The 72,089-nt window shown below is 32.5% G+C and overlaps 6 protein-coding genes, 1 long non-coding RNA gene, 1 other non-coding gene and 1 pseudogene across 14 annotated transcripts; 2 read left to right on the top strand and 7 right to left on the bottom strand.

Moving 5' to 3' along the window:
* On the top strand, positions 19,185-21,395 carry LOC109328217 (cytochrome b5-like). 2 transcript variants are annotated; one of them, XM_019561576.1, is made up of 4 exons: positions 19,185-19,314; positions 19,609-19,700; positions 20,747-20,813; positions 20,893-21,395. In XM_019561576.1, the coding sequence occupies exons 2-4, from the start codon at positions 19,614-19,616 to the stop codon at positions 21,144-21,146; spliced, it is 408 nt and encodes a 135-aa protein (XP_019417121.1). In that variant the 5' UTR covers positions 19,185-19,314; positions 19,609-19,613; the 3' UTR covers positions 21,147-21,395. The 2 variants fall into 2 exon arrangements, with proteins under 2 accessions (XP_019417121.1, XP_019417120.1); XM_019561575.1 differs by lacking the exon at positions 19,185-19,314 and adding an exon at positions 19,389-19,408.
* Positions 19,319-19,693, bottom strand: LOC109328218. Its single transcript, XR_002105406.1, has 3 exons — positions 19,607-19,693; positions 19,377-19,385; positions 19,319-19,333 (listed from the first exon to the last, which is right to left on the bottom strand). It is a non-coding gene; the product is annotated as an uncharacterized LOC109328218 (long non-coding RNA).
* Positions 29,974-32,048, bottom strand: LOC109328687 (cytochrome b5-like). 2 transcript variants are annotated; one of them, XM_019562266.1, is made up of 4 exons: positions 31,946-32,048; positions 31,598-31,689; positions 30,511-30,577; positions 29,974-30,433 (listed from the first exon to the last, which is right to left on the bottom strand). In XM_019562266.1, the coding sequence occupies exons 2-4, from the start codon at positions 31,682-31,684 to the stop codon at positions 30,183-30,185; spliced, it is 405 nt and encodes a 134-aa protein (XP_019417811.1). In that variant the 5' UTR covers positions 31,685-31,689; positions 31,946-32,048; the 3' UTR covers positions 29,974-30,182. The 2 variants fall into 2 exon arrangements, with proteins under 2 accessions (XP_019417811.1, XP_019417812.1); XM_019562267.1 differs by having other exon boundaries at positions 31,844-31,958.
* LOC109328203 (GTPase-activating protein gyp7-like) lies at positions 33,092-38,236 on the bottom strand. Of its 3 annotated transcripts, none has more exons than XM_019561550.1 (5): positions 37,855-38,236; positions 35,733-35,868; positions 35,592-35,641; positions 34,952-35,005; positions 33,092-34,815 (listed from the first exon to the last, which is right to left on the bottom strand). In XM_019561550.1, exons 1-5 carry the CDS (start codon positions 38,031-38,033, stop codon positions 33,561-33,563), a joined length of 1,674 nt encoding a protein of 557 aa, XP_019417095.1. In that variant the 5' UTR covers positions 38,034-38,236; the 3' UTR covers positions 33,092-33,560. The 3 variants fall into 3 exon arrangements, with proteins under 3 accessions (XP_019417095.1, XP_019417096.1, XP_019417097.1); XM_019561551.1 differs by having other exon boundaries at positions 37,570-37,956; XM_019561552.1 differs by lacking the exon at positions 37,855-38,236 and adding an exon at positions 37,570-37,683 and having other exon boundaries at positions 35,733-35,906.
* On the bottom strand, positions 45,711-49,181 carry LOC109328204 (probable 6-phosphogluconolactonase 4, chloroplastic). 2 transcript variants are annotated; one of them, XM_019561555.1, is made up of 4 exons: positions 48,753-49,181; positions 48,204-48,339; positions 45,922-46,406; positions 45,711-45,890 (listed from the first exon to the last, which is right to left on the bottom strand). In XM_019561555.1, the coding sequence occupies exons 1-3, from the start codon at positions 49,178-49,180 to the stop codon at positions 45,945-45,947; spliced, it is 1,026 nt and encodes a 341-aa protein (XP_019417100.1). In that variant the 5' UTR covers position 49,181; the 3' UTR covers positions 45,711-45,890; positions 45,922-45,944. The 2 variants fall into 2 exon arrangements, with proteins under 2 accessions (XP_019417100.1, XP_019417098.1); XM_019561553.1 differs by having other exon boundaries at positions 45,711-46,406.
* Positions 51,193-53,716, top strand: LOC109327355 (ubiquitin-60S ribosomal protein L40). Its single transcript, XM_019560466.1, has 5 exons — positions 51,193-51,366; positions 51,453-51,539; positions 52,337-52,439; positions 53,327-53,393; positions 53,504-53,716. The coding sequence occupies exons 1-5, from the start codon at positions 51,264-51,266 to the stop codon at positions 53,528-53,530; spliced, it is 387 nt and encodes a 128-aa protein (XP_019416011.1). The 5' UTR covers positions 51,193-51,263; the 3' UTR covers positions 53,531-53,716.
* Positions 54,654-58,720, bottom strand: LOC109327363 (pyridoxal reductase, chloroplastic). Of its 2 annotated transcripts, XM_019560474.1 has the most exons (10): positions 58,677-58,720; positions 58,514-58,640; positions 58,182-58,410; positions 57,479-57,572; positions 57,234-57,357; positions 56,729-56,830; positions 56,230-56,381; positions 56,033-56,126; positions 55,014-55,195; positions 54,654-54,936 (listed from the first exon to the last, which is right to left on the bottom strand). In XM_019560474.1, the coding sequence occupies exons 2-10, from the start codon at positions 58,622-58,624 to the stop codon at positions 54,933-54,935; spliced, it is 1,092 nt and encodes a 363-aa protein (XP_019416019.1). In that variant the 5' UTR covers positions 58,625-58,640; positions 58,677-58,720; the 3' UTR covers positions 54,654-54,932. The 2 variants fall into 2 exon arrangements, with proteins under 2 accessions (XP_019416019.1, XP_019416018.1); XM_019560473.1 differs by lacking the exon at positions 58,677-58,720 and having other exon boundaries at positions 58,514-58,670.
* Positions 58,800-58,879, bottom strand: TRNAL-UAG. Its single transcript has one exon. It is a non-coding gene; the product is annotated as a tRNA-Leu (tRNA).
* On the bottom strand, positions 61,156-62,562 carry LOC109327906 (annotated as a pseudogene).

Genomic DNA, 72,089 nt, shown 5'->3' with positions numbered 1-72,089 from the left:
ACACTTTGACACCACAAAAAGAATATGTGTTTCCTTTCTCATCAACTCAAACTTATAGTGACCAAGGAAATCAACATACAACTGAAGATGATGACAATTCAGATACTGACATACAAGGTACATTAAATATTTCAGCATATTAGTAATCATTGAAAAAGACAATTTGTTGCTTTTATGTTAGACTAATATTGTTTATTATTAACCAAATGAAGATGTGAATATTGAATGCTCTTTAGAGGATGAAGGTCAAATTGATAATTCCTTTACGACCTCAATGTTTGAAAAACAACAAGGTTATTTACTATATATATCATAAATTTTATTTTATAATACAACAAAACAACACTCACATTAAAAAATTTGGTTTAGGATATTCTGATATTGGTGATCCTGTTATTGAATGTGATTATTGTGGAGCATGCATGTGGTATCAAGAGCGAAAGCGTAAACATAGAAATACTACAACACCTAAATATGAACTTTGTTGTGGTGATAGAAAAGTACAAATACCGTTATTGAAAACACCTCATCCCCTCCTTCAACATCTCCTTTTTGATAAGCACTACAATGATAGTTCAATTATCAAAATAATATTCGACTATACAACATGATGTTTTCATTCACATCTTCCGGTTCAAAGTTTGATAGATCTATCAACAATGGTAGAGGTCCTCCAACTTTTAGGATTCAAGGACAACCATGTCAACACATTGGTAGCATGTTGTCGATGCCTGGACAATGCCCAAAGTTTGCCCAACTCTACATTTATGATACAGAACATGAAATTGAAAATAGGATGAATGGAATAAGGTAGATGATAATTAATTACTATACAACATAATGTTATATTTCTTTCAATTCATACAATCATTATTTATTTATTGTTCAATTGATGAATATAGGAACAACAAGGTTGATTCAAATGTAGTTAGGCAATTATCACAAATGTTGGATGAAAATAATGTCCATGCAAAGTCTTTTAGAATGGCAAGGGAAAGATTACAAGATGGTGTTATTCCAGACTTGAAATTGAAGCTAATTTCCGAAAGAAATTCTCATGGTAGAGTAAATAACTTGCCAACAGTTTCTGAAGTGGCTATTTGAAGAGAATTGATGAATTACATGCAAGCTACTTGGCTTTTCAATACCCACTGTTGTTTCCTTTTGGGGAGGATAGCTATAGACATGATATAAGTCACAGAGTTAGAGCTGATTCTCATAATAGAAAACGAAATTGTCTAACTCTTAGAGAATGGATGTGCTTTAGTTTGCAAACAAGGAAGAATGAGGCTCAAACTTTGTTGAGGTCAAGAAGGCTATTTCATCAATCATTTATTGTTCAATTGATGAATTTAGGAACAACAAGGTTGATTCAAATGTAGTTAGGCAATTATCACAAATGTTGTATGAAAATAATGTCCATGCAAAGTCTTTTAGAATGGCAAGGGAAAGATTACAAGATGGTGTTATTCCAGACTTGAAATTGAAGCTAATTTCCGAAAGAAATTCTCATGGTAGAGTAAATAACTTGCCAACAGTTTCTGAAGTGGCTATTTGAAGAGAATTGATGAATTACATGCAAGCTACTTGGCTTTTCAATACCCACTGTTGTTTCCTTTTGGGGAGGATAGCTATAGACATGATATAAGTCACAGAGTTAGAGCTGATTCTCATAATAGAAAACGAAATTGTCTAACTCTTAGAGAATGGATGTGCTTTAGTTTGCAAACAAGGAAGAATGAGGCTCAAACTTTGTTGAGGTCAAGAAGGCTATTTCATCAATTTTTAGTTATGCTTATACTATGGTGGAGTCGGAACGATTGACTTTTATCAAAAGAAATCAGTCAAAGTTAAGGGTTGATAAATACAGAAATTTGAATCAATCTAAATCAGATGACCAAAGTCAAGGATCAAATATTGGGAAAAGAGTGATATTACCTTCAACCTTTGTTGCTAGTCGTAGATACATGAATCAATTATACTTTGATGGGATGGCAATTTGTAGTTCATTAGGATTTCCTGATTTGTTTCTCATAATGACATGCAATCCTAATTGGCCTGAAATTGTTAGATTTCTTAACCCTATGGGTTTGAAGCCTCATGATAGACCAGATATCATCTCAAGAGTGTTCAAAATGAAGTTTGAAGAGTTACTTCAAGATTTAAAAAAGCGGCATGTGTTGGGTAAAGTAATTGTGTGTGAGTATGTTTTTTTACAAAATTTATTCTATTATCTCATATATGTTACTATTTAAATAAATTTGGATACTTATTATTCCTTTTCTGTTTAATGTTTCAGATATGTACACCATTTAATTTCAAAAAAGAGGTTTACCTCATGCACACTTGCTTATATTTTTGGATCCACCTAGCAAATATCCATCTCCAAATGACATTGATAGAATTATCTCTGCTGAAATTCCAAAACAGATTGATGATTCTGAATTATACAACTTGGTCAAGTCACATATGATTCATTGTCCATGTGGTTTTTGCAATATGTCTTCTCCATGTATGAAAGATGGTACATGTTCTTGGTATTTTCCAAAACAATTTCAACAGTCTACAATTGTTGATGAAGATGGCTATCTTGTTTATATGAGAAGAGATAGTGGAAACATTGTTGAAAAAATGGCATTTCTCTTTACAATCTTTATTGTTAAACAATTATGGAACGAAAAGCGATCCGTGTCGTACAAGTAATACAATCAGGTAAAGTATCGGGATATCGTCCTCAGTGAGCGGAGTGGATTTACACTAATTCCTACAATAATCAATTGAGCAACTATGTACAAGATTTGATTGATAAATTTGCATTGGTTTTTAGAAATAATCAAATTGAATAACAATTGAATATATTAAAATAAAAGGGTTGAGATTGAAACTCATCATTTTTTCCCTTTTGACATCCATGGATTCAATTCCTAATAACTAGTGAAGTTACTGATTTTGATGCACATTTTTCATAAATCAATCACATCAATCCCCTGATTGTAACATTATTAGGTAATCATTCAATTACCAATTCCTTGGATAATAGGATGATTAACTAGCATTAAAATCAAATGTAAACGCAATTCCTACATCATTGTCCATCCCTAGATCAATTATGTAGCAAGAAAGATAATCCATATCCGGTATCAAGTTTAACTTCCCAGTTACACTTGAACCTTAAATCATGAATTCAGTAGCTAATTGAAATCAAGCAATAAACAAGGAATAAACATTCCAAAGCCAAACAACATTAATATAGAATTGAATCTAGGAGCACAAAAAGTAAGAAGATTACATTTTGATTCCCAACTAGAGATCTCTAGCCGCTCATCCTAGCCATTACACACTCGAAATGATAAATAATACAAGAATCAATCACTCTAGAGTCGTTCCCACAACTCCTATGACCTTTCGTCGCGTTTTTCATCTCAATCTCGTGTGTCTTTTTTTTCCCTGCAGTTATGATCCTCCTTTTTAAATTCTGGAACCGCCCGTATAATTCCCAACTCCCACATTCTCGCCCAAGCGAAAGATCCTCGCTTGGGTGAGCAGTTAATGATAGCACAGGTCTGAGTGACATGCCTGAGCGCAACTGGGCGCGACTGACGCGCTTGGGCGCAGATATCTCGCCCGGGCACGGATATCTCGCCCGGGCATGGATATTGAGCTTTGCTTGGGCGTGGATTGGTGCCTGGGCGAGAATTAGGCAGAGAGTTCAGCATTGGCCTCTTCTTGGGGTCGCTTGGGCGCGGCTCATCAGAGTTCCATAGCTCTAATCTTCTCATTTTTTTCTCCTTTTTTTCTTGTTTATTAACCTGAAACAACATAACACACGTAATCTAATAACAACTGAAATTTAAATTAGATTATCGGGAGTTACACACAATTTATATCATTTCATACACTAAGTGCCCCAAAATTCATGTATATTTCATTAACAATTTGGCACTTAACAAACTCCCCCCAACCTAGAATCTTGCTTGCCCTCAAGCAAAGTAACATAGTCTAGTTCAAATCAATGCATATGGTTTTTCAAAACTATTATTCATTCAATCACGACATTGGCTAGATTCATTCAATTACCATTCAAAAGACCTGTTTCATGATCAATCATAGTGGACCAAGTCCAACTACTAACAAAATGCACATGCAGTTCAATGTTAAACAGAATAGCAAGAATAACTACTCAGTTCATCCAAAGGAGTCTCCCAATCTCACAGGTTATGTTTTTCGCTCATTTCTTTGCTGGAACCCTAAACAATTAGACTTTGTAATGAGGCTTGGCTACAAAGAATAATGGTTTTTCTAGGATTCAAAAATGAAATTAGATCATTAGTGCATACTAGCCTATTCTTCTCATGTTCCCTTTCCACTTTCTTGTAACATGTTCTTTTCAACCATTTGCCTCTCCTTCTTCAACCGACTCATTTCTTTTGAGCCTTTATTTTCTGCACGATTCAATTTTACTTATTTTTTTATTTTTTTTCATGTTTTACCATTTAACATTTGGTTGAAGAAGGAGTCCCTTTTTTTTCACTACCCTCATGTTCACAACTTTCATACATATTGCCCAAAGACTTATATGCACTAATGATCTCTTTCCATGGAATTGGGGATAGATACATTTTTAATTTAGCCCAGGTGCATAATTATCATAAAAAAATTCGACTCAAATGGCTTCAAAAATCCGGTTTATGACTCTTTTGGGTAGGCTTTCTGACTGTAGTTCAACTATCCTAAACTAAGCCTTAATCATTTCCATGCTATTCCATGCTTAATGACAATAAAAAAATCAGGCAAACTTCATTGGTGAGACCCATCAAAGACACTCATATGTGTTTAGGTGCACTCTCTCACCTAGTTATAGGTCTTTGTCCTTTGACTAAATTGCTTGTTATTCAACCTATTCGGTTTGTGTATGAATCAACATCCACATTCCGAAAACAGTCAAACTTAGAACCCTAATCAATCTCAATCATAGAGTCTTATCTAAGCTTTAGTTCACATGTTTCTAGCACAAATACATAATTGGACTACAGTAAACACACCACACTCAAACCAAATACATTTTCATTGATTCAACCATGTCGCGCCCCGATTTTCGGTTGCACGACCTCATTTGAGTCGCCACTACATTTTTTCAGTCAAAAATGTAGAAAAATCTTTTGGCCCAATCGCATTGGGCCTTGGACTTTGATATCCAGGTTCGGAAGTCGATTACACACTAGGGAAGGTATTAGCACCCCAGGTGCCCATTTGAACGGTACCCTACTAAATTGCATGGATTATTAATTGTGTTATAATTATATTTTTACCAAAAAAAACTTTATTTTATTATTATGTCTGACAAGAGTGATCTTGGTCCTACGTATCCCCTTTTGGGAATCAAGACTACGTAGTTCTTTGGGTAGAAACAGTTTATTTGGTTGGGTTAATTTTATTTATTAAAAAGAGTCAAGTTTAAATTATTTTTTTGAAAAAAAGATATGAGCAAAGCATAACCCTTACGTCCAATACCGCATCTCATATTAAAACTTGGTTAAGAAATTCGAATTTTTGTTTTTTTTTATTTAAAAAATAAAATATTTTTAAGACGTGAAAATATAATTAGTCCTATTAATCATAAGGAAGTGAAGTGTAGCCCTTACGTCCGACACCATATCATACCTTACAATCTTTGAGTTAAATATTATTTCATTTTTTGTTGACTCATGTATGCTTGTTTTTTTTTGTTTTTTTTAATATGTTTAAATTGATATATAATGAGAAACTAATTACTTACATATTTTGCTTCGAAACTAACTATTTATTAAAAAAAATGTTGTAGTATGTATGTAAAGAGTGTATTATTTATACATTTACCTTTTTGATTTAGTTATAATTATATGTTACAATTATGATAATTATTATTACTAATGCAATTATTGATAACAAAAATAAAACAACTATACAAGAAAATAATGAAAATGACATACCTCTCATAGCGAATCCAACAACAATGAAATGTTGCAACACGAAAAAGGTGCAAAAAAGGCTAACCAATGCAAATAGACATATAGTAGAGGTAGGGACTTTGTGTAGCATAGACTTAGAGACATCGCTTGGACATGTATATGAAGCTTCTATACAACGTATACTAATGCAATTATAATTCCTCTTGAGTTTCTTTGTATTTTTTTCTCATTTTTTGGGGCGGTGTTCTTGTGTATGGGAGATCTTGAAATATTGTGGATTTCTTGGTTTTTTGGTTGGATGAATATGTGTAAAAGATAATGTCTAGAGAAGAGAGAAATGATTGAAAAAAGAATTTTTTTTTCATTGAGAGGATTGTTGTGATGTAGTAAATTATACTTTTTGGATGATTTTGGTTTTCTTTTGCTGAGGATTCTTACGAATAGGTGATGAATGAAAGATTTTTTAGATGAAATTTGATGGAGGATTTTTTTAGAGGATGGTGATTTGTTTCAAGGACTTTGATTTCATGTCTCATATGCCTATGTAAAGTTGAATTTTGACACATACTTGAAAATCAAATCAAATTCCCTATTAACTTCAAAGAGAAAGTTAAGGAGATTTTGATTTTTGCTTTTAATTAAAATTCAAAAATTTGATTTATGTTATTATGATGTTTAAAATTAAAATTTAATAAAAGTCATAAATTCAAATTTAAATCATTTTTATTTTGGAATACATCAAAATGTTATTTTTTATATAAACCCAAAATGTTTATCTTATTGTTATTTTTTGAAAAAATGTATTTTGGGCCAGACAAAATTGAGTATTCGCAAACCATTGTTACTTAACTTTGAAATAAAAACAACATACACATCCTACACATGCATCCTAAACAAAACCTACATCATAAACATGCATACTACATATCATTCCTAAACATACATCCTAAAGTTATATCCTAAACAAGAACATAAATAACAATGTAATAAAAATAGGGGAACCAGTTTTTGTGAGCTCAATACTCGTCAGAGCATCCAGTTGCCATCATCATCAGTATCCTCTTCACCATCTCCGTCTTCAACATCATTTGCATCTTCTTGAGCATCATTTGCTCCACCTGCAGCATGTCCCGAAGTTCATGCCCCCTCCGGAAAGGTAGGCCTAACCCAGGCCAAGGAAACTGTTGTGTAAAAGTGTCCGTGGAACCCCAGAATTGGTTCCCCAGTCTCAAAGAATGGAATGCAGCAAACAATCCTTGTTGTTGGAATACCTGCCCTTGCCTCAAAATTTCATTTTGCAGCTCAAGGTGCTCCATATACATAGTGAGCCTATGAAGTTGTTCCGGAATCGAGAGATCCGGAGGGGGTGCTGAATATAGCATTGGTGGTGGCTGGGATGGTTCTGATTGAGGAGGTGGTGGTGGCATGACTCCGCTTTGCAGTTTTGAGTGAAATACTGCAAAGTGATAGGAGGTTTCAGCTTTTCCGTCCTGGTCACCTCGACACCCTGTTGTGCATAAAGCTCAGTTAATGATAACACAGGTCTGAGTGCCATGCCTGAGCGCAGCTGGGCATAACTGACCCACTTGGGCGCAAATATCTCGCCTGGGCGCGCATATTGAGCTTTGCTTGGGCGTGGATTGGTGTCTGGGCGAGAGTTGAGCAGAGAGTTCAGCATTGGCCTCTTCTTGGGGTAGCTTGGGCGAGCAGTCCAATCTTCTCCTTTTTTCTCCTTTTTTTCTTGTTTATTAACCTGAAACAACATAACACACCTAATCTAATAATAACTGAAATTTAAACTAGGTTATCGGGAGTAACACACAATTTATATCATTTCATACACTAAGTGCCCCAAAATTCATGTATATTTCATTAAAAATTTGGCACTTAACAGTTATGTTGTCCCTTACAAACAAAGGCTATGATAGGATCACAGTTGTTATTAATATTTAGTGGTGTAACCAAAGTACCTATGTTAAGTACTTATTCAATTATATAAACAAAGGCTATGATAGGATCACAGCTGTTATTGAACCAACAGATGATGGTGGGTCGCAGACTCAAGACAACATTGATGAGGTTAAACAATATCTTGATTGTAGATATGTATCACCATCAGAAGCATGCTGGAGAATTTTTAATTTTCCAATTCATTGGAGACAACCAGCTGTTGAAAGATTGTATTTTCACCTTCCAGGAAAACAACCTGTTTACTTTAATGATCATGAAGACATCGACAATATTCTTTCAAGACCAACAATATCAGAATCTATATTTACATCGTGGATGGAAGCTAATAAACAATTTCCAGAATGTAGAACTTTGGCTTATGCTCAATATGTGTCAAAATTTGTTTATGTCAAGAAACATAGGTGTTGGAAGCAAATAAAGTCAGGTTATACAATTGGTAGATTAATTTTGGTTCCTCCATGCACTGATGAGTTGTACTATCTTAGAACGTTGTTGACAGTTATTAAAGGACCAACATGTTATGAAGATATTAGAACTGTTTCAAATATTCGTTATGCAACATTCAGGGATGCATGTTTTGCTATAGGCTTACTTAAGGGTGATAGAGAATATATTGAAGCTTTAAAAGAAGCAAATGAATGGGGTTATGGATTCTACTTGAGGAAATTATTTGTCACAATGCTTATATCATCATCTATGAATAGGCCAGATCATGTTTGGGAAGAGACATGGCAATGGTTATCTGATGGAATTCTTTATGATCAAAGGAATATCTCCAATAATCAAGGTATCCAAGAAATTAAATTACACTTTATTATTGAAATTTTATTTAATGTAAATATATTATGTAATACAAGACTTTATTTACACTTTATAGGTTTGGTGCTTACTGATGAACAACTACAAAATTTAACCTTATTGGAGATTGAAAAAGTACTTGAAGGAAATCGAAGAAGTTTGAAAGACTATCCTTCAATGTCATACCCAAATAGGTATATAACAAGTCAATTAGGCAACAAACTAAGATATGATGCGCTTAATTATGATACAGGTGAATTAAAGAACAATTTCACTACTCTTTTCAACTCTCTCACAAGTACTTGTTAAGAATTTATGCATTTAACTTTATTCTCATTTAATCTATTTCTAATAAAATGATGAATGTTTACATATTAAATTCATATTATGCAGAAGAACAATGTAAAATATTTCAGACTATTGTGCAAGTCGTTAACCATCAACAGGGTCGCATGTTTTTCCTATATGGTTATGGAGGAACTGGAAAAACACATATTTGGCGAACTTTAACATATGCATTGAGATCTCAAAAGCATATTTTATTAACATTTGCTTCAAGTGATATAACTTCTTTATTATTACGTGGGGGTAGGACAGCACACTCTAAATTCAAAATACGTGTACCAACTTTTGACAACTATGTTTGCAACATTCATCAGGGGTCTGAACTTGCAGAGTTATTGAAACAAACAAAGTTAATTATATGGGATGAAGCTCCAATGACACATAAGTTTTGCTTCCAGGTACTTGATAAAAGTCTTGGTGACATAATGGGAACATAAAATGGGTCAATTTTGTTTGAAGGAAAGGTTGTAGTATTTGGAGGTGATTTTAGACAAATCTTACCAGTGATTCTAAGAGAGTGTCGTTCAGATATTTTACATGCTACAATTAATGCATCTTATCTTTAGCATCAATGTGCAATTCTAACTCTTACAAAGAACACGCGTCTACAAAATCATGACAATGCAGCAGATATCAGAGAGTTCTCTGAATGGATACTAAAAATGGGAAATGGAAAATTATCTGAGTCTAACGATGGTTGTGCTGAAATTGATATACTGGAAGAACTTCTAATTTTAGATTATGATAACCCAATTGATATCATTGTCTCTAGCACATATCCAAACTTACAAGATCATTACAAGGACGGAGAATTTTTTCAATTTAAAGCAATATTTGCATCAACAATTAAGATTGTTGATCAAATCAATGACTATGTCTTGAGTAAAATTCCAGGTAAATTATATTCAATTGTCTTTAAATATTCATTATGTTAAATGTATTACATTTATTATACTTATATTAATAAACATTGTAATGTATAATTGTAGTAGATGAAAAAGAGTATATGAGCTCAGATGAAGTTGATATGTGTGATGCTAATAAAAGTGAAGCATTCAACATATTAACTCCTGAATTTTTAAATTCACTTTCAACATTTGGCCTTCCAAATCATAAGATCAAGCTGAAAGTGGGTACTCCGATTATGCTATTGAGGAATTTAGATCAGTCTGAAGGATTATGTACCGGTACAAGATTAGTGGTTACTAAGATGACTAATCATGTACTTGAGGCAAAAATTATGTATGGAAAAACATCATTTATATTCCTCGGTTATCAATGTCACCATCCCAAGCTCTATGGCCTTTCACGTTTATCAGAAGATAGTTCCCTATAATTGTTTCATATGCAATGACAATCAATAAATCACAAGGTCAATCATTAGAAAATGTGGGGTTGTATTTACTCAGACCAGTATTCAGTCATGGTCAATTGTATGTAGTTGTTTCAAGAGTTCAAAGCAAAAAATGATTAAAGATATTGATACATGACAAGGAATGTAAACAAATGAAGACAACAACAAATGTGGTTAATAAAGAAGTTTTCCAAAATCTTTAACAGGTATTCTACAACTTATTTTACATTATGTTTCAAATATTTCTTTCTAACTGATATTTTTTAATAATAAATTCAATATCATCTCATTTATGAACAACTCTACATGAAGGATCAAATGCATACAAACCAAACTTTGTAAGGTAATCTTTAATGACATTGTTACTATCAAATTAACATGTTGTTTTTAATTAAATTCATCCAATAAACATTACTATCCGTGCGAATGCACGGGTCTCCTACTAGTAGATGATGAAACTAAGTGGCTCTTTGAAATAATAACAAAATAATAGAAGTTGATATTAAGCAAAAAAAAAAACATTATTATATATAATAAAGAGTGATCCACTTATTCTAAGAGTAAGTTTTTTAAACTTACATTCTAACCATCAATTATGGAGAAATCCAATAGTTTAAGTTAGTGAGTAAATCTAAATTATTAGATTTCTCTAGAATTGATGGTTAGGATGGAATGAGTGAATCATACTCTAAAAATATTAGGTAAATGAAACCAATAAAAAAAATTCTTCCTAACGTGAAAGAGAATAAAAAGTTAAATTACTTTCAATGCGGTCAGGAGAATAAAAAGCTGTTGTAATTACGTTACTTTTTATTTACTACACTAAGTAAAATAAAAACATACAAAGTAGAAAATGTAAACAAATAAATTCTGAGGGGATCCATTTACTCATTTAAACTTAATCCAGATTTTAGCCACCAACCAATTAGATTTATTCACTAATTCAAACTATTGGATTTCCCTAGAATTGATAACTAATATATAGAGTAAGTTTAAAAATTTACTCTTGGAGTAAGTGGATCTCTCCCATAAATTTTCTTTAACATACAAGTAGAGAAACTTAATAACAAGATATTAGTCTAGTGGTATAGGACCCTGCTAGATTTCTAATATGATTAAAAGGACAATTGTTCAATTCATGTTTTAGACACTTATTAGAAGGGACAACTATATATTCCGAAAGAGATTAATTCCTTATCCAAAAAAGCTAAATAATATTCTTGACAGTACAAAAAAATTGAAGAAACTTTAATTATAAGAAACTGATGTCTCATTACGGAAACCATCTCAATTTAGCCCCTCTTCAAATTCTAATCTCAACTCTAACCACATCCTTAAAATTTTGTGAAATTTACACTACATTATCTAAATATACGAAATCCTTTAAAATTTTGTGGAATTCACACTAGATTATACAAACAAAGATCATTTGTTTTAAACGGAGTCTCACTCCTTGATCCAAATAAATGAGAATACTATTTTTTATTTTCAAAAAATTTCTTTTATTTACGTGTCAATATGTGATTGTCTTGGGAGTTGGGACAGAGAATACGATACTATTTGAGACATATAATCCCCATCATTATACCTTTAAATATTGTGACAGTCACTCTCAATATAATTTTATTTGATTAGTACACCATCTCCTTATTAGTTTTATTAGACAATCAAGCTACAATGCAAACCAATTCAGCCAACAATTCAACATAACAGGGCCATCAATGTCAACACAACAAACAGGCCAGAGTGATGTCAACACCAGAAAAAGATTTGCATCAATCTAACAAAACCAAGGCCAAGATCAACTTAATCAAGCAAGCCAAACAAGAGTCAGGCGAATTCAGTGACAACAGAACCAGAACAAGTCACTCAAACCAGAACCAGTGCCATCCTATACAAGACATGGCCAACTTAATCAGGCCAGCCACACCATGCATGGACACTAGGCCAATCACTCTACACTCTGACCAACTAACCAAGACAACCTCATCAGGCCAAGACTCAAGGCCAACTCAGCCAAACCAAGAGCACACTGAGATCTATCCAAACCAGCTACACCATAATGCAGTCCATGATAACTTGTTCATCAAGCATCTGTTTTAGACTTTCTGTTTCTAGCCTTTCCTCATTTGTTTTTGAGCATATGTCTTTGTATTTTAGCACATGTGTTGTATAAGTAGTTAGTTAGTTAGCTTTAGACTTTCATGTATATAAGTAGGATTAGCTTTCCATTATGCAATTTCAATTCAATTCCCACAAAGATTTAATACAATATCACTTTTCTTATTCTTCTTTTCCTCTTTTCATAATCAAGAAGTGTTACTCACTTCCCTTATCATTCAAGAAGATAAATCTTCTCAATCTTTTATGGTATCATATCTCTTTTCATAAAGAACTCTGTTGCATTCAAGATGAATTCTTCTTCTTCAATTGTCTCAAATTCTCACATGGATATCACACAAGATCAATATTATGTGAACCATTCGGATAACCCAGGAGTAGCACTTGTTTCACCTCCTCTAAATGGCAACAATTACCACTAATGGAGTAGATCAATGAGGATGAGCCTCATCTATAAGCAAAATTTTGAGTTTGTGGATGGCATTATCCAAATGCCATCAAAGGAAGACCCAATTTTCAAGGCATGGGAAAGAGCAAGGGATTGACAATGCCATCCACAAACTCATAATATCAGTCTCACCATCCATCTCCCAAAGCATCTTATGGATTGACAATGCCTATCAAGTTTGGGAGGAACTCAAAGAGAGATTCTCTCAAGGGAATCTCTTTAGAATTTCATATTTACAAGAAGCTATTGCTAAATATAGGCAAGGAGATCTTAGTGTAAGCAAATATCACACTGAGATGAAGAGTCTATGAGATGAGTTGCATATTTTCAGACCTCTTGCTAAGTGCAACTGCAGCAGTGAAAAGTTCAGAACATAGGACAAATTTATTAGGTTCTTAAAGGACTCAATGACTCATATTCAAGTGTAAGGTCTCAGATCATGTTAATGGAACCTCTTCCCAACACGAACAAGGTTCTTTCACTCGTCTTTCAGCAACAAACTCATATGTATGAGAATGATTCAGAAGCAAAAACAATGCATGTTGGCACAAACTGGAAAAATGGAGGAGCATATGCAAAGGATACAACACATAACAATAAAGGATTCAACAAGGGGACTTGGAATAAGCCTCTAAGTTCAAGCAAGCTCTGTACTCATTGCAAGAAACAAGGACATACCATTGAAACCTGCTACAGGATTCATGACTTTCCACACAACTTTCTGTTCACCAAGAATCAACAAATCAACTCAGTCACCTCAACACATTATCATGACCAACATAAGGAAGAAGAATTTGTCTTTGGACTAAACAAGGAGCAATATAAGGGGCTTCTCAGCATGATACAACAGCAAAGTGGACAGAGAAACCCTTCAACCAAAGAGGACAATCTGATTAGTACTCTATCTACAAATTTGCCACCCAAAGATCAGCAAGAAGATCATCAAGATCTATAAGGTAATTCTATATTCCAATGGATACTAGATAGTGGTGCCACTGACCATGTGGCTTACAATATTTCTCATTATTCTGCATATTATAAGGTTAGACCTATAAGGGTCAAACTGCCTAATAACCATGAAATTTTGGCAACAATAGCTAGGACTGTGCTCATCTCTGAAAATTTAGTAATCCATGATGTCTTATACATTCCCTCATTCTCATATAACTTACTATCAATATCTAAGCTAACCTCCCAGTCCTTTTTTATTTTGTCCTTTAATACCTCTTGTTGTAAAATTCAGGAGAAAGATTCCTTGAAGATGATTGGTATAGCTAGGATTTCAAGAGGGCTATATGTGCTGTAAGGAGCCAAGCATGATCACAATAGATTTTCTTTTACTAATTCTGTTACTGTTACTAGAAATACCCTATGGCATTATAGATTAGCTCATCCCTCCCAAAGTTGTATATACACTATCAAGAATAAATTTTCATACATTTCTTTCAACAAGGATCATATCTGTGACATATGCCATCAAGCTAAACAAAAGAGACTATCTTTCCCTTTAAGCAAAACCTCATCAGAGAACACATTTGATCTAATTCATGTTGACATTTGGGGACCCTTTCCCATTCCCTCCATACATGGATACAAATATTTCTTTACTATAATAGATGACCTTAGTAGATATACTTGGGTGAACTTACTTAAGAGTTAGGCAGAGGCTTCTAAAGCCCTGCAATATTTTATTGCCTTTGCTAACACCCAATACTCAGCTAACCTTAAGATAATTAGAAGTGATAATGGACCTGAGTTTATCCTAAAGTAACTCTATGCCAACAAGGGCATCATCCATCAAACTTCCTGCACCTACACACCTCAACAGAATGATGTTGTTGAGAGAAAACACCAACACATCTTGAATGCGGCAAGAACTCTTCTACTTCAAAGTCATCTCCCAAAGGTTTACTGGTCATATGCCATAAAACATGATGTCCATGTTATTAACACTCTACCTACTCCTATTCTAGCTGACAAGTCTCCCTATGAGATATTACACAAAGCTTCATTTCAATATCATAATCTAAGAGTCTTTGGTTGCCTATGTTACACAAGCACTCATAAACATCTCAGAGACAAATTCGACCCTAGATCATCTAAGTGTGTCTTCATAGGTTTTCAAGAAGGGGTTAAAGGACACATAATTCTCAATCTAAACTCTAGAGTCATTCAAACAAGTAAAGATGTCATATTTCATGAACATGTGTTTCCTTATGGATCACATCAAGTTGATAATATTGAGCATACCAATCAATCAAATCAGCAAGATCATAATTATCTTCTCTATGAAGATATTTTACCCTACACTACAACAAATGAGAATGATCTACCATATCAAACTCTTGAGCTTATTACACAAATCCAATCTGATCTACCCCTAACTGAAACTAGAAAAAGTAATAGGACTCATAAGACTCCTACTTACCTTCAAGATTATCATTTTGCTCTCTTAAGTAACAATGACTTACCCTCAAACTTTAAGTATCATATTTCCTCCTATGTATCCTATGATAAACTCTCCCCTGCACACAAAATGATAACACTTTCTGTTACTTCCAACATAGAACCAAAAACATACAAACAAGTTATTCAACATCCTGAATGGCAGGATGTTATCAATAAGGAGTTGTCTGCCTTACAAGACAATCATACTTGGATTATCACTGATCTTCTCCCAACTAAGAAACCTATAGGCTGCAAGTGGGTATTTAAGAATAAATACAATCCTGATGGAACCATTGAAAGACACAAAGCAAGGTTGGTAGCAAAAGGTTTCACCCAAACTAAAGGAATTGACTATATCAAAACCTTATCACCTATGGCCAAACTCACAACAGTTAGATTAGTTCTTGCTTTAGCATCCATCCATAAATGGCCCCTTCAACAACTACATGTTAATAATGCATTCCTACATGGTGATTTAGAAGAAAAAGTATACATGTCTCTGCCCCCTGACCTAAATCCTCTACTCCTAACCAAGTCTGCAAGTTACAAAAATCTCTTTATGGCCTAAAGCAGGCCAGTAGACAATGGCTCACTAAGCTCTCTTCCTTTCTATTGAAACATGGCTACTACAAAGCAAGAGGAGATCACTCTCTATTCATTAAATGGACTTCATCCACTTCAATTACTATCCTATTGGTAAATGTATATGATATAATCATAACAAGTAATCACCAAATTGAGGCCAATCACATCAAATCCATCCTTGACCAAACTTTCAAAATAAAAGACCTAGGTCCTTTAGAGTTCTTCCTAGAATTTGAAGTTGCTAGAAATCAGTCTGGCATATCCATCAATCAGAGGAAATATGCTCTTGAGATTCTCTCTGATTCAAGGCTTCTTGGTTGTAAACCATCTTCTACCCCAATGATCCCTAGAACTCATTTGTTCCAAGACTCCTCTGATTCCTACCTCAACCCCCTGCCTATAGAAGACTTGTTGGTAAGTTAATCTACTTGACCAACACAAGGCCTGATCTATCCTTTTCTGTCAACCAACTTGCTCAATTTATGGCAAACCCTATCATAACTCATCACAATGTCACTCTTAAAGTTCTTAGATATATCAATGGTGCTCATTCCTTAGGTCTTTTCTATCCTAGTTCCTATATCCTTCACCTAAATACATATAGTGATAGTGATTAGGTCTCTTGCCTTGACACTAGAAGATCCACTACTGGATTCTGCATCTACTTAGGAAACTCCCTAATTTCTTGGAAATCCAAGAAACAAAGAATTGTTTTCATGAGCTCTTGTGAAGCAGAGTATAGGGCTTTGGCCACTACCTCATGTGAAATAACTGGGTTAGCATATATGCTTTATGACTTACAACATTTACATCTTACTTATGCTTCTCTTTATTGTGATAATTAATTTACCGCACACATTGCTACTAACCATGTTTTACATGAAAAGACTAAGCATATTGAACTAGATTGCCATACTATAAGAGAAAAATGTGGCAGAGGCTTAGTAAAACTTATGCCCATCAAATCCTTTCTCCAACTTGCAGATGCTCTCATCAAACCCTTGGGGCCTAAGGACTACTCAACAATCCATCTCAAGTTGGGTCTACTCAACATATGTGCCCCAGCTTGTGGGGGTATTAGACAATTAAGCTACAATGCAAACTAATTCAGCCAATAATTCAACAAAACAGGGCCATCAATGTCAACACAACAAACAGACCAAAGTGATGTCAACACCATAACATGATTTACATCAATCTAACAAGACTAAGGCCAAGATCAACTTAATCAAGCAAGCCAAACAAGAGTCAGGCCAATTCAGTGAAGACAGAGCCAGATCAAGTCACTCAAACCAGAACCAGTGTCATCCTACACAAGACAGGGCCAACTTAATCAGGTCAGCCACATCAGGTCTGGACACTAGGCCAATCACTTGCAATCTAACCAACCAACTAAGACAACCTCACTAGGCCAAGACTCAAGGCCAACTCAGTCAAACCAAGAGCACACCGAGACATGTCCAAACCAGCTATACCATAATGCAACCCACGATAACTTGTTCACGAAGCATCTATTTTAGATTTTCTGTTTCTAGCCTTTCCTCATTTGTATTTTAGCACATGTCTTTGTAATTTAGCACATGTGCTTTATAAGTAGTTAGTTAGTTAGCTTTAGACTTTCATGTATATAAGTAGGATTAGCTTTCTATTATGCAATTTCAATTCTCACAAAGATTTTATACAAGATCACTTTTTTTCTTCTTCTTTTCTTCTTTTCATAGTCAAGAAGTGTTACTCACTTCCCTTATCATTCAAGAAGATAAATATTCTCCATCTTTTAGTTTTATTATTACCAGTGTGTACAGACATTTTGTGTCTGTTGGTCAATATTGCATGGTAGTACATATTTAATTTTTATAAATATTTATTTTTTATAATTAAAATATATTTGTTATATTCGGTGTACTTTATATTATAATTTTTTGTGTTTATGATAATGTTTAGTTTAAGGTAAGAGATATGGTTAATAATGTGTTGGTGGTAGTTAATTAGAATTATATAATTTTTTTGTAAAAATTAAATAATATGAATAGCAAAACATGAAGTGGAAATTACACTATGTTTTGATTTTATATATGGTATATATTAACTAACTAAATTAATAAATAAAAACTCAAATATTAGGATATGAATATTAAACTTTATCACCAATCTATCACCACTTCCTCATTGCATTATTGTTATCATCACAATCACCGTGGCATGACAACCACCAATTTTAGAAAATTGCATTTAAAATTATAATTCCAAGATCTATTACTTTTTTTCACAACAACAACATAAAAGTATGATTCTAAACCATTTCCATTTTCAATTCTTATGGGATTGAAATTCCCATCTGTAATACCAATTTCATGCACTAAACTAATTGCAGCAAAGAAGTAATAATACATTTATTTTTAGAATATAATATTTATACAATGAAAATATAAAGATTTATACAGTGTATCATTCACTATTTATTTAAAAGTCAATAATAATTAAAAATAAATAATAAATAATACAGTGATAATATAAGCTCTTATACAGCCCGGTGTATATAAACTTTTCCTCTTATTTTTAACACTTAATTTAACATCTTAAAAATAAAAAATAGAGTAAATTACACTGACATCCCCTGGGTTTTAGTGAAATTACACAAACCACCTCTCACTTTTATAAACCTACACAAACTTCCCCTAGTTTTGTACTTTCATTACACTGACCACCCCTGTATAAGAAATAAATGTAAAAAATTTTAAACAAAAAATGTGATAAATGCAACTAAGTTAAACAAAACATGATATATTGCGTAGACAAGTCTAAATAATATACAAATCAATGTATCTTTATTATTTTTGGTTCGTTACACCACATTATAAGAGTGTAACGAACCAAAAATAATAAAAATACATTGATTTGTATATTATTTAGACTTGTCTACATAGTATATCATGTTTTGTTTAACTTAATTGCATTTATCACATTTGAGTGTAATGAAAGTATAAAACTAGGGGAGGTTGGTGTAGGTGTAGAAAAGTGAGAGATGGTTTATGTAATTTCACTAAAACTCAGAGGTGTTAATATAATTTACTCTAAAAATAATGCATTGGTTGGTATCGATGGTGAAGTATGTAATTTGAACAAAAGTTGTGACTGTTTTTGTAGTACACAAAAAATCTTGTGACTGTTGTTTTATTTTATGGTTGTACTTGTGCTGTTATTATTGGTATATAATAAGTAAGCTTCATGTTTCGCAGTAACCAAAAGAGTTAGATTTGGACAAGAATTCTGCATCAACAAAGAGAGAAAAAAAGGTATCTTATCTATCTAACTCTTTCTCTCTGCTAAGCATTTTCTTTCTTCATTTATCCCTCACTCTTCTCTCCTCTAGATCCATCTTTAAATAAAGTTCGCATTTTTTTTTCTTTTAATAAAGTTGTTGTAGATTCATCTCTGGTAAACTTCTTGATTTTGACGTGATTCTTCATTGTTCCCTTTCCTGATTCTTTTGATCTCATTTTCTTTACACCCAGTAACAAAAAAACAAAACTTTTAGGTGGGTTTGACTTGAATTTTTGTTGGGTCGTTTTTGTTTTTCAATTTTACAGTGAAAATGACTTCAGATCAGAAGGTTCACTCTTTTGAAGAGGTGTCAAAACACAATCAGACCAAAGATTGCTGGCTTGTTATTTCTGGCAAGGTAATTTTGTTTTTGTAAGAGTTTCTATTTTTGTGAGAATTATTGATTCTATGAAGTGATTGACAGAGAAACAATAAAACAAGTGCTTTTAAAATTAACAAGGCAGGTGGCTCATGTGTCATATGCAATACAAATGTGTCTCAAGCTTAGGAGAGTTATGTCGCACAATTATAAGATCCGCAATGTTTATAGGGTGTCGAATGTTATGCAGTAAAATATCATAAGGAGAAAATAAACCATGTACCATAGCTGAGAATGTTATGCTGGATGAGTATATGAGATTAGAAATGAATGTATTCGGCAGAAAGTTTAAATAACGCATGTCTTAGAATTGTAAAATTGTACATAGGTGTTTTTGACACATATGGAGGAGATGGTTAGAAATCCAATAAAGAGTGTAAATTAAAAGAAGATTAGTTCAATTTCCGAAGGAAGAGGGGGCCAAAAAAAACCATAAGTGAAACATTTAGGAAAAACTTATAGATTAACGTTTTGTCAACGAAAGGTTCGATTGTTGTCGTTTTGTGAAGTTTGAGCTGATTAAGATGTTTATAGAATTATAGATCTAATATTCATGTCTGTAGGCAGTTCATTTCACATGCTTTTGATTCCTTTGGGACTTTCTCAATTGAATATCTTCGGATGCATGAAAGGTTTCAACTAACTTGAGATTTTTTTAAAGTTTGGATTGGAGATTTAGGAGGGAATGTTTTAAGCAAACCTTTCTCAATCCTCTTATATGATAGCTAGATGCTTTTTATTAGCTATAATATTCCTATAACCTCACCACTATTTTGATACAACTCAATGTTGCCTTTCACTAACCCATCTTCGCTAAGAGATATTTGGCACATATAGACATCTAGCAGAAAGAAAACCACTTTCACTATTTTACGTAGTAACCGAGTTGGTACATCCAGATGGCCGGTTTTTTAAGGCTATTCAAACATCCTGCAGAGTGCAGAATAGAGAAAGAAACTTCGGTTCTTGTATGTTATGATGTTAGTTTCTGGTACTTAACAACTTTATTTGATTCATCATATTAGGTGTATGATGTCACCCCTTTTATGGATGATCATCCTGGAGGTGATGAAGTTTTGTTATCTTCAACAGGTATGCTTATGTCATCTTTAGAGTATTATTGACACAACTGAAGGGTAACCATATTAACTATACATATTGATTATGACAGGGAAAGATGCAACCACTGATTTTGAAGATGTCGGACACAGCGATTCTGCAAAAGAAATGATGGATAAATATTATATTGGTGAGATTGATCCTGCAAGTGTCCCACTAAAGAGGAAATATATTCCTCCTCAGCAAGCTCAGTACAACTCCGACAAGACTCCGGAGTTTGTGATCAAGATTTTGCAGTACCTTGTCCCTCTCCTGATATTGGGTTTGGCCTTTGCGGTGCGACACTACACCAAGAAGGAGGAGTAGACCCTTTCTTATAATTAGAATGAACCCTTTTGAAGGGTTTGTTGTTTGGATTCTAGACAGGACCATGAAAAGGGCAGTGTTTAGTTTTATGTTATCTTGTTTGAGTAATGAACCTGGATTCAGTAAGCCAATGTTTTCTGAGTTTCTTTGGGATTTGTACTAGTATCATTATGTATGAATAATCTTATATTGGATGGTATGTTATTTTCGTTTTGTAATTGATGCTTCATTAATATTTTCTTTCATCAATTACCCACAAGTTCAGTGGTACAATGTAATAACACTGTCTTACTCCTGAAGGGTAGTGTACCTAAATTCAAGGGGTACACCTATGACCACTTTTGCTTGAGCGATAAATGACTTTGCCCACAACTATTGCCACTCAAAGGTCAAAACTAGTAGATAGTTGAGTGTCTTGAGCATGATGTTAGATCTTTTTTGCACGTGAAAAATGTTTTGTTGGTAGATACAAAATTTAATACAGTGATCTTTTTACCAAAGGGTGATAGTTTATGCTTTTATGATCACTTGTGTCTCACTATCTCAGTTCAGGGCATCAATTCGCCCATGAGCTCTAATTATCGAGCGAGACTTCTATTCATTAATGGAGAGGGAAGTGTTATATAAAAGTAAAAATAATGTAATACTTATTGATATTTATATCCCTTTTATTTAAAATGATATTATACTTTTACCTTTAAAAGAGAAATAAGTGAGTTTTTTTAATGGACAAATAAATTCTATTAGATTACCTTATTTTGACTAATAATAAAAATTATTTATAACTTTAGTTTAAATAATAAATTATATTAAATTTTAGTAATTAGATTTATATATACTTAAATTCTTTAAGTAAATTACACTAACACCCCTTGAGTTTTAGCAAATTACACAAATAACCCCTCATTTTTTACACCTATACAAACTCCTTATTTTTTATACTTTCATTACACTGATCACCTGCCTGAGAAATAAGTGTAATCTTTTAAAAAATGTGATAAATGCAAGTAAGTTAAACAAAACATTATATATTATGGAGACAAGTCCAAATAATATATAAATCAATGTATCTTTAATATTTTTTGTTACATAATGCATCAAAAATTCTAAAGATATATTGTTTAAATCGTTTTTGTAATATATCATAACGAACCAAAAGGGAATGGAGTATCTCCTGGTATAAGGAGATAAGTTATGTCCTCCTGTTAGGGAAATCATGACATGTGTCATGTTTCATCATTTTCTATAAAAATATTTTTAAAAATAAATAAAATAGCACAAATGTCACATTTTTACTGGCTAAAGGAGATAAATGATCTCCTGATATGAGGAGATACATTATTTTCAAATAATAAAGATACATTGATTTGTATATTATTTAGACTTATGTACATACTATATCATGTTTTGTTTAACTTTATTGCATTTATCACATTTTTTGTTTAAGATATTACACTTGTTTCTCATGTGGGGATGATCAATGTAATGAAAGTATAAAAAATAAGGAGTTTGTGTAAGTGTAAAAAAGTGAGGGGTCATGTAATTTCAAAACTCAGTGTGTCAATGTAATTTACTCAAACTCTTTCTAAATTAAAATAAGAAGTACATTTAAAATAATGTGCAGTTAGTGTGTATCTTATCACTCAAGCATAAGGTAATAGTGTAGAAATAATAAAAGTAGTTTGATCATCTTTTTGAAATTTGGTGTGGGGTTTCTCACTTTCTTCATACATATGAAGAGAAAACAATATGCATTGACTCAGTGCAATTTTCTCCCTCTCAACCTCTTCTCACTTTCTCTTTTCTTATTTTTCTCCCTTTAAACTCATTTCAACTAAATGAAGAGTTACGCTGTACTAGTTGTTTAATTTTTCCTTGTAATTAATCAAACTTTTCATTGAGCTCAACTGAATTAACTCAGATATTAATCATAAACAGATCAAAATTCATTACCCACTAACCTGACATCAAATAACAACAACTGCAAAAACTAATTAAAAAATAGGCTAGACTATTACAAGTAGGGGAATATCCCATTTACATCAAAGATGGGTATGGAGGCTATCAAACATTTATCTCTATATACTGCTGCAACAACCATCAACATCAATCAATTTGGATCTTAATCAAGATTTGTGTCTGTCCTCCATGTATTCACATTCCACTCCTGCTGGGTTGTAACAAGATACAAACAAAAGCTTTAAAATGTAAGATCTGCATTCGTGGTTCAAGGACAAAGAAAGACTTGAGGATAAAGGTTTGTTCGCGAGTTGGTTATTGGATGGTTATTGGAGGACAATACAGGGAAGAGAAAGACTTTAGAGTCATGAAATATATGTTGACTTCAGAGCCATAAAATATATGTTGTGAGATGGCTTTAAAGCCCTTTTCTTTTTTTTCTTTCTCACTTTAAAGAGTAACTCGCAAACAAAGCATAAATGTGTGTTGGAAATATTATGGTGCATCACTATCTGGGCCATAATGGTGGCTATGATGATTCGTGATTTGGGTAGAAATATAATGGCGGATTGCAAGCGAGTTGGAATTGCACCCATGTTTTTCTTTCTCACTTTAAAGAGTAACTCGCAAACAAAGCATAAATGTGTGTTGGAAATATTATGGTGCATCACTATCTGGGCCATAATGGTGGCTATGATGATTCGTGATTTGGGTAGAAATATAATGGGGGATTGCAAGCGAGTTGGAATTGCACCCATGTTTTTCTTTCTCACTTTAAAGACTAACTCGCAAACAAAGCATAAATGTGTGTTAGAAATATTATGGTGCATCACTATCTGGGCCATAATGGTGGCTATGATGATTCGTGATTTGGGTAGAAATATAATGGGGGATTGCAAGCGAGTTGGAATTGCACCCATGCAAAAATTGTCATCGACAAAAGTGATTATTCTCAAGTGATTTAGGCATGTTGTAGATTTGCATGAATTAAAACAAGTAACAAATTTGAGCTCATATAATTCTTGAAGTTGGTGATAAAGATTAGAGTAAATTATACTGACACTTCTGAGTTTTAGTGAAATTATACAAATTACTCATATTTTTTTACACCTACACAAACCTCCCTCATTTTTATACTTTTATTACATTGATCACCCCTGCATAAGAAATAAGTGTAATGTTGTGACCAAGAAATGTGATAAATGCAATTAAGTTAAACAAAACATTATATAATGTGAAGACAAGTCCAAATAATATATGAGTTGATACCTCTTTATTATTTTTGGTTCGTTACGATATAGTATAAGAGAAATTTAAACAATATTTTTTTAGAATTGTTGATGCATTTTGTAACCAAAAATAATAAAGATACATTAATTTGTATATTATTTAAATTTTTAAATTTTTCCTCACAATATACCATATTTTGTTTAACTTAATTGCATTTATCACATTTTTTGTTTAAAAGATTACACTTAATTGCAGATGTGGTCAGTGTAATAAACTTATAAAAACTATGGGAGGTTTGTGTAGGTATAAAAAAATGAAAAGTGATTTATATAATTTCACTAAAACTTAAGGGGTGTCAATATAATTAACTCTAAAAATTAAGATAGAGTTTATGTGTAATAAGTAATGTCAAAACTCAAAACCCAATTCCATTCATTTAATATTGTTGAGTTTGTGTGGATTAGGATTCACAGATTCCTTTGCCATTTTCACCCTTTCTTCTTTATCTGAACCAAATCTTATTGGGCAACTTTTTTTTTGTTTTTCTTTGAATAAAACATCCTTTGTTCCTGAATTTTTGTTCGTTAGTCAATCAATTTAGGCATCAAGGAACCATTTAACATAACCAACATTTTTTTTGTATAAGCAATGGTATTTTCTAGTAAGGAATTAGTCTATTTTAGAGTATATAATTGTCTCTCCCAATAAATATCGTTCTCATAAATCAAACCCTTAACACATTTTAGTTTTCTTGGGAATTTAGTGGGACCTTATACACTAGACTAACGCTACTATCTTAGTGACATTAACATTATGTATTTTGGCTACACCATGTAATAGAGCACAATAGTACACACTAAGGGTTTATAATTCAAATGTGCTGTTTTGGCGTTTTCCATAAAAGTGCTTAAAATAGTTTAAGCTTTCATTGGGTAATTAGGAAGGAAGAAGAAAAACCACTGAGCAAGGAAGAGAGTAGACTCAAAGATAAGCGTGTCACCCACAAGGTGGACACAAGCAAACAGGACATTTATTACTTAGAAGAAGTTGAATGGTAACGAAGATAAAAACTTACAAAAGATATATCTGTTTTTTATGGACTTTAAAATTAGATTTTTAATATTGATAGTATTACATAAATACATTTACAAAGTGTCACACTATACTTGTTGTGATTAGTTAAAAAATATATAAATTAAAAGTTGGATAATTAATTATTTTTCTAACCAATTATATATACAACAATTCACTCCACGAAGATATCTATGTTCATAAGTCACAAGCATGTTTGCATTTTCCCATTGAATAAGAAACTTACTATTGTTTCTATAAGAAAAATTAAATTTTTAATGTTAACCGAACTCAAAATTAGAAGTTATGAATAATCCTAAAAACTTAAGAATTTGTATAAAAAATTAACAATGGCCTCGAAAGATGTATAGTTTTATTTACTTGTAATAGTCTTTTTCTTTGTGTGTTTATGCCCCTCCCAAGGTTCTTTTATTCAAGTTAAAGGGTCATACTTAGTTCTTTATTATTTGTTTTCACTTTCATTATCTGGTTGGCCATAAGTCAATAACCTCTCTTTTTTTGTCTCTTTATCCATTTTCTTGCCTTATTTTATTCTTTATATTCACAGATATAATGTTTCTTATCACATGTGAATATAATGTTTCTTATTATCACATATATTATTTTATATGTAGAAGTGTAATATCTATGTATTGTAAATATAAAGATTTATACACAATTACTATATTATATATCATTATTCTTTTTTGAGAAGTGATAATTAAATATAAACAATAAATAATATAATAACAATACATAAAATTCGTATACTTTATTGCAAACATTTTTTTTATATCTATATATCAACTTTTTTCTGTCAACAAGGGGCCATAAGGATATGTCATCACAACAGACATCGAGTTCAAGTTGATGGTATTGATATTCACCTTGTGATTTTTAGGCTGTATTTGTTACTGAAGAAAATGGAAGGAATGAAAAGGGGTGGAAGAAAAAAAGGAGGAAAGATAACTTTTTCATTGTTTAGTTCACAAAGGAAAGAGGAGATGAAAAAAAACGTGGGGTCCATGCTAAAAAATCTTGCCCCAAATGTGAGTGGAAAAGCTTAGGGAAAACATACTTTTTATGGAAATACTATAATACCCTCATTTGTCTCATCACTTTCTTCTCTTCACTTATTTTCTATTTCTTCCTCACAAAAATAAACATCAATCTCATATTTTATATGTAATTAATGTGTAATGTTGCATGTGAGAATCACATGGAGTGGTGGATATTTCACATGTTTAGTTAATAATTATGTTTCATTTTATTTTGCAGGTGAAAATCACATGGAGTGGTGGATATTTGATACATCATAGTTTATATGTAATTAAGGTGTAACGTTGAGCTATGTAAATTGGAGTGCCTAAATATTTTTGTGTTATGAATGTCATATATTTTATGTTCATTGATATTATGTCAAGTAGGAATGACAACGGGACGGGGCAGGGTCGGTTTATGCATACCCAAACCTGAACCCGGAATTTAAAACCCGAACCCGAACACTGCAGGGTTACAATTACCACTACCATCCCCGAACCCGTTGGGTTTCGGGTAACCTGAAACCCGAAATAATATACAATAGTGCTAAAACATTTTATATTGGATGTCTTTAAACATTTTATATTGGAGTACTCCTTATACTTCTATTTAATAGATCTGAAGCTTTAAAAAGTAGATTATTCATATGAAATCCAAATATGCTATGAATAAATAAATCAATCAAAAAGCTTTAAAAAATCTACTTATAAGCTATGATATATTACCAATGGAGAAGAGGAAGATGAATGAAGAAGATAAAGATGATTGTTCCTTTGCCTTTGGAGAAGATGAAGACGAAAACCAATGGAGAAGATGAAGAGAAACACGACTACACAAATGGAGAAGATGAAGATAAAAATGAGTGGAGAAGATGAAAATAAAATGGAGATGTGGGGCTGTCTGTGCGTGGGATAAGCATTGCTTGTGTTGTTGTGCAGTTGTGCCTGTGGGAGAAGCAGTGAAGCACTGCTTGTGCAGTTGTGGAGTTGATTTGTTTCTAACTTTGGGGAAAAATAGGCACAACACAAAACTAGGGTTAAGTTAAAACATATAATTAAAATATTAATTGTAACGGGTTTGGGGCGGGTTCGGGGTAGGGTATCGCACATACCGAACCCGAACCCGAAAATTAACATCGGGTAAAACCCGAACCCGAAAATTAACATCGGGTAAAAACCCGAACCAAATAACAACGGGTTTAATCCGTTAAATTCGGATCGGGTTCGGGCGGGTACCCACGGGTTCGGTTTCCATTGCCATCCCTAATGTCAAGTGTGCTTAATATTTCTATTTTATTGCATGATTTTCAAAATAGATACTTAAAGTTTATTATAAATATTTCAAATGTGACATTTTTATTTGGGGTGATTATGTAATTTGACACATAATTATTTTTCATTCCTTTCACTTTTTAAACAACCAAACAACATGAGAGAAAAGTTATAACTTTCTTTCTTTCATTTTTCTTCTAAATCAAACAACTAACTTTTTATCTCACTTTCTACTCATTTAAATTCCTTCAACTTTCTTTCCTTCCCTTTTCTTTCTTTCCATTTTCCTCCGTGAATCAAACAGAGTGTTAGTAAAGGACAAAGAGCAACATATCATTTTTGTCTTTTAGTAAATCCAAGTAGATTATTTTCTGTATTTTTGGAGAAAATTTGTTTGTCCTTTTTAAATACACTAGGGTCAAGTAGTTATAAAATTGTTTTTTGTTACCCGGTTCATCATATTTTAAGCATTTTATGTTCTAAAATATTAATGAAAAACAATTAACTGATTCTCGCGTGGAGAAGTTTTATGTCCTTGCACCAGGAACTCATATTTTACATTTGAAGTCTTTTTCATGTTTGTATCTTGTTAGTTGTTATAATTAATGTTGTAAAACCTGAACCGGACATCAAACTGGAAGAGGTTCCGTATTAGGTTTAATTGGTTTAAACGGTTAAACCGTTCGGTTGGACCGGACAATTTCATATATAATTTACCATTTTTATACATAAATATATAGTTATATATAAATTCAAAATTTTATATAATTAGCATTTGAGTATTTAATCTATGCACTGACAGTGTAAAGATGTATATACAGTCAGTGCATCATCTACCGTTCATTTGGATTACTTTTTCTTAAAGTCAATAACAATTGAAAATGAACGTTGGATGATGCAGTATTTATGTATAATTATATTGAAATAACATTTTTCCATTTTTGGATTAGAGTAAAACAAAACATTACATTAGAGTAGTATTCTATTTTCTTACAATTTCAAGTGAACCGTTTGGTTCACTTTCCGGGTTATTTCGGTTCAACCGGTTTTGATGCGGTCGGACCAAAATTTCTACGGTTCAAAATGGTTCAACCCTTATTCGGTTAAAACTACAAACTTGAAAGTCCGATCAACCGTAAAACAGGTCGGATCATCCAGTCCAGTCCAACACTAGTTACAACCCAGCAGGAATGGAATGTGAGTACATAGAGGACTGACACAATTGTTGACTAAGATCGGAATTGATTGTTGTTGGTGGTTGCTGAAACAGTCCTAAAGAGATAAATGTTTGATAACCTCCATACCCATCTTTGATGTAAATGGGAAATTCCCCTACTTGTATTAGTCTAGTCTGTTCATCTAGCATGTGTTTGTAACTTGGTTAATTAGTTGTTGTTTGTTGATGTCAGGTACAGGGGGTGTTAGCGTTGTCTATCATTTCATATGTGCAACAAATATGTAACATCATGATTAAGACACTAAATTATCTACTAGTTTTTAACCATTGAATGAATATAGTTGTGGGCAAAATCATTCATCGCTCAAGTAAGTGGTCATAGTTGTTAGAGGTATGGAGGACCCAATCCTACCTACTCCCCTTATTATGATCGGACTTGTATATGGTGAGGTTCCATTGGGTCTAAGATCAAGTTTCAATTTAAAAATTAGACTTAATCAATATTTAAGGTCATGTATGGGACAAACATTACTCACTCCGAACTCGTCTCATGGTTACTCACTCATCATTTTTTGTATGTGACTCTATTCAATTATGTACAGAGTGATGATGATATTTCTTTGGTCGAATATATCATTAATTCTCTCATTTTTTCATCATGCATACATGGTTAACAATATATTCATATATCATTTCATATCTTAAATTACATATTCATAATAATAAACAATATTGAGAAAATCTTATTTAAAAGGGGTATGCATTATATTTAATCGGGTTTGAGTTCAAAAGCTGACCCGATCGACATTTAAGGTTGGGTTAGCTTCGAGTCTAGAACCGGGTCCCAGTTCAGAAAATAATCCAACCATCATCTAGGTCGGATAAGAGACAAACCTTAACCAAATCAACATTTAGGATTGGATAAGAGACAAGCTTTAACCGGACCAATAGGCCCATGCTCATCTTGATGGTGTACACCTTGAATTTAGGTACGCCAACCTTTAGGTGTAAGACAGTGTTATTACATTGAACTAATGAACTTGTGGCAAAATGATGAAAGAAAATATTAATGAAGCATAAAGGAAACTAACATATCATCCAATATAAGATTATTCAGGCACAATGACATTAGTACCATTCCAAAGTAACTCAGAAAACATTGGCTTACTGAATCCAGATTCATTACATAAACAAGATACATAAAACTAAACACTGCCCTTTTCATGGCCCTGTCTAGAATGCAAACAACAATCCCTTCAAAAGGGTTCATTCTAATTAAGAAAGGGTCTACTCCTTCTTGGTGTAGTGTCGCACCACAAAGGCCAAACCCAATATCAGGAGAGGGACAAGGAACTGCAAAATCTTGATCACAAACTCTGGAGTCTTATCAGAGTTGTACTGAGCCTGCTGAGGAGGAATGTATTTCCTCTTTAGTGGGACAGTTACAGGATCAATCTCACCAATATAATATTTTTCCATCATTTCTTTCGCAGAATCACTGTGTCCGACATCTTCAAAATCAGTGGTTGCATCTTTCCCTGTCATAATCAATATGTATAATTAATATGGTTACCCTTCAGTTCTGTCAATAATACTAAAGATGACATAAGCATACCTGTTGAAGATAACAAAACTTCATCACCTCCAGGATGATCATCCATAAAAGAGGTGACATCGTACACCTAATATGTCGAAGCACATAAAGTTGTTAAGTACCAGAAGCTAACATCATCACATACAAGAACCCAAGTTTCTTATTCTACTATTCTGCACTCTGCAGGATGTTTGAATAGCCTTAAAAACCTGGCCATCTCGATGTACCAACTCGGTTACTGGGTAAAATAGTGAAAGTGGTTTTCTTTCTGCTGGATGTCTATATGTGCCAAATATCTCTTAAGTGAGGATGGGTTAGTTGAAGGCAACATTGAGTTGTATCAAAAGAGTGGTTAGTTTATATGAATACTACAGCTAATAAAGACATCCAGCTAACATACAAGAGGATTGAGAACCTTCCCTCCTAAATCTCCAATCCAAATTTTAAATAATCTTTAGGTTAGTCTAAACCTTTCATGCATCAAAAGATATTCAATTGAGAAAGTCCCAAAGGAATCAAAAGCATGTGAAATGAACTACCTACAGACATGATAAAATATTAGATGTATAATTCTATAAGCATCTTAATCAGCGCAAATCTCACAAAACAACAACAATTAAGGCTTAATCTCACTAGATGAGTTTAACTACATGGATCGAACGATACCATAATGCTCTATAATAAATCATGTTTGTTAACAAAAGCATTTATTTATAAATCATTCATAATCGTTTCACTTATGGTTTTCTTAGCCCCCTCTTCCTCTTAAAATTGAACTAATCTCCTTTTGTTCTACACTCTTTACACTATTTTCTACGGCATGAGTTACTTCAACTCTCTCTCTTATGCGTTTATTTCTAATCTCATACACTCATATAATGTAACACTCTCATCTATGCTACATCAAGTTTATTTTCTCATCGACATTGCGGATCTTATAATTGTGCCATAAAACTCTCCTAAGCTTGACACAGTTCTCTAGCATATGACACATGAGCCACTCTGCCTTGTTAATTTTAAAAGCCCGTGTTGTTTTGTTTCTCTGTCAATCACTTCATAGAATCAATAATTCGCACAAAAATAGAAACTCTTACAAAAACAAAATTACCTTGCCAGAAAGAATAAGCCAGCAATCTTTGGTCTGATTGTGTTTGGACACCTCTTCAAAAGTGTGAACCTTCTGATCTGAAGCCATTTTCACTGCAAAATTAAAAAAACAAAAAACGACCCAACAAAAATTGAAGTCAAACCCACCTAAAAGTGTTTTCTTTTGATGTAGTGTGTGAAGAAAAAGAGGACCAAAAGTATCAGGAAAGGGAACAATCAAGGATCACGTCAATATCAAGAAGTTTACCAGAGATGAATCTAGACGAACTCTGTTAAAAGAAGAGAAAGGCGAACTTTTATTTAATACACGAGTGAAGAGCGGGGGATAAATGAAGAGAGAGGTTGTTACCAGAAAGAAGAGTTTATAGATAGATCGGATACCTTTTTCTCTCTCCAGATCCCGAATTCTCCAAATCTCACACTTTGGGTGGACTGTTAAACAATATGTTTACTTATTACAAATAAGTATCTCCTATCGTATGACTACTATTAAAATTATGATATATAATATTATATTTTAATTTAAGAAATATTTTTTATAAAAAATGACTAAATATAAGGTATATAATAATTTTAATGGTTAAAGAAATATCTTACTTTTTAGTATGATAGATATTTTATTCCCTATTAATTATATATCAATAACAGCACACATGATTATAACCAAAAATTAAAAAAACAGTCAGAAGATTTTTTGTCCACCACAAAAACTGTCACAAGATTTGTTCAAATTACATAATTGACAACCCATACCAGCGAATTCATTAATTTTTTTATTCTTAAGATGTTAAAATAAGTTTTAAGAATAAATGTATTATTATCTTTTGGTGCAATTAGTGTAGTACATGTTTGGTGTTGAGGAAAAAATAGATTTTAGAATTATACTTTTGAATGCAATTTTCTAATATTGGCATGGCGATGCCAACTATAATAGTAGTGCATGGTGTGGCAAGAGTATGCTGGAGAGCAATCATGGTCGTGGCAACAATGATGATGTGTAGGAATGATAATGGTAATAGTTGCAAGAGAAAAAAAATATATATGTATAGATAATGTATGAATTTTATATATTATAACTGCATTATCCATCATTCATGTTTAATCATCATTAACTCTTCAAAGTAATACAAATGAATAAATAAATGATGTGTTGATTATATATAAATTTTTCTACACTGATAACACATACACTATAATTGTAATAGTGAGTGAAGCAGTTGAGTTGATAGTGACGATGACACAATTACGTAGCTGTGGTGTTGATGACAAAGTTTAACATTCATTTCCAAGTATTAGGGGTTATAATGGACTTAGTTATTACATAATTCAAGAACAATACGGAATTGCTTTAGTGAGTAAACAAAGTTGGCCCCTCAAGTAACATTCCAGGCCGAAGGCTATTCTTCAATGCCTAAGAGTGACGGACTATGATAATATTTGTATAAAATAGTCTCGTTCACTTTGGAGCATGATGCATCCTTTCACCACTAGTACATCTCATCAAACCTTAAAGCTAAACTCAAATAATTTTGCAACTTGGCCAGCATTTGAAAGAGTCAAATAACTTATGAGTTCAGTCAAAAGAGACATCACAAGTGTCCATGATATCTGAGCCTCTTTTAACATACAACCGTTACATGCTACCACCACCTGCTTTTTGCAAAGGTGCTCTGAGAGGTCCCAAATCAGAATTTTAAAGGAACACAGAAAATGATGGGGGCAATGGGGACTGAAAAAAAAGGTAAAACAAAGAAAAGGGCAAATCCAGCCAACTTCCATCTACATAAGCCAACATTGTCTCGGAACTAAAGCCTTCAGAATTAGCATGATAAGTTTAAGGAAGCAGCAGACCTCAAAGAAATAAATTCAGCATTGCAGTGCTTGTTTTCAGACGCAGAGGAGAAATCTGGAACCATTGAAGTGGGGATAAACTAGTTTGTTCTAACTTTTTTAAGTATCAAACTTCATTCATCGGAATTACGTCTCAATTTCATTTTGTCATTAAGGGTCGATACCAAGTTATGTGCATCATCCAGCAACTTCCAAATATCAAGCTGTCCTGCCATGCCATTGCATTCCTTGATGATCTCATCCATGCTGCTATATTTCTCAATAATTAACTTCCTCCGCTGTAACACTGAAGCTGCTATGGCATAAAGCAATAAATCTTCTGTTGGCGGAGGACGCTGCCTAATTCTGCTCCATGCAGATTTCCCAATGCCTGCCCTGATTGCTGCTTGATCTGCCCACATTACTTCCCAAAGGCAAAGAGTTTGTTCAAATGTCAACTCCCTTCTAAACAATACCACTACCATTCTATACACGAAAAAGCAATCATCGGCCTGAAGCTTCTCCAAATGTCTAAACAAGTGTGCATCCTTAAACTTGATTATTTTTGCAACTATATCAAGTTGCCTCCTAATACCCACCTCATCAAGCCTGAAATTCTGCCTTGCCTTCTTCATGAATCCAACAAAACACCAGAAAGCCTCATGATCTTCTGGTATAACACTAACTATGGGAGATAGCAGATCACTCATACCCTGACAGTAGCCAATTTCAGGGTCGTACAGTGCATATGCTTCAAGAATAGCAACTAGTCGAGCAGCATGAAAGATTCTGCTGGCCTCTAGGTGACCATAATCCTTCAAGCCAACAGCCTCCGCAGAACGATGTGCCCTACTATCCGTTACAGTAGCTTGGGAGGGGGAGTATGGCAACCATTCTGCATTGGCACGTAATGCATCAAGTCTGATGATTCGTTGCCATGTGGGAAAATCTTCATTAGTTCGTAGTTTCGATGTGGCTTTCCTTGGGGAGAGAGACGAATTTACCTTGGAAATTCTCTTGGAATTGTTCTCTCCTCGAACACCATCAGAAGGTAATGCCTGAATCACTTCAAGACCTTCTGAGGAGTCTGAATCAGAGGAATCAGTATCCAGTGCAGATATATCAGCATTGCTAATATTCAGAACATCATATCCTTCCAACAAGGCACTAGATGGATCATCCGAATATTCAGTATCTGGGCTCCTTTCCTCACTAGAAAGGGATTCCCTGGCACTTGTTGCGTCTTCAGAATTAGGAGAACCAGAATCTTGAACAAGACTTGCACCATCTCCTTCATAGCTGATTTCACCACTTTCATTTAACTTGAAGCTTCCATTGCTCTGCTTTAGCAGTTGTCGGCACTGTCTGCGGAGTTTCTCATATTCCTTTCTGTGTTTATAGATTTGGCATAAAAGGAAAACCATGTCAAAACCTAACAAACAGAAGAGGGAGTACCAACAAAATAAAATTTTGAAGATTGGAAAAATGTCGAGCATGGATTTAAGGCACAAACTTGAAGGCGTACCTATTTTGATTTTTTATTACATCTCGCTCTGCTTTGGTACTGTCCAAGTTATAGCTGTAGAAATGAATGGGTAATCAGTAACCATACAAAAGTTTGTTTATACAAATAAGTGCATGCAGAAAATAGAGGGAAATAACATTTCACATATAAAAAGAGAAGGTAATCAATGAAAATATGTCCCCCAATAGCATTTTCTTGTGAAGTGCTTAAGTGGAGAGGAAAAATTGGCACATAAGGGTTTACTTAGTAGGTCCAGTCTAGATATGTGAAATTTATTTTATAATATTTGTGGCTACCTCTCTCCTCTAATTGACCACTTGACTAGAAAAAACAATCGAAAGGATCCATTTCTAAAATCAACACTTTCCCTAATGCATAGCATGACGCAAATGACAACTTTACCCCAATAGCATTTTCTTGTTCTTGATAATTAAATTTAAGGGAGGTGAGTGTAGTTTTTGAAATAAGAGATATCAATGTAATTTCGTTAATATTAATGGGAAATAAATCTTGCTCCATGTGTATGTCGGTTTTGTATCTCCTGCATGTCCATACTTCTTAGACCATAAGTATGCTGGCACATAAATACTTGAATAGTAGAGTTCAAACAGAAATGAAAGAAGAAATGTAGCTTGCTTACACTCCAAGTAGGAATGGCCAAACTTCAGCCCTAATACTAGGATCAACACCCTGCATCACATATTTATAGTGTCATTACTTCAACAAAGAAACACAAAAAAAAACACATTTAAAATCTAGATAGACAGACTAGTAAACTCACTCCACTGCGAACTCGTTTCAGAAACTTAATCCCACCGTCATGGAATCTCCCATCTTGTGTGAATAAGCTTTTCCATCGATGACATGAAAGGACACGTTTTCTTCTCCTGCGTGACCATGGTGACTTAAGACGGCCCCTGGAATTTTGCCCAAAAGAATTACTCATTACAACTGCCTAGATGTAAGTGAGTTTTAGAATACAGAAAAAGAAGCAAAGAATCATTTATGAAATTTTGGGGAGTAAAAAAGTACATAGAGAAAGATATTCTTCAAGATTAAAAGCACACCAAAGCACTGTATTATACCAAATCAATCAACTTTATCAAGCATATACAAAAATATTTTAGTTCTTACAACCACAAAACTATGTTGATTAGATTATATTTTTTACACAGATTTCATACATTTTCATTTTGTTAGGGTTTATGGTCTTTGGAGTTAAATGGTTTATGTAGAACTATCTTATTTCCTTTGGGCTAAAAAAAATAAATTCATTCAGCGCTACCTACTTCTATCTACACTGAAAAGCATCTGCATCAAGTTTGAGAAGCATCATCAATGGAGTTCCTGTCCGAAAGAACACTTCAGCAGTGTCTTCCTTAATACTACATGCATATTGCTCTGCATACTTCTAAAGTTATTCCTTAGAAAATCAAAACAGCTGATTCCAAAACCCAACCAATAGATCACAACACTGCTGTGATCCATTTAAATTTTTAATTGTACTAATTAATTTATTCATTATGAGGGAGGAAGGACTAAAACAATCCCAAGTAAAAATTTACGAGGACATGGGCATGGTATTTATCTACATTTGTTTTAGAAAAAATGCAAGAGGTATAAATTATAAATGATTGTCCTTGAAGTTGAAGGCTTCATCATCACCAACGACAAAAACAAAGCATTTTACCACAACATGTGGTCAGCTATTGATTAAATGAGACCATTATGTTTTGTCATAAACCATCTTTCACATATAAATTAAGAACGAAATCCAGATTATTTAAAGCCCCAAAACTATAATCCTTGATGCAGCAGGTAGATTGACAGACTATGACTAAAAAAGGGCAACTTGGTGCAACAAAACTCCCAATATATGCAGGGTCCAGGGAAGGGTTGATTCCATGTCTCGAACCCATGACCTCCTTGTCACATAACAAAGCCTAGACTGTTGACTATGATACATTTTCTTAAATCTTCCTCTAGGCGCCAAAAAGTCTAATTTGGTCGAGAAAATATAGATTACATTCTCACTAAAGATACTCTAGCATAGATCACATTCTCACTAAAGATACTCTAGCATAGATCTCCCTTTCCATCTCAGGAAGACACGATACGAAGAACATATTCTGCAAAAAACAGGAGTTTAGATATCCATGAAGATCATAATTAAGTTGCATTTTTTCTCCAAACAAGGACGATTTCCTCAACCGAATTTATTTGACATGAGAAAAGTGGAATGGAATTGAAGAAGCATATGTATCTCCCCTCAGAAAAACCAAAAGATCTATCTCTATTCTCTCCTCAACCTTTTTCTCCTTTCAAAGACAAACCAAAATTGATTTTTTATTTATTTTGAGCATTGTAGTTCCAAATCGACGATTATAGCAGCTAAACGCACAATCAGACCGAAACACTGAAGAGGCCCAAAAACAGAAACAATTGTAATGTGAACTGTGAAGCACAAAAACAAAAAAATCAACTTAAGATGACACTGACAGCAAGATCTGGCACAAAAAATAAAACAAAAAGTAATAGAAATCTGAGTTCAAACAAATCTTAAAAAACTTGAATCATAAAAAATTAAAAAGAGAGAGAAAGGAGGAAGAAGAACTAACCGATCAGAAGAAGAGGACGAACAAGAAGCTGGTGAAGAAGAAGTGACAACAAATAGAACCGAACGCAAATGAACCCAAGATGATGGCGCTGATGACGAAGGAGAGGAATTTGAAGATGAATTGTGACCTCGCCTAAGGCTAAGATGATTCATCTATGAAATTTGTTTTTCCCTTCTATATAATTTACACTGCCGTTTCCTCTTTAGTAAAACAAAATCGGAATAGAAAACAAGAGCTAGGGTTTTTGTATTGCATTTGAACGGTGGTTATGGTTTTTTTTTTTACCTATTGGCACCGTAGAAGAAGACGACGGCGATTCCAGCGACTGCAGAGAAAATAACCACCGAAGAGGATCGGATGGCTGTGGCGGCCATCAAGGAAGAGAAGGTGGCGCGGACGCCGCCACCGCCGGAGAGGAAGGGAGTGTCGTCGTTGTTGTTGTTCAACTGAGTAGAGTTGAACATCGAAAAGATGAAATTACTGGAATGCCCTCTTTTGATCCTTTTGATTTGATTCCTTTATATCTTCTACTTCTATTGATTGTGTGAGGAAGAAGCCATTTGCCACTGTTAAGAGAGAGAGAGAAGTGACGAGTATGGGAAGAATCTATGCTTATGTTGGAAAGTGCTTTGGGTTTTTTCACTTTGATTGGTGGTAAGAGGAGACTAAACGCTGTCGTTTCTCTCTTAATCACATCATTCAATTTCAAACTAACCGGAAGAACCACGAATGTCTTGTTAGCTGAGTAGTAAAAAGACACTTATTGGAGCTGTTATATATTTTAAAATGAATTATTTTTTTAATGGAAGGAAAAAGAATACATTTAGTAATATCGAAAAGGGTCAGCTACTAGAAAAAAAAATAAACAACTATTCACAATTTATATTGCAACTTCATCCTCTATCATTTATAGATCTTCATTCTATTATATATAATTCTTGACTCTGAGATGTGTTTTATTACATTCAAGTGACTATTTTATCCTGAAACATTTTTTTTCTTTTAATAACTTTTTTTGTATATTTATTATTATTTGGACAAAATCGCTTTTTCTGTAATTGGGGGCAAAAGCTCAAACTAAACTGGAATGGGATGCTGTAGACTAATTCTCATCGAGTCTCGGGAAAGCGGAGATAAAGTGACTCGTTGATGAACTTTAGATGTTTCATTTATTTGACTATATATTAAATGAGAAAAATATGTATAAACTTTAGATGTTTAATTATTGTTGATTTTTCAACAACAAAAATCCAAATAAAAAAATGAATGATAGTATATATGTGTATAAATATTTATATTGTCAGTATATAGATTTTACACTCATATTAAAATCACTTTTAGCTTTGCAATATTTTGTTCAATAATTATTTCAAATTCTTTTATTTTCATGTAAAGATCATTTATCTTATGAGTGCATTCACCTACTCCACCAAACTTAACTTACGTTCATAATGTTATCTATTGATTCTATGATGAATATTGAAGTAATTTAATTGAATAATTTTATATTGGAGTAATTTAGTTGAATGATTTTATATTGGAGTAATTTAATGTACTAACATTCATATATTTTATGTTTTAAGTTAGTCAATATTTAATTGAATAATTTAATTGTCTTTTATATAATTAAAAAACTTTTTAATACTATTTTTGAATATGTTATTTAATTTGGTCTCAAAATGAGTTTTTCAAATCAATTTTTGGCAAAACAATGATTAATGAGATGAGAATAATGTAAAAAGGAAAGAAATAATTATTAGTATAATATTAAATTTAGGGAAATCGATCCAGTTACTTTAAAAATAAGTTAAAAAAATTAGTTCAAATCTTAGTCATTCATTCCATGAAAAACTAATAGTTTAGATCTACTCATTAATTCAAATCATTAGATTTTTCTAAAAAATAGTGACCAAAATATGAAGTAAATTTTTGTACAATTTTTATTATATATTTATTTTAATTCAAGTTAAAATATATGGTAATGGTTTTTAATAAAAATAGATTTGGAAGCTTTATATTATCTAATGAAAAATAAAAAGGAATCATTAACTTGTATTAATTTTTTATTAATAAGGTGTTAGTACAGTAGTGTAAGACACTATTAGATATTCAGGATGATAAAAAAGTTAATGATTCAATTCCTATATGGCTATAGATTATTTGTTGAAAATGACAGCCACATACCTAAATGATTATTTTTTTACCAGTATGGTGAAAAAATTCTCTTAGATTGTACCAAAGGTAATGTTTTTAAATTATTATAGCTTATATGTGTTGTGCGTACCTATAATTGAAGGATTTTTGTGATGAAAGAAAAAATTGACAAAAATTATTCTCCTAATAAAATGTTTTCCATTTATAAACACATAGGGTCAAAGGGTGAACATTTGATAAGATTTTATCTCCTGCTCACATTGCCTCTTTTTATTAGATTATTAATAATAAATTGCCCTCTTATTGATACGAATAGTTGGTCAAAAGCTTTATTCAGGGTAAGGGCATTAAATGTTAAATACAAGGGTATCATTTCCTTCTGTACTCATTCAACTACCATAAATATAAACTTTTTTTTTAAGTTTTGATTAAATCTATTTTTTATGAGACAATTCTACAAACATCTATTTGACAATTTTTATATGCAAAACTAGAATATAGATTATTACTTAAGAAAAAGAACATGAATCTAATACCCACCAAGATATATTTGAGTTATAGCAATTGAACTAACATCATAATCTATTTCACCTAAACTTTTAATTAAAACCAAACTCACTTAAATTATTATTAGTAAAAAGCAAGTGAAGTAACCTTTAGATAATGACAAGAATTTTCTAAATAAAATATCACAATATTTAAACTTCTAGAGTTTGACATGTAAATATGATTTAACAATGTATAATATCTATACAATCTTATTATAAACATTTATATATAATTAGTATATCTTTGTATTATTTTTTATGAGGTCATGATTAAAAGTGAATAAGAACTTATAATGTATAAGACTTTTATACTATTGATCTCATTTAACAATATGATTAGTTTTACCTTCAAAATAGAATAAGAATATACTCAAAACTGTATGTATGCCAATTTGTTTTTGTAATTTTTAATACAGTGCACACAATAATACAAAATATTATATAACAATAACGAAATTGAGATTATTCATAGGTTTATGTCTCAAGTCACATGCACTAAATTTTTGAATTGAGTCTCTGTTACCAACTCTGCTTAAAATAATACCACAACATGTGCTACTAAAATAAAATACTTATAAAAACGAGGATTACATTTACACTCCATCAACTAATATTCAAATTAATGTAAAATCATTTAGAATTTAATTCAATTTTACTAAAATCATGGATTTATAATATAAAATAAATTCAGGGAACAATTAGTGGTTTTGGTTATAATTTTCGACATTCTTAAACGGCTTAATCATGTGACTAGGTGGCCACTATTTTAACTTTAAATGAAAATCAATTTTATCCCAGTTTTATATGCTCTAGTTATACGAATAGTCCAATGACTAGTAACCAGTTTTAGTTCAGCAATGATAACCATTATTTCACTATTTGTAATTCAATTTTTAAACAATAAAAAGTAAGTTAATGTAAAAAATGGATTTTGATTAAGAAAGTACAAATGATTTTAATTATACGTAATTACGTATATCCATTCATGTTAATTTATATTTGCACGTTTTTTCATCTTTTAATTATAGTTGGTCCTGCTTCATATTTTATATATACCTTATTCTAATCAATACCATATAAGTATATCTGATTGCATCTTTTGTTCTAGAATGATGATTACCCTAGCTTAACCTTTCATGTTCAGTCAAATGGAGGTTAATTCTGCACATATAACACCACCGACTTATTCTAACTAAATTTCAAGCCCCATTTGAAAAAACATACCGTAGATGGTGATTGTTTTGTACAGAAAGTTAAACATTAGATAGTGACTAAATATCCGTCTTGGTATCAATTAAGTTTTTAATTTCAGTTTATAAATTATGAAATTAGAAATATTAGATTTTACATAGTAAATTATAGAAAATGGTATGAGCTTATTTATTTATGTTATGATTATTTTGGTTGTTTTTTATGCTATTTTTTAAATATACATTTTTTGAATATTTACCTTTATAAATACTTTTACTATAAATTTTTTAATCATTAATATTATATAAGAAAGGCTAAAAAAATATTGAAATAAAATACAATATAAAAACCAATATTAATATTAAAAATAGCATGACATGCAAATAAATTGAAGTTGTTAAACTTGAATTATATAATTCACAAAGTAAATAATACACAAATGTCAAGTTTTATACAAAAAGTTTTAATAATCTCATCCTAATTGAAGAGTTATGAAGTTTGGTGGTGATGATATGGAGAGTTATAAAGTTTGGTGAAAGAGTAAAAAAGAGGATGGAGATAAAGTCATATGAGATAAAATGAAAAGTGAAAAAATTGAAAAAAATAAGTTAACCCAAAATAAATTAACCTATGATTTTGGCGCTTCTACTTTTGGTTTATTTTTATAAAAAAAACTGAATTTATAATTTCATTTGATTGTTTAACGCATATAATTTATATTTTAAGCTCATTTTTAAAAAATAACAAAAAAAACTCAAAATTTTAATTGATATGAAATATGATTAGCATGTTTCTATTGCAGAACAATTAGCCAAGTTGATTAAAATTTTGCTTAAACTTATTAGGTGGTGGAGTTCTCTGAAATTTGAACTACATGGTTATTACCTACCACACTTTTGTTTATTTATTTTCTTACAGAAAATTGCAAGGTTGAAATATTGTAATTGTCAACTAAGTAACTAACTGCAAACATAGATTGTTATTGAAAAAGAAATCTCAAAATATCTTAGTCAACAAAAGCAGGTGCAGTGATTTTAGAATTTACACATAGGAAACAATGAAAGGAAAATTTGTCTCTTATCTTTCGATTTGCAATTAAGCCAAAAAGAAAGAAAGAAATAAGATATAAACAGATTTATCATTTAACAAAACAGAATAATATATCTTCTCATATTAGGAGATAACTTATCTCCTCTACGAGATAACTTGTCTCCTCTAGCTAATAAAAATATAACATGTTGCTATTTTGTTTATTTTTAAAAATATTTTTATAGAAAATAATGAAATATGACAAATGTCATGATTTCACTGACATGAGAAATGAATTTATCTCCTTATACCAGGAGATACTCCATTTAGTTTATTAATACCATATCGATTATCATATCATCAAATATGGTGATACAATGATTCAACTAATAGTTCATCAATTAATATATTGGCTAACTTATATATATATAATAATAAAGATAATATATTTATAAATATTATTATTTATAACATATAATATAATTATTAAAATAATTCACTGACTAATTATATTACAAACTACTGTAAGTTCAAATTTCGAATCTTTACTGTGTCATTTTGAAAACTAGTATTTTTTTCCTATACAAACCAATTTTGATCGGTAAGATGCCATATGGCTTGATTAATATTTTCTAGTTTTGATGGATATTTTTTAATTTTAGTCGATATAATTATCATACTATATTGATATAAGGATCAATTTTCCCGTTGAATCGACCGGTATAGTTTTTATAACTCTGAATCAAACCATTAATTACAAATATGGTATATTTAATTTTAAAAAATGAAAAATTTCCAAGAAAAAAGGAGAAAAGGGGATTGTTTTCATAAATAACTATATCCAATATTGTCATTATGGGATATGTTTTGTTGTTTCTATTTCTTGGACTATTAGTGGGCACATGAGATAATATTTTCTTGTGGGCACCATAGTTTTCCTATAAGTTTATTGCTTTCAAATCAATTGCAACTTTGAAATCCGACAATGGACTATAAAGAAAGTCTCCCAAAATGATAACTATTGCCTTCTATAATTTATCATACACATTATCTGCAATATTGTTTGGTGTCCTGAACTATCCAACATTGTCATGATGATGAAGCAGCTATAAAAATACCATGTACTTTACCTTTCTATACATAAATCTTTATCGTACCAATAAGACGTTGATCTAATGGTATAAAGCTCCGCTAGATTCACAGAAAAATCAAAAGGTTGAGAGTTCGATTTCTAAGTGATACACTTGTTAAGAGAGGTAGTCACATACCTCGAAAATTACCCATAAAATGAGGGGATAGCTGCTACCAAAAAAATAATACTTGTGGTGATATCTGATAATTAAACAGAAAGCATGTTAATTTGTTCATTAGCATGCAAGGAAGACCACTTTCTTAAAAAATTGGAACTAAAGAATATATATATAAGAAATAATCATATGAGGCCCATATGTTTTACCTTTTGAATATCTCATGTTTGATATAGGTCCTTTTCATCCTCCACCATAATGATGAAAGAGATTCCAAGGAATTAACAGTGACTCCAAAGTGAGCCTTGTCCTCTGTAGGATAGTGACAGCACCAGCATGCCAAAGCCCAAAGATGTGTTATAAGTATTGCCTCCTGATTACAGCATTGCACTCTCTGTTATCATAAAGTGTGGCCTTAATTATGTGAAGTCATTGCAGTCAAAACTGCTAATAATGAAGTGGTTGGTTTGGTGTTTAAGCAACTATGAACCTTGATTGGGACTTTTTTCATATTGGTAAGGCAAAAATGTAATAATTCTATCCCAAACAAGCTAGCTAGAGGTAAAGGTAGATAATGATAAGTTTGTTAGTATTATATTATGAGTTGGACATTATGAGTTCAAATCCTGAAAACAACATTTATGAAGTACGACTTATAAAAATGTGGAAATTTCACGTACCGAACTATCCTTTAAACTATAGAAACAAGAACATATATTAAATCATACTACAACATCATCATCTAAGGCTAATTATTGGGTTTCAATTAAATATATGTTAACTGTTAATCATGTGATTTAATTCAACAATCTTCAGGGTACATTTTTCCTTCAGTCTTCTTTTCTTTTATTCCCCTTTTACTTTTGGTACTTTTCATTTATAGATATACTCAAGGTACAGGAAACATGACTTTGGTCTTATTATGTAGAGAAGGAATAAAACTAGCATATCTATTAGATCAGTGTCAAATAAAAACAAAATAAGCTCCTTCCAAAGACTACCTTCCTAGGCATGTACTTAAAGTTACATATAATAGCAAAAAGTGAGGTTCTTTTTGTATTTTTGGGAAGAGTAGAGCAAAAGATAAAACTACTAATAAAACAATATCTTGTTGTTGGACCAAGCATCCAATTTGCTTGGAAATTGCAACAGAAAAGATACTCAATTGAGAAAATGGATCCAGGATTAGGAACCAAAGCATACTTTACATGGAAAAGAAAAGATGTACAAAAACCAATGTCATAGAAAACTACAAAGAGATATAAAATGTTGTTGTGAAATGAGAGGTAAGGGGTTCATTGTTTGTATCCCCAAACTTGCACAGCCCATGTGCCCAAAGGAGATCTATTGCTTATATATTATGCATTTAACCAGTCATAACTGTAGATATTCTTGGAGTGGGTGCTAAGTATAAGACCAAGTTCATAATCCAAATCCATACATCTTATGGAGTTGTAATCTCGGTTCTAATACCACATGTTAGATCGATCATTTACCATTAGGCCAAAAATAGAGTCAATGTGCAATTCATTATACTCAAAAGTCAAAACTATCAGCAAGTGTCATGATTCAATTTATTTGAGACTTTGTTTTGATTTGCTCAGTAGAAGAAATAATGTTCATTACTAATTAATAATAAATATAAAAATGAAACTGTTTTATCAGCTTACAAGCAGAAATTGATGTAGGTTCCTGATAAATCAACTCAAATTTACTTTAAGGAATGCTACTCAGCATATTCCACTTGGAAATGAAATTATTGTCCAGAAATTTCCACCGGTAAGGGGACACTATTGGTTATAACATAAAAAAACAAAAACAAAACTCCACCCAAAGGGTATAGAGGTAACTTAATGAATAACATGTGTTATATGGCACTGATTGTGGAGAAGGACTATTATAAGAAAAATAACATTGAATGATCATTCAAGAAAAGTAACATTTTTAAATGACAATAATAGACACAAGTTAAAAGAAAGTGAAGTTAAGTCCAATTATTTTCTGTCCTTTAACACTGGAATCTGATCAAATGAGTGATGAACAAAACTCAGCTTATATTTTTATTTGTCACAACAGAAATATGAAAACCCTCTCCAGTGCTAACTATCACTGAGAAAAGGAGGTTCTGCACTGAATATGTTTTTGTCATAAACTCGATATTGTAAAGGTAAATACAGTAGCACAACACCTCCTAGATCAACAGGATTTACAGCTTTGAGGCTGCATCTTTGTCTAAGAACCATTTCAACTCATCTTCAGGTGAAACCAATGCAGCAGGAAGCTTTTCGGAATTCTCAGATCCGCGCAGCGCAGAATGAACTGCATCTGCTTTACCAGCACCGGTCACCACGAGTGCTGCATAAGCAGAAGAATTGATCACTGGGAAGGTGAATGTGATTCTCTCTGGAGGTGGTTTTGGCGAGTCCTTAATGAAGGTAACCCATTTTTTGTCCTCCTCCACAACAGGATGTCCGGGGAACAACGAAGCTACATGCCCATCAGGGCCCATACCCAGTAGCTGAAGATCAAATTTTGGAAATCCACTCAATGATGAAGCTATCACGTTGCTCTTGACCAAGTGTCTGAGACATGTTTCATAATCATCTGCTGCTCCCTCAGCTGACAGGGCATCATTGATTGCATAAACATTGCCAGGAGGAATGGGCACCTGCCAAGAGAACCATGAGGAAAGTACCAACGAGATAGATTTATAGAAAATTACTCAGGTAGAAGAAGACTAGGGAGAGAGACAGTATACATTGATTATGCAGGAATTTAACTAACACCAAAGACTTGTACTGAAACACCAGTGAGTGAATAACAATTTAAAACAACATCGACAAAAAGATGATGAAGCCAAGGCATAAAATCAGAACCCATGAACTGGTAAGATCAATCAATAAAAAGGGCGGCCTAGTGCATGAGACTCTCACCTACTGGGGTTTGGAGAGAGAAGATGTCTGCAATCCTACCCACGCAAGTGAAGAGTTAGTTACATTTACTTACAGCATAACATTCCTCTCAAAGAAACATCACAATCTATTCTTAATAGGTTAGTATGCTTATAATGCAAAATTTGCAATAGACAGCTCATATAAAGAGTGATCTCTAAGTAAGGACAGAAAATCCTAAAGAATAATGCTTTAGTAGGAGAAGTGAGTCAAATTAATAATGATGGTATACTAGGCTCAGACACCACCATCCTAATTGAGCAAATGCAGAAAATTAACGGGTGTGAGATCAAGGGTTTTTACTAGTTAGAGCTCAGAACAACAAACTGTCCAGACATTTAGGAATTCTAGCTCTACTTCAAACATTCATTCATCAAGTCATAAATCAGCTACCAAACCCAAAAACAGTACTGCTTAACCTTTGCTAGTACACCAATCAGAGAAGGGAAATGACAGAATACCAAAATAAAATGACAGATTTTGGGTCCTAATTCTCGTATACCATAAGCAGAGAATGAGATCATAATCACATAAAATATGACAGCAGACTGACTACATTCATTTAGAAGCAAGTACTTATCTATTTGTAAGCCAACATCTAGATATATAAATCTCATGATTACTTGTATCTGCTATGTACTTAATTGTTCAAGGTCAATACCAAAGATGTGGTTAGGAACTTAGGATTGGTTCAAGCTACAACAACCTTAAACAGCACAAGCAAATACTAACATCAATAGCAATTACACCACCTAGAAGCATACATTAATAAATAATTTAACCACAAAGCCATACCAAAAAAGATAACATGTCAATTCCATATATGTTAACTTCAGGCTATCCAATACATGACGTGTAAGGAATTTGAGCAAGTCCATATCATATGAAATAAAGGAATTGGTCATGTTACATTCATTTTTAAAACCTTTGATGCTGCAACTCAGGAAGTACACCAATCAACAATTTATAAGTGTGTACAGATAGAATCTAAGAGAACATTCAATCCACGGTATAAGCCCAACTTTACAGTGTATTGAAATTTAACTTAATTTGGAAAAATTGGGTGGCAAGGAGTGAATTCCTAACCACCCAATAGACAACTCTTCCGGAAGCTTATAAGCAGTTAAGGTGAAGCCAAATGATTGACTTTATTAGGTTTATTTGTCTGATCTTCTACACACACAAAAAAGTACTCTCCATGAAATGCTTGTACTTATCCATTTACTTCCTCACTTAATAGACATTTTCAAGCAATCTTTTGATGGAAAAGATATCCACACACGATATTCTACCCAATTCCAAAATGGTCTTCCTATCTTCACATATTATCGGTTGTTTTTAGTTTCCACAACAGTTTCCACAGATGCATACTTTGAACTAACCTACTCTTATTCAATTTTCTGACAGAAAAACATATCCAACAACAAAGGGAAAGAAACAATTACAAAACATGTTCAAGGAACACAAACAGATTATGATATGACACCTGAAAAATCAGGAACAACAAAACACACCTTGGAGAGGAATCCATCATAAGCAAGCTTGTAGTTACTATCTTCATGAGTCTTAGGCACAACTCTCTCATCCACCCAAAATACATGCCATTTAGACCATTCCAGAGTATCAACATAAGGAGGTTCGAGAAGTTTCCTGAAATCCCAACAAACAAAAAAATCATCTATACCCCAAAAAAACCACAACACTGATCTAACATGATACACAACACCAACAACCAAGCATTTTCCCACTAAGTGGCATCAATTATGATCACGAGGCAAACAACCCTAATGTTGCACTCAGCCTCACCATCTACTAATCTAATTTTTCTTTCATAACCAAAGTTATCTTCTCACCCTATGGATAAGGAACTAATCTCTTTCGGCATTCTAACTATCCCTCCCAACAAATATAGCTTCTAGGAATCGGACCTTTGAACTTATGGTCTATCTGGGGATAAGTGAGTTCTTATACAACTTGAACATCGCCTAATTCGATGCAATTAATTCTTGCTCTCTTTGGGTTTGAAAAAAATGAATTTTTTGGTTAAAAATATAAAAACAAACCTGAGATAATTGATTAAGGAACCACCAGACAATGTGACAGTGAAAGCCCCTCTTTGCTTGGTGAACTTATTAGAGAGATTAGCGACATATTGAGCCAAAGACACAGCAAGGTCTTCCTTATCTAAAACCTCAACCACAACGTTGTTATTGTTTGTGGTCTCAGACATCGACCCTTTGACTTTGCAGACAAGACTATTGTTGGGTTTAAAGCTAAAGTGAGATGATAAAGAAACATTTTTTAAGCTCAAAGAGGGAGAGAAGAAATTGCGGGGTAGTTGGGTATGTGAAGAAGAAGAGAATGGGGTTCGCGTAGTGTTGGAAAGGAATGTGGGTGATGATATGGTAGAAGCCATGCGCAATGTAGTGGGAGTGACACTGTGGCAATGCTTGTGATTTGTAGAATTCTCCTTCTCTTGTAATGATTTCATTTATTGACATGGCGATACCAACTAGGAAGCTGTATTTTTTTGGTCCCAGAATCAAATATTTAATACTATATTCTCATACCGTATTATATTCTATTACTCTTTTTATTATAAAAACTGTATCAGTTCAACTGGAAAACCGGTGAACTGGCCCCTAACCGGTACGATACAGATATTGAACCGGCCAAGTATCAAAATTGGTTAAAACTTGTGAACCGGCCGGTTTATACACATTTTTTTATAAAAAAAACTTAAAAACTCATTACAATGTGACCCATTTTTCCAACCCTTCTTCAACTTCAACACTTCAAGACACATGCTTCCAATGCATACTTATATTACACATTTCATTTTGGTTCCTAATATTAGTGTGTAATCTCAGTAACATTTGTGTAATCTCAGTGACATTTGTGTAATCTTGGTGTACTGTCTGAAAAAATTTAGTAGAAAATTATAATATTCATATAAGACAATTTGACTCATTGATGTTAAATGTTAAAACTCCAAATTTATTTGTTTTATAGAGCGAATTGTGAACTTATGTCATCTATTTATATTTTGCGGTTGTTAAGTGATACTTTTGGATTGATATGTGTTTTTTAATTTAGACTTTGAATTTGTTAAAAACTTAAAGTTGTTTATTTATGTGAATTTTGAGTAGATTATAAATATGGATTGTAAATTTGAGTATCTACCTATTTGAATTTTTTTTGTTATAGGTTTATATATATATAAATATAAGTAGGTATGTCCGGTTTAACCGACATACAGTTTAATTGCTGAACCACTGGTTGAACCACTGTATCACTATACCAATATTGTGACCGGTTTGCTAACCGGTACAGTTTTAACAACGCTACTTTCTATTTACAATAAACCTGACATAACCTTGTAATATTTATTATATTCTTATTAGTAGATGGATTAGGAGAATAATATATCATTTTCTTTTAATATTTAATCTAGTACTACATTTGACATGGAACGTTTTATATCATTAGATTCAACACTCTTATGAATGAATAATGCTTACTTTGAAATAATATCCTGAAAATAAATGTGTTGAAATGAAACTATTACTTCACAAATATTATATACTCCCACTTAATTGTTGTTGTAAATTATTTTGATTTTTTATAATAAAATTGATGCTATTTCACTTATTTGTCATATACATTATTAATTTATCTCGCTACTTTATTTCAATATATTTTTTCTCTTCACGATAATAATAACTAATATTGTCTTGAATTTCGATAATAATATTTAAATATGGATTACATTTTCTTAAAAGATATTAGCAAGATGTTGAGAAATGATGTTATTAGTTGGGTTGTACTAGTGACAATGATGAAAATGGTAATGAATCAATAATTATTAAAATGTATTGTTTAGAATTTTTTCTTTAATTCTTTTAAAACTTGAAATGAAACTATTTTGGAAACAAGTATAAATTGTTCAAAGGATTTTTTATTTGTAGTTGTGTTTTATTTTGAATTTTTTTATTAAAAATTATGTTGAGACTAGTTACTTACTTACTTTCTCATCTAACAATTAAATTGATATTAAAATGATATTCAACGATTAAATGACTAAACTGGCTCATTATTGAATTTCTAAAATGTCTATTGCTAGTCCTAGAATGATAAACACAACAACAGAATTCATATTGCACAAATGATTAATCGGATGAGAATTTTGAACTAGAGATGAAAAATATTGTTTTAAATTATCCCTATTTTCCATCATGTAAACTAATGTAGTCCTTTAAAAATAATTTGGAGCCACATGCAAGTAGTGTTTAGATATCAGGATGATAAAAAAGTCAAATATTTAATTTGTGGAATATACTTATTAAAAAGGAGCGACCTCGCACATTGAAAAGAGATATTAGTTTTTTATTGTAAGCGAAAAAAAAGAAAGAAAAAAAACCCTAATTCGAGTATAAGAATAAAATTAGCCGGGTTACCAAACGCACCGTGAAACACGCAAAAACCTAATCTAAAAATTTTCGACCCCATATATAATGAAGAATAAGCCCGAAACCCTAAAATTGGATTGAGAAGGGGGAGAGGAAGAAGAAAAGATGCAGATCTTCGTGAAAACCTTAACAGGGAAGACCATCACCCTGGAGGTGGAGTCAAGCGACACCATCGACAACGTTAAGGCTAAGATTCAAGACAAAGAAGGTATCTCTTATAGTGTTACCATTTTCTTCTTTTAACTGAAGAACAATAACGATTATTGATGCTGATTCTGTTTTCTGTTATTGTAGGAATTCCACCGGATCAGCAGAGGTTGATCTTCGCCGGGAAGCAACTCGAAGATGGACGCACTCTCGCTGATTATAATATCCAGAAAGGTTTGTTATTTTCTCACAAAATTGAATGAAATTAAATGTTCTTAATAACATATTAGTTGGGCATTTTAATTTTAAGTAGTAAGTGTCGTTTTTATGTCGTTACTATTCCTTTCGGTATGATTATAATTATGATGATGTTTGATCCATGTAGTTGAATATTATACATTATGATGATGTTCGATCCATGTAGTTGAACCATCGAGTGGGATTTAAGGCTTCGTTGTTGTTTGTCTTACATTTCATTTCCAATTTTTAAATTATGGCGTGTTAGTGTAGACATTGTAGTAGTATACGAGTGTCAAGGGTTTGTACATGTGTTTGATTTTTTTTTTTTGAAGAGTGAGAACTTGGAAGATTTATCGATGTGAGGTTTTAAAATAAGGTCTGAAACTGCATTGGAGTCTGGGGAGCATACATGTTTTTAGTGGTATCTGCATATGCATTGTGGCCAGCTGTATATGGTTTTAGTGGTATCTGCATATGCATACATGGTTTTGGTGATATCTGCATATGCATACATGGTTTTGGTGATATCTGCATTTGATGTGGCCAGCTGTATTGGCCACATCAAACAGGATGAAAGTGTCACTAAAACAGCAATTTTTTAAAACCTTCATAATTAAAGGCTGGATGTAATTAGTGTTGGAATATATAATGTTCAACTTTTTTCATGTTACTGTGTTTCGAGTACGTTTCTCCTGCTTGAATAGCATGCTGGTTGTTATATCCTGTAAGTTATGCTCAATGTTTATTATTTAGATTGGGAGCCTTATCGGATATGTTACTGTATTTTGCAGAGTCAACTTTGCATCTTGTTTTGAGGCTTCGTGGTGGCATTATTGAGCCATCTTTGATGGCATTGGCCAGGAAATACAATCAGGATAAGACAATCTGCCGCAAGTAAGTTTTGCACTTCTAGCTTTTTTGTTATTAGCTTTGGACCTCAATGTGGTGTCAGTAACATATGGTTTAGTATGGAAGTTGTGATCAAGAGTCTTCAATTTTTCATTAGAAGTTTTATATTGTTAATGTGTTCTACTGTTATGAGTGATGTGTTAAAGATGACTCATTCCAAAATCTCGATGTGCGTGAATTTAGACTATGAGCAGTAATGTCTTATATGAGATGGAAAGTATTTAGAAGCATCTAATGTACTATGTTTTGAATCATTGAAACAAAAAAGCATCATCTACAAATGCATTATTTATGAAATTTGCAGGTAGTGAGATTTTAAGAATACAATTTTCTTTTGAATCATATTGCAGTAAATGTTTCTAAACCTTTTAGCTTTTGATAGAATTTAGATAAATGAAATGTACTATGTTTTGAATCATTGAAACAAAAAAGCATCATCTACAAATGCATTATTTATGAAATTTGCAGGTAGTGAGATTTTAAGAATACAATTTTCTTTTGAATCATATTGCAGTAAATGTTTCTAAACCTTTTAGCTTTTGATAGAATATAGATAACATTTCATTTGAAATGAATTCTTTTCAAACATATAATATGTGAAGTATTTATCCTTGCCATGAACTTCTGTTAGTGTTGGAAGGTATTATCTGAATCTAATGTGGTGTTGTGATAGAAATTGCATTTTACAATCATAATTTCCTTGGCTGTGCATGTTGGAAGATAAACAGAGTCCACATGTCTGATAATGTAACTGTATATTATTCATGGCCAATGACTACCTGAAAAGTTACTATCACATTATTTTGTATATAATGTCAATTCACAACCATTGTTACATGAGCTTTGTGCTTGCTTGTCATTGTGTTTTGCAGGTGTTATGCACGTCTACACCCCCGTGCTGTCAACTGCAGGAAAAAGAAGTGTGGACACAGCAACCAGGTATAATATTGTTTGCTGTTTCTTTCTGTTACTTGTGTATCTTAATCTGCATCATATTATTTTTAGTTATTATCTTTTAGTCACTCTGGTGTTTATTATTGTAATTGCAGCTGAGGCCAAAGAAGAAGATCAAGTAGAATATTCTGATTGCAATATGGATTTGTGGATTTGCCAGATGTCTTCGTAATCCTGATAACTTTAGCCTCTTGCTCTGTTAAGATTTTTAGTAATAAGTTTGAGACGGATTGATATCAATTTTCATTTATTCAATGTTAAGACATAAATTTGTTGCTTTTTTATGATAGTGTCGTCCTTTTTGTTTTCTTGTGTTTTCACCCTATGGAGAAAGTTTCTACGATGCTCACTTTCATATGATGAGATTTTTATGCTCACTCCTCACTGTTCAAGACTGAGTAGTCACAAACCCCAAACCTTCATGCTCACCTGCAAACTGCAGCATTATCGAACTTATAATTTCTCTATTGTGTACATAAAATGCACTCTTTTTTAAATAAAATGAATGGGAGGGAAAATGGGAGTCAGTCTGATAGAAGCAGGATTGGGATTGGAGAAGTGGGCCTGGAAGTTGACAATAGTAAGCCCAAGATTTGGAGGGTCTATGAAAGGAGACGTGTGAAAAGAATGAATGGGACTGAGCTCGCAAAAGACAAAGAAGGGAAATGTCTATGGATATGTCAAACATCACCTTGACAGAAGTGTTGAATGCATTACAGACATAAGAACAAAGGACACTTATGCGACAAGAAGGATTAGTGAAGAGTGCTTTCCAAACCAAATTACAAAACAACAATGGTTGGAATGACAAAAGGAGGCAAAATAACAACTACAAAACTGTGCAAACAACCATATAATAATCAAAGTAACAACAATGAAGTCTTTCCAACTTGTTCCTCACATGGAAAAAATATGCAAGTTTCAACAACAACATACATGGAGAAGTTAAGGTTGCTAATGATCAACCAGAAGAATAACTGTTCGCTATATCATGCTTTGACGCTAACAGTTCTACAAAAAGTTGGCTCATTGATAGTGGCTATACAAACCACATGACACTTATGATCGAGAGCTCTTCAAAGAGCTTGATAAAACTGCTATTTTGAAACAAAAGGCAAAAGAACAGTTGAAATTAAAAAGTTACACATGATTGAAATTAATTCATGATGTTTTATATGTTCCTGAAATTAATGAAAATTTGTGAAGTGTTCCTTAGTTGATGGAGTAAGGCTATAAAGTTTTGTTTGAAGACAAAAACTGCATGATTAATGATTCAGAAGGCAAAGAGGTGTTCAAAGTTCAAATGAAAGGCAAAAGTTTTGTCTTAGATTTGATTAAAGATAAGCAAGTTGCAGTGAACAAGGAAGACACAGAAACAATTGCTTTTAGATTGATCTGTCGCTCGTTTGTCTTCTGGACAAGTAATATCCATATGCTCTCTTTGTTAATCTTTCACGGCACCAGATGCTAGAAAGTGTCTAGCCTTGAGTCAGTTAAAAACATTCAGTGGCATCGCCATAGATGTTATCTGTTATGAAAGCCAAACCATGTCAAACACTGATATTACTATGTTTTGCTTTTTAACATTGCATGTAATATGTATACCTGGTTTGGAAAATGTTCTGGATCATCCTACCAGGTGATTCCTGTGCCGCATATTCCAACTGAAGCAACTCATCTGAGGATAAGCGCCAACCAAGAGCACCCAAATTTTCCTTTGCTTGTTTCACTGACTTAACTCCCGGAATGGGAACTGTTCCTTTGCATATGCACCAATTTATGGCAACCTGACACCATCAATTAAAGAACTTAATTAGATGACAACCACGTGTGTTGGTTGGTAGCTGCATAAAGGGGACTTTGAATAACTTTTTCCAAAAAAGTTGCTTAGGGGAACACCGTATTTATGACATAAAAATGTCATTAAAACTTGCTTTCTTTGGTGGTTGATCCTAATAATGAAGGAATAATGGATCTGATACTGTTGTGGATAAGATAAAGGATATTCCATAGTGATTTCCCTTCTTCCGATATCTATTGTGTATGAATAGTGTATAATATCACAGCATCCTTTTTGTTGGTGTTACTATATCACATTGAATAATCTGTTATGCACAAGCCACATGCTACTTCTACAACATGACCTTGGTTTTCTGTTATGGTGTACAAGAAAGAATGATGAAGAGAACTGCAAAATTGGATAAAAAATGTTATCCAGAAAGAGGGCAAACTGAAGGGCCTAGCTTTGCCAATGTGGATGATCCAAAACAAAACTATATATTTTGGTGGTTGATATGCTTCCAACTTCCAAGGAAATGTGAGGAAATAAAATCTTTAAATAAGGAGAGAGATGTGATTTATATTTACATATATATAGATATATATGTGTGTGTGCATTTCTTTTTCAGATGTAACCTTACAGTAGTGGCAAAGACATGTAATTGTCTTTCATAGAACCCCTATTAAACTTCAGTTACTGATCCTGCAGTGTATATCTTATTAGTTAGGGACATACAGGCAAGAAATATATTATAACCTTAGACTGAGATTCTATTTGTGACCATCTAACTAACAGTTGCAAAACAGCAATAAGAAATTACTAGCATATACAGGGAAAAGATTACTTGTGACATGGTTTTGCGCCTTTTATTTGCAATGCCTCTCAGGGAATTCAATAAAGGATCCAGTCCTGGAAGTATTTGTTTAAATAGCAAGGCCCTATGAAATGCAATCAATAACAAAGGTACCATGAGAAAATGAGGTAATAACAAAGTTAATCACTACATAATGTTTTAAAATATTTGCTTAATTATCAACACACCTTGGCCCAGTTGGAAGTTTGGATTGTGAGTATTTCCCAGTAAGCATTCCAAGTCCTAGGGGACTATAAGCAATCAAACGGATACCCAGAGAATCACATATATTCTTGATCTCTAATTGATCTTTCCCTATGCTTAGCAAAGAAAATTGCACCTGAAATGTTGAAATCATAAACAAGATTAATAAGACTAATAGCGGGGTATGATTCTAATTGCTGGTTGCTGCATACTACTTTTGAGTTATTCATGATACTCATGTGCATTAGAATGATATATCTTTCAAATGGTGTGATAATAGGACACTATTCTACCAAACAAAGCCTAAGGGTTTGTTTCTGAGTTGGATTTTGGAGGGAGAGAAGGGAAATGGGAAGCATTAGAGTAATCTCACAAGTATATTTCATGGCTCTCAAGCCTTCCCTTTCCCTCTATTCCCCTGCAAAACTCAACTCGTAAACAATCCTAAATGTTGAATTTTTGTAATTATGCATAACTTTATACCTGGGCTGAGCATAAGGGGACTCCTCTCTCTTTCAAGTAATCATGTATCTTCAAAAGCTGCTTTGGTCCATAATTGCTTACTCCAACAGCTTTAACTAAACCCTAAGTGGCAACATAAATATGAGAACGGAAAGTTTGATCACTGAACAAATCAAAACAATTTTTATCTCTAGAAATAACCATTGAACTCAATGTCTAGATATGCTTATTTGAAACTGAAGTAGAAGAAATGGAGAATGAAAATCCATGCAAGTGAATAAATTATCAAAAACTTTCCTGAGGGACTTCTCATCCAGATTCAGTACTTTAAAGTCAGATTCCAGTGGCTTTCCCTGAGGTGTTTATACTTTATACTACTCATGTTGCGTTGCGAACTTCAATTGCCGTGTTTCGATAGCAGAACACGATTATAACGCTCGAGGTAAGACTTCCAAGAATGGTTCACTCAACTTTTTAAGTATATACATACCAGACAATCATAAAATTAAACATGAATTATTGTAACCTTCTCATACATTGCCACTAAACCATCCCAAAGAGCTAATTCCTGGAAAGGAGCATAATTTGCAGTTGACCAATGTAGTTGTCCGATCCCGATTTGCTCAATCTGCATCCTATCTAGTGATGCCCTGAAAAATCATTTCATTCAAAGACATAAATCAATCTAACATTTGTTATGGGAAATATATTAATTCAGTGCTATCATTCAGGCCGAATAGGAACATATAAGGGACAACACAAAAGTAATACCTGCAGGCTTTCACAAACTGCTGAGGTGTAAGGCGCCATGGATATGCTGCAAACTTTGTAGCAATTACTATGTCACGCTGGTTCCCCTTTTGCTCTGAGCAAGTAAATATGAAATTTGGTGAGCATGTGACAATCTAAGAATTCGTTACAAAATAAATGATATTGTTTTCACATTAAGGCATGTATGAGGAAGCTCTTATGCTAGTTTGGAGGGTAATGAAAGGAAAAATAAAACTTTAGAGTCATGTCACAAATATATTTCATTGCTCTCGACCCTTCCCCTCTAAAAATCAACTCAAAAACAGACAATAAGCAGGTGCTTGGAAGAGGTTATCGAGAGCTTATTTGGGCTTATGATAGTGGCTTATGAAAAAGGTATATGGCCTTTTTTTAAGCTACTTTAGCGTACTTCAATAAACTTACCAAACACAGTCTTACATCTGCTAAATTGTGATAATTAAAAACCTCCTTGTGAGCCCAACTTCTAAAATAAGGCTGGTGAGTGAAATTAAGACTAAAACTTCAAGGGAAACTCCCTTGATTAAACTATCATATCTTAATTTTGATTCACTGAAATTCCTATCATGTAACAAAGTGTTTGTCACATAACTTAATGAATTAAGCTTACAAAGTTACACCTGTACCACAATCTACTACACCTAGCAGATACAAATAAATAGAAATGAGAAAAGGGTTGATGAACCTTGAAAATCTTTAATGAACTTTCCCAAAAGCTTCTCACTTTGACCATTAAACCTTCCTGTTCCATAAGAATCAGCAGTATCAAAGAGATTAACACCATTATCCAAAGCCATGTTAAAAACTTGTTGAAGCTCATCATCCATGGATTCCTGATACCCCCAAAGAAGTTGATTCCCCCATGCCCATGTTCCAAACCCCATTGGAGATACAGTTAAAGGACCCATCTTTACCTGCCAAAATAACCATTGAAGCTCACTACTCAGTAATCCATAACACATTGAAAAGTGAAAAGGAAATGTAATAGTAGTTGAAAGGAGAAGTGGACCCCATCACCTTTTGAGATTGCCAGAAGGAAGAGAGATTGAGAGAGTTGAATAGAGAAGATGGGATTGAAAAAGGGTTAATGTTTGAAGGGACAAGAGTGCAGTAAGAAGAGAGTGCCATTGTTAATGATGAAAACTCAAGATTAGTGTTTGGTTGGTTTGTTACTTAGTTAGTTTCAAGTTTGAAGACAGTTTTGTTTGTTTGATGTGTTGTAAGTTTATGTGGTAACCATTGAATCTTCGACCTTGTTATGGATCACTTCACTTTTCTCTGTTAAAAAAATAAAAAATAAAAATGACAGCTGTGGGATTTGAACCCACGCCCTTTCGGACCAGAGCCTAAATCTGGCGCCTTAGACCACTCGGCCAAACTGTCTTGTTGTTAACACGTCTGTAATGTACTTTAGATATTTTAAATATTAAATGACATATCTATACATAAAAGCTATGAAGCACGAATTCGTCAAACACCCTCACGTGTCGGTGTCCGACACGTATCCGACATGGATACGCTTAGATTTGCGAAGGATACATATTTATAGAGTATCCAAAAATTAAAAAAATAAAATAAAATAAATAAATATTAAGATAGGTATCCGATTCATTTTCAATAAAATATAGGATATATGGATTCGTTTTTAGTAAAATATATGATATATAGATTCATTTCCAATAAAACAGGATAAGATAGATTCGTTTTTATTAAAATAGGATAAGATATATTTGTTATGGAGGATAATGATTTTAGGATAGATTTGTTTTCATTAAAATAAGATATAATAGATTTGTTATGGAGGGTAATGATTTTAAATTTCCATTATATTTTTTACTTTGGATATTTTGATTTACACTTATAATTTTATCATATTTTATGTGTTTTTATTATTTTATACGCGTATCCTTGAACATATCGTATCCTGTATTTTGGAAAAAATACGTGTCGACATATCAGATACGTATCCAATCCGACACACATATCAGTATCCGTGCTTCATAGCATAAAAGTACTACTTACTGATACATTTGATATAGAAAGTTTTATATTTTTCAGCAAACAACTATTTTATTCTCTCATAAATTTTGTGTTGGTATTGATTTCCAGAAAATTAGAAAATTCATATTGGTCTTAAAGACCTTAAATGTTATGTGAGCCAAATTGGTTATTCTAAATATTTTTTATGACTAATTTTTCAAATATTTTAATTTCGACTTATATTTGCAATTGGTTAGTTTAAACTTTTATCTTTAAGAGACCAAATTGTTAGATTTATAAAAAGTCGGAAGTGGATATCAAGGTTACTTGAGAGTTATAGAGAAATGGTTTGGAGTGAATCGTGGATAAGAAAATCTAAACACAGACATAAACATATATTAGTTTGGTGGAAATCAATTACCAGTATTTGATATTGTTACAACAGGAAGCCTTCAAATAGTGCTTTATGCTTGAATAGTGAGATTTTATTTTCCAGAACTAGACTAGACTGGAGCAATTTCCTCTAATTGGATGTATCAAATGAAAACTTGGTAGATTGAGTTGAGATTCTGGTTAGTGAATAATAACGTTTCTAGTTATGAGACTAATTATTGAGTTAAGATTGTGGTTAAACTATTCCTATATATTTACATTTTAATAAAATTTCAACTTAATAAACCCAATGTTTTCTTTTGTTGAAGTTTATACTCTTGTATGAGAGTTATAAAGATTGAGTTTGATGGCTTCAAAGTCATGCATAAAGCTCACAACAAAGATCAAATGTGAGTACTTGTGGTTGGCATACATCTCAAACTTCATTCCAACCAAAAAGCTATAATTAGGGGTGTATATCTTCTTTCCTAAAAATGTGTATCACTTCATGTATTATAATACTAAATTTTTAAAATTTTAATTTAAACATATTTTTTAGACCAATCATAACACATGACACATTGAGTGACACACAATATCAGATGTGAACCCTATAATTAGTAATGTTGGGCTAAACGTGATTCTGATGCCTCCAACATAAAACCAAACAAGTAGTGGTTCACTAACTTCATCCAGGTTGATTAATTATCAGGTGTATGATAATGTTTTGGTTATTGGTGTGTGGATGAAAGATGACAAAATATGGTGTTTTACTTAATTTATGTTTTCCTTGGTTCCAAATCTTTTAATGGAGTTATACTCTTATGCCAATATTTTCCTGAGGAAATGAAGGCTACAAATTATGTTTAAGGGCTTAAAAAAGTAGTCCTGTCAGAGTAGCTATCAAAAGAAAATCAAATGAACTGAAACAATTCCTTTTCTTTACTTGTATATCTGCCATATTTTCAGCTTAAGAATGATGCGTGTACAACTTTTTGAGCACTTTATTTATCATATGATAGATTTCCCTATACTGAAATAGTACTATTAAACAAAGTTGATTTTCAGCTACATTTTTCTGTGCACACAAAATGGAAATGGGTCTTTAAGATCAGGGAAGAAATTGACAAATTCACTGCTTCAATAAGTCAGGTCCTACTATACTTATGTATCCTATTCAATGTCCTAATGACCATACATGTTAATAACATAAGAAGAAATGCTAAATCAAGAATAGATAGAGGTCTTAGATTTAAATAAACCCCTTGTAACCCAATCATAGAAAGGGAAAAATAAAATAAAAAACACAGATTGGAGAGACATGAACACAAGCATGGAACATTCTTTCTTGTTCCAAATCTTTGAAGAATTGAATTAAGGCTATCATATATCTCTCTATCAAATCAAGCTTACAAAACACATCTCTGACATAAGTTTCATAATCCTGCTTTGTCTGGCATATTGTGCATGAATTTCTGGTGGAAAGGTGAAATGCATAGAGATCGAAAAGAATACCAAAGCAAAAACACTTCGCTAGGCCAATACGGACACTGAGAGACGGAATTGCACAAAATCCAACCGGTTTTTGTTCCTTTTAGACTGAAACACCAAACATGCAAGCAGCATAGAGTGTGGTATTATTGATTCACTTTTCAAGTCCAGAAATCTAACCATTGTGAACTGCTACATGACTGGTTTAAGATACCACTTGGATCCACATTGTACCATTTTTCAAGTAATGCCAAATTTGGAATCTCTTCATACTCATCCATTCTTAGAACTTGGTGTTGTAATTGTCCTCTTTCCTCAGATTTTTCACTCTTGCTCTTATCATTTTGATCATTTGAACAATGCATGGCTTCTCTGTCTTCCAAACCCTCATTTGAAAAGCTTGGTTTTACTTCAACTCTCCAACTATTGTATCCACTGCCAGAACCATCATCTTCTGTGCTATTTTCCTTTCCAACCTTCACTTCATGAGATGTCTCCATCAAATCACTTAGCTTCTGCAACTGTTTGTAAAAACAAATAACACATCCAGTTTTGCTATTCATACTGATAATACAAATTATTTACTTGTTATTTGCACATGTTGATCAACAACTTTATAAAAATAGTGTATAAAATTTGGTGTACAATTTTGTTATTTTTTTGTAATACCATCAAAGCTAGAAACTGCATATACTTTGTTGAGTATATATACTTCATGATTTTAAATTGTAGTTGTGATAGCGAACTCGGTTATATCGTATGCAGGAAAATACGACAGATGTAATTCACACCGGAAATTTTACCTCTAATTGTAAAGATTCCTTCTCATTCTTTAGAGACTCAAATCTAGATGCTAAGTTATCATACTCATCTTGAGTTTTCTATACTCTTGCTCCATATTTTTTGATTTCCACCTAGCCCTTCTGTTCTGAAACCATATAGCAACTTGGCGATGCTGCAAACCAAGATCTTTTGCTACTTGCAACTTCTTCCATGGCTCAAGCTTTGACTCTGACTCAAATACGCATTCAAGTGATCTTATTTGTTCATCACTGAACCTCTTCTTATTGTTCTCTATCTTGTTCTTCTTTTTCTTCCTTGGATTTTGATGCATTGGCTATGAGCAATAAGAGAAGCTTTCAACATTTTCTCCTTTTGGTAATGCTTGAATATACTTATCTCCTTCCATCAAATATGGCTAGTACAAAACTGAGGAATTTAAAGTCTTGTACCTGAATTTGGATACACAATTTGTTTGCTACAAAGTTCTGCTTAGGGCAATTAGCATCATAATATATAGGTGGCATGAAGGGAAAATAATCTAAGAGATAAGTTTTTGTTTTTGCAATTATACTGAAGGATACAAGTGTCGTATAACTATATTTAAACGATAAAAGTGTCACATATTCTTATGTTTTTTCATGTTTTTGTGATGTACTTGTCTCTCTAGTACTAGAAAGTAGGGCTGAAAACGAGCCGAACCGAGTCGAACCAGAGTTCAGCTCGATAAGGATAGGTTCGGTTTGAAACTCGACTCGAGTTCGATACGAGTTATTTTTTTAGCTCGAGTTCGATTCGGTTAAAGTTCGCGAACTGTTCGGCTTAGTTCAATTGGTTCATTTGGACAACTTAAATAGTTAATTAAATTTTTTAAAAACTACTTCAAATTTTTTTATACATATAAATATAACCATATTTATATATATAATAACAATAAATATAAAAAATAATGTATGAGTCATAATAAACATAAAAATTAGTTTATATATATATATATATATACATATATATATCGAGCTAGCTCATGAACCTAATGAGTCGAACTGTATCCAACTCGAGTTTGGTTCGTTAATTTAACAAGCTCAATTTCCAGCTCAAGTTTGGCTCATTTGGTTCATGAACCAAGTTTATCGAGCTAAATAATGAATCAAATTTCGAACGAATACCAAGTTGGTTCGGTTCATTGTGAGCCATACGAGAAAGTATTCTAACTCAACTTAATATCTTAAAAACATTTATGTCAAGTTATTAGGACTTGTAATGGAAGTATGATAATGACCTATGGTATTAGGTACCTTGGATAGTTTACTTGTGTTTGATCTCTATAGGCCCCTTTACTAATTTGTTTGTAGAAGGAACTCTCTACTTGTCAGTTGTCACCCACATAAGCACACGTCTCTGATCCTCTTTTATAAGTCTGAAGGTAAAATCTTCTACCTCTAGACTCTAGAGTGACGAATACACTAACTATTGATTAGAAATATTATATGCCTCTTTGTTAACCAATATAATATAATGTTAAGTAGTTATCTGTATATTTCAATATAAACAAAGAAATAAAAGTATCAACATATTGATTCCCTTAACAGGGATAAAAAATATATTTTCCTTAATTAAAATATACTTAACCAACAAACCTTTTTTTACCTAAAGAACTACGTAAGTCTTGATTTCCTTAATAGGGATATGTAGGACAAAAATCAATCTTGTCAGACACAATAATAAAAATAAATAAATTTGTTCCTTTTAATAATTAATTAATTAACTAGATAATTTAATAATAAAAATAATAATAATAAAGTCATATATTTTAGTGAAGGATATCGCCTAAGGCGGGCGGGTATGGTGCTAATACCTTCCATGCCTTGTAACCGACTTCCGAACCTCGATATCAAAAATCCAAAAGCCCAAGATAATTGGGCTTAAAATATTTTTCTATAGTTTTAACTATAAAATATAGTAGCGACTCTAAAGAAAGTCGTGCAACTGAAAATCGGGACGCGACAACTAACGACTTTGTTGAGAATTTTTTTGAGAAAGTCCAACCCATAATCAATAAAATGTTTGACTGTTTGTTTATTTTTTTGTATTTGGTTAATTAGTTAATTTTCAACAACATGAATTACATGCTTAATTATTAATTGTATGTTATTAATATGAATTGCATACTTAATTATTAATTATATGTTATATATATGAATTGCATACTAAATTAATAATTATATATTGTATGAATGAATTATATGTTATAAATATTAAGTGCACATTTTATGTATGTATTGTTTTTGTTATTGGGTGATATATCATGTACACATTTTAGGCACACATATGCCTTATACTTGAGTATTAGTGATACTTTTTTGAATAGAAGAGCCACTAACCTCACTGGTCGCGGTCTTTGCCACTTTTAAGTGTTGGTAATATGAACCACTCATATTGTTATCTCTTATTATGAGTTAGCCGCTCGAGCTAATTTACTGTTTCTAACATCGTAATATTTGAGTTTCTCTATTGGAGAGAATTGCAATATGGCCCCTTATAGGGAGTCTTGAACTTGCCAATGACATCCATTGTATGTTAGAACTCTATCCTAGGATGTTGTACTTGTTGTGAATCTTGTGATTTGTATATGTTTGTATTATAGTATATTGTTTGGAATTTTGTCATGTAAAACAAAAATCATGTAAACCAAAAATCATGTAAAATATCACATCCTTGAAGAGAATTCCTATTCCTCTAACAATGAGATTATCATAAAAATAAATATGTCAATTTATTTTGGCCCTAAGCTAGTCTGAACGATAAAAATAAAAGAAATATAATTAATATATATATATATATATATATGGGAATAATGTATCTCCTGGTGTGAGGAGATAACTCTCCTCATTAAACCTGTTAGATAATAACATGTGTCCCTCTTTTTAATTCTTCTTTTTTTATTTCTAATTTTTTATATAGTTTTTTTGAACATTAATCTTCTTCCCCACTAGAAAAAAATGCAACTCCATTTCTCCTTTATTTCACCTTTCCTTCATTCCTCATTCCTGCATAATCAATTGATGACTCACAATCAAAATCTTCACACTCTTCCTTCTTTTTATTAAATAAGGTATTATTGTTACTCTTATTCTTCTCCCACCAGAAACAAGGGTTTCTATAAATCTTATTCCTTCCTTAAAATAGGAACTATTGAATGCTATAGCAACTTAGGCTAAATGATTGCATCAAAAATGGCTTAATTAGATCCAATATTGAAGCTGAAGGTGACTAATCTAGTTCAGCATGTGGAAATAAAAGGCGAGGCTTTAATGGGTAATATTGAGAAATGAAGGAGAGTGTGAGAAGTGATGAATGAATGAGAAGAGAATGTGTGTTTTTATTCTAGGAGGGAAGAGGATTAATGTTCATAAAAAAAATAGAATATAAAAAAAATGAGAAATAAACTAAAAAGTAATAAAACGAGGGACACGTGTCAATATCTATCTGGTTTATGGGGGTGCGTTATCTCTTATACTTGAGTATTAGTGATACTTTTTTGAATAGAAGAGCCACTAACCTCACTGGTCGCGGTCTTTGCCACTTTTAAGTGTTGGTAATATGAACCACTCATATTGTTATCTCTTATTATGAGTTAGCCGCTCGAGCTAATTTACTGTTTCTAACATCGTAATATTTGAGTTTCTCTATTGGAGAGAATTGCAATATGGCCCCTTATAGGGAGTCTTGAACTTGCCAATGACATCCATTGTATGTTAGAACTCTATCCTAGGATGTTGTACTTGTTGTGAATCTTGTGATTTGTATATGTTTGTATTATAGTATATTGTTTGGAATTTTGTCATGTAAAACAAAAATCATGTAAACCAAAAATCATGTAAAATATCACATCCTTGAAGAGAATTCCTATTCCTCTAACAATGAGATTATCATAAAAATAAATATGTCAATTTATTTTGGCCCTAAGCTAGTCTGAACGATAAAAATAAAAGAAATATAATTAATATATATATATATATATATATGGGAATAATGTATCTCCTGGTGTGAGGAGATAACTCTCCTCATTAAACCTGTTAGATAATAACATGTGTCCCTCTTTTTAATTCTTCTTTTTTTATTTCTAATTTTTTATAGTATGCATTCAAAAATAAAAATCTTTATTAGTTGACTTATGCAATCAAAAATAAAAATATTTATTAGTTGACTTATGCATTCATTCATGCATTCAAAAATAAATTTTTTATTGATTGACTTATACGTATATTCATACATACATAGATATATAAAAATTCATCGTCCACTACTTATGATGCATTTATTCATTCATCATAAATACATACATTAAAAAAAACATATCATTCAAAAAAATCATTTCATCCATGCATACGCTAACTCAAAAAAAAACTATCATTCAAATAATTCATTCATGCATGCATATAAGAATAATACATTACTCATACATTCTTTTAATTAGCTATCCATATATGCATTTTTAAGAAAAAGAAAAACAAAAAATACATCATTCAAACATTCTCTTATTTATTCACATATTCATTCATTCACTTATGCAAAAAAAATCATGCATTCGTCATTCATGTAAAAAACACATATAACTCAAACATTTATTCCTTCATTGATTCATTCCATTACTCATTCACACATTCAAAATAAAAAAGAAAAATACATCATTTAAACACTCATTGAATTATGTATTCATATATTCATTAAAATAGTACATTATTGACACATTCATTCATTCATGAAATCAAAAAGAAAAAAAATCATCCATTCATTCAATCATACATTTAAAAAATAAAAAAATCGACTGACTTATTCATTCGTTCATCATATTAAAAAAATATCTTCATTAAGTGGCTTATGCATTTATTCATTCATTCAATTATTCATGTATACATTATTCATACACTCTTCTACTTATTTATTAATTAATTCATGCATACATGCATTTTAAAATAAATAAACAAATAAATATACATTCATTCATACATTTATTTAAGAAAATAAAAATACAATAACCATACATTCATCTACATTTTATTCATTCATTCTAAAAAATTCATTCATGTAAAAAGTAATCATTTATTGACTTAGACATTCATTCATACATAAAAAATATTAAGCTTTCATTCACTCATGTATACATGCAATTTAAAAAATAAACACATTACTCATACATACATTCATAAAAAAATAAACATAAATCATTCAAAATATTCTATTTCACACATTACCATATCATACATTTTAATTTCATTGCATTCATTGTCGCAAACCTTCTCATCTCATCATAAAAAGAAAAAAACAAATTCATACATCTTCACATAGTCTTCATGCATTCAAAGTCATATACATCATAAATTACATTTTCTAAGAGTCTCATGCACTAAAAAAAAGAAAATTACGTGCATTTCGTAGTTGTATCCCATGTGTTTTCATGCAAATTTTCATTCTCACATCATTCATAAATCCCAAATAAATCAAATGCATCCTCGTATGCACGTCATGCATTTTAAGGTAGTATGAGCTCAAAGTTGGCATACTTGCATTCCATGCATCATTTCGAGTTATATGTTGCGTAGTTGTATGAGCTCACTTCATGCATATCATGCATCAATAAGAAATCATTTTTCTGCATGCATTTCATGATCTCATTACTAAGGACACCCATAAATTGAAGATTTGTTTTAATAATAATACTGTTAGACTCGACTAAAAACAATCAATATTGAAACAGAAGACATTCAAGAAGATAGAGAACTCCGAGTTTGTAGTTGATTCCATACTCGATTGCGCATTGTCTTCAAACCCAACTAAATTGGAGACCAAATTGAAAAATTCTCCTCACTTGAGGACCCCGACCAAAGTTAAACCACTCATACATTCACTCAGGTTTCATGGATAAAGATTCATTTTCTAATGCGCATATTTTAATAAGCATATACTAGTGCGTTGATCATGCAAATTTCACCATAGGATACCTCACCATACTAACTCCACTCACCATATTTATCCAAAGAACACATAACCAAATAAAATTAATCTATGCATTACTATGAGATATTTAATTCAAAATAAAATAAAATGGAGAATGATGCAAATATAAAACCAAAAAATGATGTACATCTTATGGCAAATTTCTCTGATGACACAAGGAATTTTTGTAATTCCTAAACACCATGGAGATATCCCTAGTCACCTCATTTGAGCCCATACATCATGAAATGAGATAATTTTTGAATAACCCTCAATATGTCAATAACCCGGGGAGGGTAACCTTTCAATCGTTTTCCTTGACATTCAATTATTAAAAGAAAAAATATTATTCCACGTCAATCATGTGACTAAAGGATAAGAGAATACAAAGAATGTTCATTACTTAAAGTAGAAAAAACAAAGAAAAAAAAGCCGGTTGAGAATCATCAATTAATATCTCAGGCAAAAATTAGGGCAGACTAAAGTGCAAAATGAATAACCACAAAAGGAACCATTCATGAAAAAAATTATCACCCTAATCTTAGGCCACTCTTATCAATCCAGAAAAATCTCTAGATAGTTGAATGTCATGCTAGAAAACCGTTGAAAATAGGATAAAGAAGAAATGTGAAAGATGGATATGGGAAACACAAGTTTTGAGCCTTATATCTTTTTTCTTGAAAAGACTTAGCCTAGCCACGATACAAGCTTAAAAAGACATTGCCGAAGACTTATTCGCTTAAGATGCGCATCATGACAAAAAACGCTGACTCCACTAAGCTCATAAAATTTTGATTAAAATATCTGATCTTTAATAAATAAGTTAAAATTTATTTTCTCACTATTATCATAACTTCACCATCACTCATAAGCCAAACACAAACTAAATTCTATCATAACCACCACCACATCTACATTAGCCAAACCCAAATTGAATTCTATCATCATCATCATCATCATCACCATATCTACCCAAGCCAAAATTCAAATTAATTTTTACCATCACTACCACATCACCACTCATAGCCCAAACCCTTACCAAAATTTGCATGATCATTGTTTGAGAAAAAAGTTATGCGTGAAAAAAGGAGAACACTAAAAGCAAATGAAAATTGAAGGCCTATCAAACTAGGGCAGATTTTGAGAAGATTCATCCATACCGTCCAAGTTCACCAAATCAACTTGAATAGAAGAATGACTCGAATTATCTCACACTGGGCAATGGAAAGTCACAAGAAGTCCAAACTCAGGCAGTTTTTGGAATTGATCTCGTTTTGTTGTGAAAATTTATAAAAAACTTAAAACTGGGGCAGTTGGGAAGTGACTTTTTATGACTGAATAAATTGACTCAATCGCAAAAAGCCAAAATCCCTCAAATAAAAAGGAGAAGGATCTTAAGTTATCGTCTTGAAGGACAACTTCAACAATGAATCATACATATCTCCTACTTCCTATTAATTCAAGTCGCCACATTAGGGGAGTTCACAAAAACAAAACAAAAAAAAGTAAGAAAAAAAGTGCTAGGTTGAAAACCCACGTTGGCAACCTAGGAAAAAGAGAGTGGTCCTAAGTCGAAAACTTGCAAGGGCGACTTTGGATCATAATAAAATGAGAGAATTTCCGACAGATGCCTACATAAGGTATTCTAGGCAAAAATTAGGGAAAATTAAATGAACACCCTCAAAGTGAAGGCTTAATACTATTCATCCTCAATCACCCAAACTGAAGCAAATTTATGAGCAATACCACCTAGATGAAGACATGAGTTCAAAATAAGGACACTGAGGCAATGTTATTGTCACAAGAAAACTAACACTATGGAATTCCCCAGCTAGTCTACATTGGGATAGTATGACTGGGTTTAGTCATTGTCCTCAATATTATACTGGAGCAATTTTACGGATCACCTTAAAAAAAGTGTCTTCAAGTAAACTAGGTCAAATTTTGATGGGTGAAAATTTATGGTGCCACTCCATAGAAAACAACAAGGGTTGCTTCAGTCGAGTCTACAAAAGTTTATGAGTTTCATCCAACAAATATAAAAATAAACCATGAGTGATACCTTAGAACATTGGTGCATAGGTCTTACCCTTCTTTCCATTATATTCAAACAAAACATATACTATTCATATCATACATGGCATATATATATATATATATATATATATATATATATATATATTACAACATAACTATATCTAGCAATACATAATCACATTCATACATTAATCATTATAGCGCAAACAAATAAACAAACATTGCTTAATCATACATTGCACATGCATCTTCACATTATTCTTCCAATAAACATAAACAAATAAATAAACATTGAGTTGCATATAACAAAGCATTAAAACATGCATCTTCACATTATTCTTCCAATAAACACAAACAAACAAATAAACATTGCATTGCATATAATGAAACATTCAAACATGCATCTCGACATTATTCTTCTAATAAGCACAAGCAAACAAACAAAACATTGCATAATCAAATATTCAAACATGCATCTCTACATTATTCTTCCAATAAGCACAACCAAATAAACAAAACATTGCATAATCGTTCATTGCATATAACCAAACATTCAAACATGCATCTCTATATTATAAGCACAATCAAACAGACAAAACATTGCATAACGCATAACCATGCATTCTAACATGCATTTCTACTTCATGTTTACATAACTAATTGGTGCAGGACCATCCCATTCCACAAGTGATTTTTCTAGACACACCAAACTCTTCTTTAAGGCAACATGAGTGTCTTAGCAAATCCCTGAATCATTTTTACAGCACATGTGCTTCGGCAAATCCCTGATTCCTTATGGCAGCATGAATGCCTCAACAAATTCCTAATTTCTTATGGCAGCAAGGGTGCCTCAGCAAATCCCCGATTCCTTATGGCAGCATGAGTACCTCAGCAAATCCCTGATCCGTTATGGTAGGATGGATGCCTCAGCAAATCCCTACATCATTTTGGTAGCACAGGTGCATCAACAAATCCCTGAATCATTTTGGCAGCATGGGTGCCTCAACAAATCCCCGAATCATTTTGGTAGCATGGATGCCTCAGCAAGTCCCTGAATCATTTTGGCAACATGGATGCTTTAGCAAATCCCTAAATCATTTTGGCAGCATGAGTGCCTCAACAAATCCCTGAATCATTTTGGCAGCATGGATGCCTCAGCAAATCCCTGAATCATTTTGGAAAGTGCGTGAACTGCCTCAAAAAATCTCCGGTCCATTAAACATAAGCAAACAAATAAACATTGAGTTGCATATAACAAAACATTCAAACATGCATCTTCACATTATTCTTCCAATAAACACAAACAAACAAATAAACATTGCGTTGCATATAATAAAACATTTAAACATGCATCCCTATATTATTCTTCTAATAAGCACAAGCAAACAAACAAAACATTGCATAATCAAATATTCAAACATGTATCTCTACATTATTATTCCAATAAGCACAAAGAAATAAAAAAAACATTGCATAATCGTTCATTGCATATAACCAAGCATTCAAACATGCATCTCTATATTATAAGCACAAGCAAACAGACAACATTGCATAACACAACCATGCATTCTAACATGCATTTCTACTTCATGTTTACATAACTAATTGGTGTAGGACCATGCCTTTCCACAAGCCATTTTTCTAGACACACCAAACTCTTCTTTACGGCAGCACGAGTGCCTAAACAAATCCCTGATTCCTTATGCCAACACGAGTGCCTTAACAAATCCCTGATTCCTTATGGCAGCACGAGTGCCTCAACAAATCCCTGAATCATTTTGGCAACACGAGTGTCTCATGATATCCCTAAATCATTTTGAAAGCACGGGTGCCTCAACAAATCCCTGATTCCTTATGGCAGCACGAGTGCCTCATCAAATCTTTGATTCCTTATGGCAGCACATGTGCCTCAACAAATCCTTGATTCCTTATGGCA

The sequence above is a fragment of the Lupinus angustifolius genome, chromosome LG15, assembly GCF_001865875.1.
Source record: "Lupinus angustifolius cultivar Tanjil chromosome LG15, LupAngTanjil_v1.0, whole genome shotgun sequence".
In the NCBI taxonomy this organism is placed as follows: Eukaryota; Viridiplantae; Streptophyta; class Magnoliopsida; order Fabales; family Fabaceae; genus Lupinus; species Lupinus angustifolius.
This window is presented reverse-complemented; position numbering and strand designations above follow the sequence as displayed.

Coding starts and splice junctions, on each gene's coding strand:
- LOC109328217 (XM_019561575.1), top strand. Junction 19,701..20,746: donor GGCTTGTTATTTCTGGCAAG/GTAATTTTGTTT, acceptor TCATCATATTAG/GTGTATGATGTCACCCCTTT. Junction 20,814..20,892: donor AGTTTTGTTATCTTCAACAG/GTATGCTTATGT, acceptor TGATTATGACAG/GGAAAGATGCAACCACTGAT.
- LOC109328687 (XM_019562266.1), bottom strand. CDS start 31,684: ATGGCTTCAGATCAGAAGGTTCACACTTTTGAAGAGGTGTCCAAACAC. Junction 30,578..31,597: donor GGCTTATTCTTTCTGGCAAG/GTAATTTTGTTT, acceptor TCGACATATTAG/GTGTACGATGTCACCTCTTT. Junction 30,434..30,510: donor AGTTTTGTTATCTTCAACAG/GTATGCTTATGT, acceptor TGATTATGACAG/GGAAAGATGCAACCACTGAT.
- LOC109328203 (XM_019561550.1), bottom strand. CDS start 38,033: ATGTTCAACTCTACTCAGTTGAACAACAACAACGACGACACTCCCTTC. Junction 35,869..37,854: donor TTCTTCTACGGTGCCAATAG/GTAAAAAAAAAA, acceptor GCAAAATTCCAG/GGGCCGTCTTAAGTCACCAT. Junction 34,816..34,951: donor GTAATAAAAAATCAAAATAG/GTACGCCTTCAA, acceptor CTATAAACACAG/AAAGGAATATGAGAAACTCC.
- LOC109328204 (XM_019561553.1), bottom strand. CDS start 49,180: ATGAAATCATTACAAGAGAAGGAGAATTCTACAAATCACAAGCATTGC. Junction 48,340..48,752: donor TCCTTAATCAATTATCTCAG/GTTTGTTTTTAT, acceptor TTGGGATTTCAG/GAAACTTCTCGAACCTCCTT. Junction 46,407..48,203: donor ATGATGGATTCCTCTCCAAG/GTGTGTTTTGTT, acceptor TTCTCTTGGCAG/GTGCCCATTCCTCCTGGCAA.
- LOC109327355 (XM_019560466.1), top strand. CDS start 51,264: ATGCAGATCTTCGTGAAAACCTTAACAGGGAAGACCATCACCCTGGAG. Junction 51,540..52,336: donor TGATTATAATATCCAGAAAG/GTTTGTTATTTT, acceptor TGTATTTTGCAG/AGTCAACTTTGCATCTTGTT. Junction 52,440..53,326: donor GATAAGACAATCTGCCGCAA/GTAAGTTTTGCA, acceptor TGTGTTTTGCAG/GTGTTATGCACGTCTACACC.
- LOC109327363 (XM_019560474.1), bottom strand. CDS start 58,624: ATGGCACTCTCTTCTTACTGCACTCTTGTCCCTTCAAACATTAACCCT. Junction 57,573..58,181: donor GTTCATTAAAGATTTTCAAG/GTTCATCAACCC, acceptor TTACTTGCTCAG/AGCAAAAGGGGAACCAGCGT. Junction 56,831..57,233: donor TAGTGGCAATGTATGAGAAG/GTTACAATAATT, acceptor GTTGCCACTTAG/GGTTTAGTTAAAGCTGTTGG.